The sequence below is a fragment of the Mustela nivalis genome (genome assembly GCF_964662115.1).
Source record: "Mustela nivalis genome assembly, chromosome: 6".
NCBI lineage: Eukaryota > Metazoa > Chordata > Mammalia > Carnivora > Mustelidae > Mustela > Mustela nivalis.
The window spans coordinates 67,930,263-68,002,351 of record NC_139025.1 but is presented as its reverse complement, the minus strand read 5'-3'; the positions used below and the strand labels follow the sequence as shown (position 1 = coordinate 68,002,351).

General features: G+C 35.8%; 1 long non-coding RNA gene across 1 annotated transcript; it reads left to right on the top strand.

Annotated features, from left to right (window-relative positions):
• Nucleotides 1-35,701: 35,701 nt before the first annotated feature.
• Nucleotides 35,702-41,473, top strand: LOC309868184. Its single transcript, XR_014313565.1, has 3 exons — nt 35,702-36,257; nt 40,871-41,005; nt 41,286-41,473. It is a non-coding gene; the product is annotated as an uncharacterized lncRNA (long non-coding RNA).
• The last annotated feature ends 30,616 nt before the right edge of the window (nt 41,474-72,089 follow it).

The following is a 72,089-nucleotide window of genomic DNA, read 5'->3' as shown; positions in this document are numbered from 1 at the left end:
GGGTCTGTCCAACAAGAAGATTTAACAATTTTAAATATCTATGCCCCCAACGTGGGAGCAGCCAACTATATAAACCAATTAATAACAAAATCAAAGAAACACATCAACAATAATACAATAATAGTAGGGGACTTTAACACTCCCCTCACTGAAATGGACAGATCATCCAAGCAAAAGATCAGCAAGGAAATAAAGGCCTTAAACGACACACTGGACCAGATGGACATCACAGATATATTCAGAACATTTCATCCCAAAGCAACAGAATACACATTCTTCTCTAGTGCACATGGAACATTCTCCAGAATAGATCACATCCTCAGTCCTAAATCAGGACTCAACCGGTATCAAAAGATTGAGATCATTCCCTGCATATTTTCAGACCACAATGCTCTAAAGCTAGAGCTCAACCACAAAAGGAAGTTTGGAAAGAACCCAAATACATGGAGACTAAACAGCATCCTTCTAGAGAATGAATGGGTCAACTGGGAAATTAAAGAAGAATTGAAAAAAATCATGCAAACAAATGATAATGAAAATACAACGGTTCAAAATCTGTGGGACACAACAAAGGCAGTCCTGAGAGGAAAATATATAGCGGTACAAGCCTTTCTCAAGAAACAAGAAAGGTCTCAGGTATACAACCTACCGCTACACCTAAAGGAACTGGAGAAAGAACAAGAAAGAAACCCTAAGACCAGCAGGAGAAGAGAAATCATAAAGATCAGAGCAGAAATCAATGAAATAGAAACCAAAAAAACAATAGAACAAATCAATGAAACTAGGAGCTGGTTCTTTGAAAGAATTAATAAAATTGATAAACCACTGGCCCGACTTATCAAAAAGAAAAGAGAAAGGACCCAAATAAATAAAATCATGAATGAAAGAGGAGAGATCACAACTAACACCAAAGAAATACAAACTATTATAAGAACATACTATGAGCAACTCTACGGCAATAAATTTGACAATCTGGAAGAAATGGATGCATTCCTAGACACATATAAACTACCACAACTGAACCAGGAAGAAATAGAAAGCCTGAACAGACCCATAACCAGTAAGGAGTTTGAAACAGTCATTAAAAATCTCCAAACAAACAAAAGCCCAGGGCCAGACGGCTTCCTGGGGGAATTCTACCAAACATTTAAAGAAGAACTAATTCCTATTCTCCTGAAACTGTTCCAAAAAATAGAAATGGAAGGAAAACTTCCAAACTCATTTTATGAGATCAGCATCACCTTGATCCCAAAACCAGACAAGGATCCCACCAAAAAAGAGAGCTATAGACCAATATCCTTGATGAACACAGATGCGAAAATACTCAACAAAATACTAGCCAATAGGATTCAAGAGTACATTAAAAGGATTATTCACCACAACCAAGTGGGATATATTCCAGGGCTGCAAGGTTGGTTCAACATCCGCAAATCAGTCAATGTGATACAACACATCAATAAAAGAAAGAACAAGAACCATATGATACTCTCAATAGATGCTGAAAAAGCATTTGACAAAGTACAGCATCCCTTCCTGATCAAAACTCTTCAAAGTGTAGGGATAGAGGGCACATACCTCAATATCATCAAAGCCATCTATGAAAAACCCACTGCAAATATCATTCTCAATGGAGAAAAACTGAAAGCTTTTCCACTAAGGTCAGGAACACGGCAGGGATGTCCATTATCACCACTGCTATTCAACATAGTACTAGAGGTCCTAGCCTCAGCAATCAGACAACAAAAGGAAATTAAAGGCATCCAAATCGGCAAAGAAGAAGTCAAATTATCACTCTTCGCAGATGATATGATACTATATGTGGAAAACCCAAAAGACTCCACTCCAAAACTGCTAGAACTTATACAGGAATTCAGTAAAGTGTCAGGATATAAAATCAATGCACAGAAATCAGTTGCATTTCTCTACACCAACAGCAAGACAGAAGAAAGAGATATTAAGGAGTCAATCCCATTTACAATTGCATCCAAAACCATAAGATACCTAGGAATAAACCTAACCAAAGAGACACAGAATCTATACTCAGAAAACTATAAAGTACTCATGAAAGAAATTGAGGAAGACACAAAGAAATGGAAAAATGTTCCATGCTCCTGGATTGGAAGAATAAATATTGTGAAAATGTCTATGCTACCTAAAGCAATCTACACGTTTAATGCAATTCCTATCAAAGTACCATCCATCTTTTTCAAAGAAATGGAACAAATAATTCTAAAATTTATAGGGAACCAGAAAAGACCTCGAATAGCCAAAGGGATATTGAAAAAGAAAGCCAACGTTGGTGGCATCACAATTCCGGTCTTCAAGCTCTATTACAAAGCTGTCCTCATCAAGACAGCATGGTACTGGCACAAAAACAGACACATAGATCAATGGAACAGAATAGAGAGCCCAGAAATAGACCCTCAAATCTATGGTCAACTCATCTTCGACAAAGCAGGAAAGAATGTCCAATGGAAAAAAGACAGCCTCTTCAATAAATGGTGCTGGGAAAATTGGACAGCCACATGCAGAAAAATGAAATTGGACCATTTCCTTACACCACACACAAAAATAGACTCAAAATGGATGAAGGACCTCAATGTGCGAAAGGAATCCATCAAAATCCTTGAGGAGAACACAGGCAGCAACCTCTTCGACCTCAGCCACAGCAACATCTTCCTAGGAACAACGCCAAAGGCAAGGGAAGCAAGGGCAAAAATGAACTATTGGGATTTCATCAAGATCAAAAGCTTTTGCACAGCAAAGGAAACAGTTAACAAAATCAAAAGACAACTGACAGAATGGGAGAAGATATTTGCAAACGACATATCAGATAAAGGACTAGTGTCCAGAATCTATAAAGAACTTAGCAAACTCAACACCCAAAGAACAAATAATCCAATCAAGAAATGGGCAGAGGACATGAACAGACATTTCTGCAAAGAAGACATCCAGATGGCCAACAGACACATGAAAAAGTGCTCCAGGGAAATACAAATCAAAACCACAATGCGATATCACCTCACACCAGTCAGAATGGCTAAAATCAACAAGTCAGGAAATGACAGATGCTGGCAAGGATGCGGAGAAAGGGGAACCCTCCTACACTGTTGGTGGGAATGCAAGCTGGTGCAGCCACTCTGGAAAACAGCATGGAGGTTCCTCAAAATGTTGAAAATAGAACTGCCCTATGACCCAGCAATTGCACTATTGGGTATTTACCCTAAAGATGCAAACGTAGTGATCCAAAGGGGCACGTGCACCCGAATGTTTATAGCAGCAATGTCCACAATAGCCAAACTATGGAAAGAACCTAGATGTCCATCAACAGATGAATGGATCAAGAAGATGTGGTATATATACACAATGGAATACTATGCAGCCATCAAAAGAAATGAAATCTTGCCATTTGCGACAACATGGATGGAACTAGAGCGTATCATGCTTAGCGAAATAAGTCAAGCAGAGAAGGACAACTATCATATGATCTCCCTGATATGAGGAAGTGGTGATGCAACATGGGGGCTTAAGTGGGTAGGAGAAGAATAAATGAAACAAGATGGGATTGGGAGCGAAACAAACCATAAGTGACTCTTAATCTCACAAAACAAACTGAGGGTTGCTGGGGGGAGGGGGTTTGGGAGAAGGGGGTGGGATTATGGACATTGGGGAGGGTATGTGCTTTGGTGAGTGCTGTGAAGTGTGTAAACCTGGTGATTCACAGACCTGTACCCCTGGGGATAAAAATATATGTTTATAAAAAATTAAAAATTTAAAAAAAAAAACCATTAGTGTAATAGAGCAATTATCACACAAAAAAATTTCATATATACCTGGAAATTAAACATATGCCTTTTTATTTTTAAATTTTAAGCAACATACTCTTGATTGAACATAAAAATAGACTCAAAAGAGAAATTAGAAAATATCTCAAGACAAAAGTGAAAACAAAACATACTTTCTTGGATGCAGCAAAAGTATTACTGAATGATGTTAATAGCAATAAACACCTTAATTAAAAAAGAAGAAAGATTTCAAATACAAACCTAACTTTACACCTCAAAGAAATAAAGAACTAAGCCCAAACAGATCAGTGGACATGATAAATTTTAGAGCCAAAATAAATCAAACAGAAAATACAACCAGAAAAATAACTATTAACTATACTAAGAAAAAGGGAAGACTCAAAATCAGAAACCAAACAGGAAACATTACAGCCGATGTCACAGAAATTTTTTAGAAGAGGCTCTTATGAAGAATTATACACCAACAACCTGGGTAACAAAAGAAATGGATAAGTTCCCAAAAATATGAGACCTACCAAGAATGAATTGTAAAAACCCAAAAAATCTGTACAGACCTATAACGAGTAAGAAGACTGAATTAGTAAACAAAACATCCCAAGAAAGAAAATACCATGACCTGAAGGTTCAAGGTGAATTCTAACAAATTTTAACGAATTAACACCAATCCTTCTCAAACTCTTACAAAAATTAAAAACGTGAAAAGTCTTAAACTCATTTTATAGGGACAACATTGATTATCCTCATACAAAAGCCAGATAAGGACAATACAGAAAAAAGAAAATTAGGTTCACTATTCCTGATAAATGTACATGCAAAAATTCTTAACAAAATATTATCCAACTGAATTCAGGTGCACATTAAAAGAATCACACATCATGAGCAAGTAAGGTAACCAGGGAACACATATGAAAATTAAGCAATATAATCCACCATATTAACAGAGTGATAGATAAAAATCATATGACTACTTTAACATATCCAGAAAAAGCAATTGAAAAAAGCAAATACCCATGATTAAAAAATGCTCAATAAAAAAAATAGAAGGAAATTACTTAACATAATAAAGGTCATATATACCATGCCCACAGGGCACATGTACTCACCAATGAAAACCTGAAAATGTATTTCTCTTCTAAGATCAGGAACAAGGATGCCCCCTCTCATCACTTCTATTCACCATAGTACCAGAAGTCCTAGGCAAAAAAAATTAAGCAAGAAAAAGATATAAGTCATCCAAACCCAAATGATCTGTTTGTAGATGAGAAGCTGTCACATTATACAGAAAACCTGAAAGAATCCACCAAGCAAAACAAAAATGTCATAACTAATCAATGAAAGTGGCAGTATACAAAATCAGCATAGAAAAATCAGTTGTATTTCTATATGCTAACAAAAAAAAATCTGAAAAAAAATTAATAATCCATTTATAATAGTATCATAAAAATAAAACACTTAGGAATAAACTTAACCAAAGACTTCTATGCTTAAAACTATAAATCATCCATCAAAGAAACTTCAAAAGGCACAAATAAATGGGAAAGACATCCCAAGTTCATGGTTGAAAGACTTAATGTTGTCACAATGTCCACACTACCCAAAGTGACCTCTATCAAAATTCCAATGCTATTTTTCACAAAAATAGAAAAAAAATCCTAAAATTTATGTGGAATGATGAAGGACCTTGAATAGCATAAACAATCTTGAGAAAGAAGAACAAAGCTAGAAGGCTCATACTTTCTGATTTCAAAACACATTACAAAGCTACAATAACCAAAACAGTGATATTGGTCTAACAACAGACATATAGACCAGTAAAACAGAATAGAGAACCCAGCAATAAATCTCCACATACATGGTCAAATGAATTTCAGCAGTGGTGCCAAGGCTATGTATGGGACAAGGATGGTTTCTTCAAAAAATGGTGCTGATAAAACTTCATACACTTGCAAAAAAATTAAGTTGAAACTTTACCTTTTACCATACACAAAAATCAACTCAAATGAAATAAAGCCTTAAATGTTAAGATCTGAAACTGAAATTCCTAGAGAAAACAGAAGACAAGCTTCTTCAGGGTGACTTTGCAATGATTTCTTAGGTATGACGCCAAAAGCACAAGGAACAAAAGCAAAAAATAGACAAATGTGATGTTAATCTAAAAACTTCTGCACAACAAAGGGTACAATAAGTAAAATGAAAGGCAACCTATGGAATGAGAAAACATTTGCAAACTATATACACAATAGAGTTAACATCCAAACATAAAAGGAACTCCTATAATTTCATAAGGAAAAATAACAATAATAATCCATTTTTTAAATGACAAAGGATCTGAATACTATTTCTCCAAAGAAGATATATAAAATACCAACCAGTATTCATAAAGGTAGGTGCTTAGTATCGTTAAGCTTGGGAGAAATGCAAATCAAAATGGAATAATGACATTTTTCTAGGATGACAATTGCTAGGATGGCTATTATAAAAAACAAAAGATAATAAATGTTGAGAAGGATGTGGAGTAAAGGGAATCATTAAGTACAACTGGTGGGAATGTGAACTGGTGTAGCTACTATGGAAAACAGTAAAAAAGTTCCTCTTAAGATTAAAAACAGTACTACCACGTGATGCAGCAATCCATCTTCTGGTATATATATCAAAGAATTAATATCAAGATCAACATCAATCTTGAAGAGATATTTGAATTCCCATGTTTACTGCAGCATTATTCACAACAAGACATGAAAGCACTTTAAATGCCCATTTTGGGATGAATGGATAAAGAAAATGGAATGGAATAGTAGTATTAGAAAAGAAGGAAATGCTCTCATATGCAACAGCAATGTCTTATCCTTGGACCATCCCTAATTTCTTGGACAAATTCCAATTCCATTAAATTTTTCCCCGGTTGTATTGGCCTGAATCAAAATGTAGATATAAATTTACCCATAATTTACTATTACTAATTACTAATAATTACTAAGAATAATTTACTAATATAAATATAGAATGTTTTAAATTTTCCGTGTAATACTTGATCTGATGTTATTAAAAATTGGGCATTTCTGATCACAGGAATATTGAGGGCTGATTTTATTGAGTAACTTGCCATGACTCCTCCAAGCACCCTTAAAAAATGAGTAGTTTGGAGATCACCAACCAAAAAATAGTTTTAGTCTGTGTTTATATATAAGGCATTGCACTGAAATGTCCAAAGCTGGAATTCATTTACCATGTTTTGACTACTCTTATAGGATCCTGAAGATATCCTGTTTATTCTCAACAGCTTGGCATTTCAGTCAAAGTTGGGAATTTTATTGTGAATTTCCTCTAACAGATAGTGCATATGAATGCTTAATAAAACTGGCCAAATAGTTATCTCTGGTGAATTTCTGCTGATATTTATGCTGCTCCTGCCAGAGAAATGTCTATTTATCCTTTCTATTTGATTCCTCTTTGTAAGATATTCCCCTCTAGTTTCTGACAGCTATCTTTATTTAAATAGGTTTTGCTGTGAACATTTATCAAAGATTTCTTGAAAGTTTCTATCAATCACATGCAACAGTTGCCTGTTTATATGCAATATTTGATCAAATTAAAAATTGTTAGGTTGTTACAATCTCTGCCTGTGCTTCACCTGTATATCTTTCTTTCTTTCTTTCTTTCTTTCTTTCTTTCTTTCTTTCTTTTTTTTAAGATTTATTTGACAGACAGAGAGAGAGAATGAGAGAGGGAGCACAAGCAGGAGTGGGAGAGGGAGAAGCAGGCTTCCCACTGAGCAAGGAGCCCGATGCAATGTGGGGCTTGATCCTAGGAACTGAGATCATCACCCAAACCAAAGGCAGACACTTAACGACTGAGCCACCCAGGCACCGCAACCTGTATGTCTTCTATAAAGACAGAATCTTTATTTACCAATATAGCTTAACACAGAGTCTTTCAAGAAAGCTTTCAAAAAATTTAGTGCATATTTGAATATTCCATTATCATTTTTAAATTTTTTTGACAGTTAGAAAAATGAGTCTGTGTAAAATGAAACTAAATTCTTAAATTGTGGCCTCTTCAAGGCTTATAAATGTACAAGATTGGCAAAGTGTTGGGTTGTCAGATTAAACAAATTAAAATAAACACAGCTAAATGTTAACTTAAGGATAAGTTTTAGCATAAATATGCCTCCAAATATTTCATGGGATATATTTATATTAAAGAGAAAAATAATATCTTTACTTGAAATTAGATCTCATTGAGCATCTTGGATTTTATCTGGCCACCCTACAAATTGGTATTCTGAAGTTCAGTGTGCTTGTTGCTATTTCAAAGAATAATTTCTTATTATCAACCAAAAGAATTCCTTTAAAACTTTGAGAAAGGTATCATACAGCTCAAATAATCAGTCTTCATTTAGTTTACTGATTAGGTCTAGAACAGCCTGCCCATATACTAATTTGTAATCTAATACTGCAACCCTATCTGTTTCAGACTACTTCTGAACTGAAATTTTTCTTTACAACATTCTTATTAAAAATTAAGGCAAACTTTTAGCTCAGAATAGTCGTATTTCTGCTTTCCTGAATATAAATTTTCTTCTCTTTATCATCTAGTTTTATTCTAGTTTAAAGGTATCTTTAAATATGATCTGATTTTGTTATCTAATTTAAAATAAACCTGTTACTGTTATCCGTAGTAGCCCTTCTCTTTGCCCCCCTACTTCCAGGCAAAAATAATACATGTATATATATATTTTTTTCTTTTTCCAGTTTCTCTAAGCTTTTACCTAACAAAAGACTAGTAACAAAAATTAGTGACAGCTTCTGGCAACTGAAGAATATTAACAGAATACTTAATAAACTCAATACTCATTTTAAGTGTTTTAAATGTTAGTCTTTTTCTGTAATTAAAAATAAACTTGATGTGGGTGTGTGTAGGTGCCTCAGTTGATTAAATGTCTGCCTTCAACTCAGAACATGATCCCAGGATACTGGAACTGAGTCCCACATCAGGCTCTCTGCTCAGTGGGGAGCCTGCTTCTTCCTCTCCCTCTACTCCCTCTCCCTTCCTTCCTCTTCCTCTCCCTCTGCTGCTTTCCCTGCTTGTGCTCTCTCTGTCAAATACATAAATAAAATCTTAAAAAATAAAAAAATAAATAAACTTAATGTGAATTTTAGGAGGAAATGTTAGGCAATGCTCACCAGAATTTTTTTTTTTTTTGAGATTTTATTTATTTGACAGAGAGAGAGAGATCACCAGTAGACAGAGAGTCAGGCAGAGAGAGAGAGGCTCCCGGCTGAGCAGAGAGCCCCAATGCAGGGCTCGATCCCAGGACCCTGAGATCATGACCAGAGCCGAAGGCAGAGGCTTAACCCACTGAGCCACCCAGGCACCACACCAGAGATGATTTTAAATCTATCTCCTTATTTAGTAAGTTAAATTCAGACTTCCTGTTCTTCCTATTGTGTTTAAGTAATTTCCTTTTCCATTTTTAATACTATAGTTTTGAAATTGATAGACTTCATTTTTTAGAGCAATTGTAGGTTCACAAAAAATTGAGTGGAAATACAGAGTTTTCATATATTCCTTTACCTTCTCCAACACCTGAGACACACACACACACACACATTCCCCTATTATTAACATCTTGCATTAATGGCATTAATGTGGTACATTTGTTACAATTGGTGAGCCAAAACTGATACACTATTATTAACTACAATACGTAGTTTATATTAGACTTCATTCTTTGTATTGAGCACTCTACAGTTTTTAGTACAGAATGCCATATATTCAACATTACAGTATCATACAGAATAGCTTCACTGCCCTAAAAATTCCTTGTACTTCACCTTTTCATCCCCTTCTCCTGTTCCCTGAACCCCCTGACAACCTCTGATCTTTCTGTCTCTATGATTTTGCCTTTTCCAAAAGGTCACTTAAGTTGTAATAATAGAGTATGCAGCCTTTGAGACTGACAGCTTTGATTCAGTACTATGCAATTAAGGATCCTCCAGATCTTTTCATGGAGAAAGAAAGATAGATCCTTTCTTTTTATTGCTGAATAATACTCCATTGTAAGGATGTACCAAAATTTATCATTTCTTGAGACATTGTGAGTGCTTCCTAAGTTTGGCAATTGTGGATAAGTCTTCTATAAACATTTATGTGCAGGTTTTTGTGTGAACACAGAATATTACCAATGATTTTAGATTTTTCCATGTCTTACCTGGAAGTCAAATTCATTTATGTTATGATCACCATTACATGATGGTTGATGTACAATTATCATCTCTATCAGTTCTTGTTTGCCTGTCAGGACAAGGGCTAATTCAGAGGATGATAGTATCCCTCTCTGTGACTCCACAGGCATTGTACTGTTTTTGGTTTCTCTATCAGTCTTATAATGTAATGGAGTAGCTCTACACTGCAGTTATCATGGCAAAATAAGAAGTGTTGGAATCTTTATTGGGGAGGGGAGAATAGTAGAGGGAATGGTTTGTGAATAGTCTCACTTGAGATTAACTATATCTCCTCTCAAAAGTCTTCAATATTATCCTTAGTTGAGTTGGTACATCACACCAAACAAAAAGCTATGAATATACAATCAAGTATGTTTTCAAATACTGTATTTCATAAGGACCTATTCATTGAAGCCATATTATTTTGTATTCCTATGTGTTACATAAAGGAGCATATGAGGAAAATTAAGTCAGAATCAAACAACTGTTCAAATACTAGAATGTTCAAATGTTAGAATTATTCCTAATAAGAGCTTAAAATATGAGATAATCTCCATTTTTCATATTAAGATAATTATATACTGCATTTGTGCCTTTTGCAAACATAGCTGTAATTACCCCTGGTGTTGTACTGCTTACTGTCTTTTTTCCCCACTTATTAAAGCTATTTATTTACAACAAGTGCTTTGTATGCAAACAGTATGCTGTTAACAAAAGTGAAGCCCAAATTTGTAATTAGCTACAGCTGTACATGCTGCTTCCTTTATTCAAAAGTCTTCTATTACTTTGAAGCTGGTTAGCTCATTTTATTCTTTGTGGGAACCAATCTTGGATACTAGATAAAGCCTCATTCTCCATATGCTGAGTTCAGATCAACCATTCTTTGTTCCAGTTGGGATGGGGGTACAGCTCATAGCAATAGTTGGACTGAAGGGAGGAGAAGGAAGAGGCCTTAAGCAAACTTGTGCATATTGTATTAAATAAGTATGACTATTATACATCAGTAATTTAAACACCAAGTCAAAGTTCCATGTCCAGGTTATATATAACTTAAATTCCAATTAAAATTAAGTGCTTCTCTTCTATCATAGAATCAAAATATGACCTGATGTTTTTTTCAATATCATTTTTTTTTTATTAACTTTTTATTTTTTATAAACATATATTTTTATCCCCAGGGGTACAGGTCTGTGAATCACCAGGTTTACACACTTCACAGCACTCACCAAAGCACATACCCTCCCCAATGTCCATAATCCCACCCCCTTCTCCCAAACCCCCTCCCCCCAGCAACCCTCAGTTTGTTTTGTGAGATTAAGAGTCACTTATGGTTTGTCTCCCTCCCAATCCCATCTTGTTTCATTTATTCTTCTCCTACCCACTTAAGCCTCCATGTTGCATCACCACTTCCTCATATCAGGGAGATCATATGATAGTTGTCTTTCTCTGCTTGACTTATTTCGCTAAGCATGATACGCTCTAGTTCCATCCATGTTGTCGCAAATGGCAAGACTTCATTTCTTTTGATGGCTGCATAGTATTCCATTGCGTATATATACCACATCTTCTTGATCCATTCATCTGTGGATGGACATCTAGGTTCTTTCCATAGTTTGGCTATTGTGGACATTGCTGCTATAAACATTCGGGTGCATGTGCCCCTTTGGATCACTACGTTTGTATCTTTAGGGTAAATACCCAATAGTGCAATTGCTGGGTCATAGGGCAGTTCTATTTTCAACATTTTGAGGAACCTCCATGCTGTTTTCCAGAGTGGCTGCACCAGCTTGCATTCCCACCAACAGTATAGGAGGGTTCCCCTTTCTCCGCATCCTCGCCAGCATCTGTCATTTCCTGACTTGTTGATTTTAGCCATTCTGACTGGTGTGAGGTGATATCTCATTGTGGTTTTGATTTGTATTTCCCTGATGCCGAGTGATATGGAGCACTTTTTCATGTGTCTGTTGGCCATCTGGATGTCTTCTTTGCAGAAATGTCTGTTCATGTCCTCTGCCCATTTCTTGATTGGATTATTTGTTCTTTGGGTGTTGAGTTTGCTAAGTTCTTTATAGATTCTGGACACTAGTCCTTTATCTGATATGTCGTTTGCAAATATCTTCTCCCATTCTGTCAGTTGTCTTTTGATTTTGTTAACTGTTTCCTTTGCTGTGCAAAAGCTTTTGATCTTGATGAAATCCCAATAGTTCATTTTTGCCCTTGCTTCCCTTGCCTTTTGCGTTGTTCCTAGGAAGATGTTGCTGCGGCAGAGGTCGAAGAGGTTGCTGCCTGTGTTCTCCTCAAGGATTTTGATGGATTCCTTTCGCACATTGAGGTCCTTCATCCATTTTGAGTCTATTTTTGTGTGTGGTGTAAGGAAATGGTCCAATTTCATTTTTCTGCATGTGGCTGTCCAATTTTCCCAGCACCATTTATTGAAGAGGCTGTCTTTTTTCCATTGGACATTCTTTCCTGCTTTGTCGAAGATGAGTTGACCATAGATTTGAGGGTCTATTTCTGGGCTCTCTATTCTGTTCCATTGATCTATGTGTCTGTTTTTGTGCCAGTACCATGCTGTCTTGATGATGACAGCTTTGTAATAGAGCTTGAAGTCCGGAATTGTGATGCCACCAACGTTGACTTTCTTTTTCAATATCCCTTTGGCTATTCGAGGTCTTTCTGCAAATCAGTCAATGTGATACAACACATCAATAAAAGAAAGAACAAGAACCATATGATACTTTCAATAGATGCTGAAAAAGCATTTGACAAAGTACAGCATCCCTTCCTGATCAAAACTCTTCAAAGTGTAGGGATAGAGGGCACATACCTCAATATCATCAAAGCCATCTATGAAAAACCCACCGCAAATATCATTCTCAATGGAGAAAAACTGAAAGCTTTTCCACTAAGGTCAGGAACACGGCAGGGATGTCCATTATCACCACTGCTATTCAACATAGTACTAGAGGTCCTAGCCTCAGCAATCAGACAACAAAAGGAAATTAAAGGCATCCAAATCGGCAAAGAAGAAGTCAAATTATCACTCTTCGCAGATGATATGATACTATATGTGGAAAACCCAAAAGACTCCACTCCAAAACTGCTAGAACTTATACAGGAATTCAGTAAAGTGTCAGGATATAAAATCAATGCACAGAAATCAGTTGCATTTCTCTACACCAACAGCAAGACAGAAGAAAGAGATATTAAGGAGTCAATCCCATTTACAATTGCATCCAAAACCATAAGATACCTAGGAATAAACCTAACCAAAGAGACACAGAATCTATACTCAGAAAACTATAAAGTACTCATGAAAGAAATTGAGGAAGACACAAAGAAATGGAAAAATGTTCCATGCTCCTGGATTGGAAGAATAAATATTGTGAAAATGTCTATGCTACCTAAAGCAATCTACACATTTAATGCAATTCCTATCAAAGTACCATCCATCTTTTTCAAAGAAATGGAACAAATAATGCTAAAATTTATATGGAACCAGAAAAGACCTCGAATAGCCAAAGGGATATTGAAAAAGAAAGCCAACGTTGTTGGCATCACAATTCCGGATTTCAATATCATTTAATCCTGTTTCATGTATAGCCCATTGATAGAATCTCATATAAATTAGCCTGGGCTCTGTGACTGGGAAGTTACCTAACCTTTCTGCTCTTCAGTTTATTCATGTATAAAATGGAGATAATAATAGCATATACTTCATTGGGTTTTAGTGAGGATTAACTGAATTAACATTAATCAAACATTTCAAATGCTGTCTAATACACAGTAAGTGATATTAGTGTTAAGTTATTTTAAGATCTGGTGTATTTTAGGAGGTACTTTTTTCTATCCATTATTGATGTTATTGATCAAAGTCCACAAATATAAAGACATCTCTATTAAGTTAATTAAACTGATGAGTTATAAAGAGGAAAAATTGGCCAAAAGAACAAGATATTTTCTCCAATATTTTGTTTATATATGGTTGAAAACCCTACCAAGGGAAAATGCCCTACTATTCTTTCCAAGTATTTTGGTATTTTTATAGTGCTACATAAAAAAAAAAAAAGGAGTATATATAACTCCGTTGGCTCACTTTCAATTTACAGAAATTATCACAGAGTAATTGACACTTTTACTTTCCAATTACCATTCCAATTATGCCCTGAAAAGAGAATTACAAAAACTGGTAAGGTTGTGCTTTCACCAACGGCAGTTAAAATTTTCCTGAGATAATTCTGTTTGATATTTGACAGGTAAACATCAAAGAAAGGAGTTAAGAATAGAAAAATGGCATTATTAAAAAAGAAAGAAAGAAACTCACTCAAAAAGATTTATGTGTAAAGATCAAAAGTCAGAATTTCAAGTTATCAGTGGAATTTTTTCAGGTTAAAAGATACTTTCTAATAAGTTGGGCTTTCATAAACAACAGCATTATCTTAATTGAAAAATTTCTAAAACTCATACATATATAAATCTCAACAAAATCTTATGTTTTTTCAGGTAGAATTTACAGGGTAACATCAATTAAGACAGTCTGAGTATTTTATTTCTTTATTTTCATTGAGAAAGTCTCCTAATTTAAAATCAAGTTGACACAGGGAAAAAAAAAAAAACCATCTAGGTATTATTTTAGTAACTACTCTTCTAATAACTATTAAAACTAAACTCAATATTAACTAATGACTGGGGCGCCTGGGTGGCTCAGTGGGTTAAAGCCTCTGCCTTAGGCTCAGGTCATGATCCCAGGGTCCTGGGACTGACTCCCACATTGGGCTCTCTGCTCAGCAGGGAGCCTGCTTCCCTTCCTCTCTCTCTCTGCCTGCCTCTCTGCCTACTTGTGATCTGTCAAATAAATAAATAAAACCTTTAAAAAAAATTAACTAATGACCAAGAAAATATTAGTATAAAGTAGGAAAGTACTGTCAGAATTAACTAGAACATGTCCAGTTTTGCCTTTGTTAGTTCCAAGGTAAGATGGTCAAGTGAGTGCATTTTCACAAGGTGAGTGTTAACAAAGAAAGATAGGTAAGATTAGAGGCGAGTGCGTCTTTGAATCCTGCCTCGAACAATTCTGCAGTACAAACTCCCAAACAGCAGTCAAACTTATGTGGTTCCTAACTACTTCAGTTTATTAATAATGTGCAGACAAAACCCAACACCAAGCAGCAATGATGAATGACACTCACATACAAAAGCAGGTAGAATCAGGCATCCATAACTTGGATTTTTTTTTTTTTTTTTTTTTTTTGCAGGTAGCCAATTTTTAACACCTATTCAGAAAAGATTTCTTTTGAGAGATTAATTGGTTTTTGTATTCTTTAAAATTCAGAACTCAGTTCAACAGTTGGTAGTTTGAATTTATTTTGCCTCCATATGACACATAAGGCCACTGTCAGTCCTGACAGAATTAACATAAAAGATACAACTCTTATAATTATCTTACCATCTCAAGTTTCCTGAGACTAGCTTGAGATCAGTTGGGCACATCAGGGTACTGAGCTGGAAGTGGTCAGTGCTCAAAGCTCTAAAGACAAAAATACCTCTAGGGCCTTGGTAACCCCAATAATATTCAGCCCTTTCTTTCTTCAAAACTATTGTTGCCTGTGCCCTGATGGTGGAATGCAGAGACAACTGTGGCAAAGTCACCACAGCTCCCTTGGCTTGCCTATCACTTGCCTACTGATTCTGAATTGTTTTCCTGACGGTAACTCTTCCCTAATGTACCTTGGTCATCACACTGAACTTCCTCCTTGAATCATGCCTAAACTTGGTATGTTCTTTGAACCCTGCCTTGGGACAAACAGTTGCTTTAGTTGCACAACCTTAATAGTGGACAGCAACTATCTCAGGTGCTCATGTCTTTCTCCCTTTCTATGTCCTTTATACTACGGAGACTCTAACTTGTTTTTCACCTTTCCCATCTCAAGTCAAAGCAAAGTTATAGAAACACTGTAACTATCTCCAGAAGTAACACCTTGGCTTCACTGCCACAGTAATTTGTCATCACATTCTTTGATACTTATTTTAAGAAGGTTTGTCTAATATCTACCTTAATAAAATTGTTTCCCTTTATTTAAATAGTTACAAGTGTGACTGAGTATTCCTACTTATGAATTGCTTATTTAAAACAAACAAACAAAAAAAAACTGGCAAAAAGTGGTTTTGTGTTTACCATAAAACAATTCTATCTTGGCACAATGAAACTGTAATATTTTTGCAAGACAATCACAATAAAAAATAATGAAGAAATGTTTAAAAACTCTAATGTGATGGTTTTACTCATACTTGAAATCTTTATCTGTTAGGAGTCTCAGACTATGACCCAGACCTTAGCAAAAACAAAATAAATATTTGTCTACTTGTGGCAAGCTTATTTAAAAAAAAAAAAAAAGACAAAGAAAAAGTAGATTAAAGACAATATGTTTTGTTCAACTGGACTGTCATTAGAGCGAGTTGCATGGTAGTTTTCCTAAAATGGCCTACCCATACAGATTTACCTATCAGGAAGTGTATACATTTAATCATGATGAAAGCAAGTTATACTGGAGTCAAAAAGCTGAAGAACCAGTATCAGGGCCAGCTGCAATTATAAAAGGAAAGAGCTAAGAAAACTTAGATACCAAAAATATGAAATCACAAGTCATATAGGCATAAGGCCAGGTAAAAACCCAATGGCATACTTCCAATGTTCTAAACATAGCAAGGCCCTAAACACAACAGATGCAAAATAGAATAATACTCATCGATTTCCCACTTTCAATCTGTTAAAGAGAAAGGAGACTTATAGCTGCTTGGCAATAACTCCGGTGGTCCAAAATTCAATTCCTGCCCCAAGACCTGAAAACCCATTTATTATTGTTAAAGACATTAGGAAGATGTTCGCATCTTTGACACTACTCATATTCTCCAATTTAGCCCTTTCCATATTCACTTTTTCTCTGTGACTCCTGGAATCCCTAACCCTCTGTAATTCCTAGCCCTCTGGTTCTGGACTGCTTACCATTTTGAATCTATTTAATTAAATGCAAATTAAAGGAAAAAGTAGCAGCAATTCTGTGTTAGCCCCCAAGAAAGGGTCAATATTATCTCACCAGGATTACACCGTTGTGTGGTCATATTATTATCTAACCCCTCACAATAGCTAGTAGGCACTTCACCAGTCTCCACCATCATTTACTCTAAATCTCAGTCTACAACTTCGCCTGCTTCTTTATAGCAAAACAGAGGCCAGGAGATGAGAAATCCCTCAATATATCAATCCCTCCAGTTACTGAAAACAAATTGGAACCTCCTCTCTATTTGTGTCCTTATGACCTCCTTTTCAGGACAGATTTCTCCGCCTGTCATGTGAATTTCATTTTCTCCAATCTTCATGAACATTATCATTTATCAGTTATCTCTTCCCTCTCTTGAATTCCTAACATGCCATTCTCCTTCAGTAGTACTCAAACCTGGCTTCAGATTAGAGTCACTTGGAGAACTTAAAAAAACATATTTATTGCTGGATTTCACTTCCCAAGATTTCTATGTAATTGGTGGGAAGTACAGCCTGGGTATTATCATATTTAAAGGCCCTTCAGGTGATTTTGATGTACAGCTAAGACTCAAAGTTACTTAGGCTCTACTGGCTCATTTGACCTAAACATCCAAAATTATTATTATTATTTTTTAAGATTTTATTTGAGAGAGAGAAAAGCGGTGGCAGGGGAGGGACAGAGGGACAGAGAGAGAAAGAGAAGAAGACTCCCCCTGAGCAGGAAGCCTGACCTGGGGGATGGGGAGGGGCACGTGGTCCCAGGACCCTGGGATCATGACTGAGCCTAAGGCAGATGCCTAACTGACTGAGCAACGAAGGAATCTCTGTGTTTACTTTTTAAAAGCTACTTTTCTAAATATTTGCCTCCTTCCTTTGTATATAGTTTAAGTTCTCAAAAAGATACAATCCATTTGTTTTCTTCAACAATTTGCTTTCTTTTCTCAAGCCTATATATTTGACTTCTGCTTTTAATATTCTATTGAACCTACTCCTACCAGTATCATTTTTGGCTTCTACTAAATTCAACAGAAACCATTATTTTTAATTATTCCTTCTGAATGCCGTAATATGTTTTCCTGGTTTTTCCTCTTTTATGCAACAGATACATTCTAGGGTCAGGAGATCCAGTGTTGAACAAGATAGAGTAGGTTCTTGCTCTCACAAATGTTGCATTCAACTTTGGGAAAACAGATGACAAAGGAGTAACAGATAAACAAGACTGTTGGGTAATAGGGTAACACAACTGGGTTGTTTGACAGAGAATGAGCAAGGGGAATGTGCATGAAGGATGATTTTAGGCAGATCGGTCAGAGAAGGCCTCTCTGAGTAAGTTCTGTTTGAGCTGAGAAAGGAGGCACGCCTACCAAGAAGAGGAGTAAGTCAAAATGGCCTGGACTTGGAACACATTTGATGTCTGAAGAAGAGAAAGAAGAGTGGCGCGGCTGAAGAAGCAGGGTGATCAAGGAGCAGCATGTGGGAACAGTAGAACATAAGGAGTTCGGATTTTGTGCCAACTGTAATAGAAAACTATCGCAATGTCCTGATCAAAGCCCATGGGCCTTTCGGATTCACATCCTAAGGTGAAAGTGGTGCTTCCTTTTCTTCACAGCTCTTAAAAATAATGTTGTATGATTATCTAATTATTTATTTCCCCTTCATTGTCAGCACTTCCTAAGTATTTCATCATAGACTCTCCATTCTTCTCTCAGTACACAGACTCCTTTGATAATCCCCCCTGTGGTTTTATCTAACATTTATTTTGCTGATGACTGTCCAGGCTCTCTTTTGAGCTCCAAACCTGTTGTCTCACTCTCAGTATACATCAGCATAGACTCAATGGTCTCCAACCAGCTTTTTTTCTTTCTGCATTCCCTAATTTAGTGAATGATACCAGCATCCAGTCAGAATCATTGCCGGTAGCCTTGGTCATTCCATACATTTAGTTGATGACATTACCACATAAAATTTTCTCATTAAAATCTTTTTTATCATTTTATTCATCTCTTTCCTCTTCTAATACCCTGCTATCTTTGCAACATTTCTCAAATGATAAACCTCAAGTGCGTGGTTTCCCTTTTTTCTAGTTTCAGCTCTGTCATATACAATCCATTTTGCTTACTGCTGCCAGATGTATATTGTAAAAAACAAACAAACAAACAAACAAAAACCAGATTTGATTAAAAGGGATTCATGCTTGGATATACCTGATTAAGGGAGTTCTTTTCAATGTGTCTCTATTTGTTTTTAGTGTGATAGTTTATTGAGGGATTGCTATAGACCAGTTCCTTATCTAACAGTTACATATATTTTAACCCTCTTCTCAAATTAACATTTTAGAGACAGGTTCTATTAGTCCTTCCACTTTACAAATAAGGTAACTGATGCACAGAGAGCTTGAGTAACCTGACCAAAGTACAGAGCCAGTAAGCAGCACTAGGATTTAAACTTAACCTGATTCCAAAGTTGTTGCTGACTAGATTCAAATTTATTAGTACAAGATACAAGTGTCTGCACAGCTACTCTCTGAAAACTTCCCGGTCTTCATTTCTCAAACATTTCCTTTATATCACATGCTCAGGCTATATTTAACATCTTATAGGTCCCTTGCTGACATCATTCTCTCATCTTCTATGCCAAGTCCTTCTGGCTGTGATCGCTCTCTTCTCCTTTGCTACCCAATTAAAGCTTTTTTGTCTCTTAAAACTGTCAAAGTCTATTTTGCCCACCTCCAGGAAATCTGCCAGTTACTGTTCTCTGTTAGTGCAGTATCAATCTGTGCCTTCCTCTGTTATAGTCACTAATCCCCTCTATGCCATTTCAATGTTTGCTTATTTATATTCCCCTTAACATTAAAAATTTCTTAAGAGGAGTACCTTTTTCATTTTTATATCCCAGTAACTTGTATAATGATTGGTTCATAATGTTATCATTTTTAAAATAAATTAATGTATAAATACCACCACCGTCCATTGCTATATCATTACAATTCAGTTTCATGGTTATACAGTAGAGACAGTGGTTCTTAAATGTGGGGTACATAATAAAAGAATGCTGAAATATAAGATGAAACCATCCCTAAGCATAGGGAAGCTATCGAGTTGTTGACTAATATAGGCAGGAGTAATAGTTATTAAGAGACTACCATCCGGACATTGCATGTTGGAGGAAGGGACAGAGGTTAGAATCCTATGAAGGAGAAAAAGGATACATTAAATGTATACTAGACTCTACAAAAAACTTAAAAACTATCTTCTGCGATTACTATAATTACTACCTTTCTTGGGAAATAAAACCAACTAGCCACAACCATCTCATCACACTGAATTGTTTTCTTTGTTCTACCAGCCTATAGATATTCAGCTACAAATAGAAAAAAAAAAAAATCTGTCAATCACTTTGCCAAGTTAGAATCTTGGAACTAAACTATGATTTTTACATTTGAATAAACTGTCTAGGGAGATAGCTTTATAGAGAGAACTAGTGGGGGTTTTTTGTAGGGAAGCATTTGAAGAGTAGAGATGTTAGAAAAGAGGACTCAAGAGTCTGAAAATTCAGCCAAAACTGAAGCTTCAACATTTAAAGAAGATTGGTACTTGGAAAGCTATTCACTAGTGCAGTGTTCCAGCCTGGAAAGGTGGAAAATAAAATGCTGTTTACAAGTTTTCTCTGGTTTGTTATATAAAATGTGTTGTGCATGTGATATCTAAATTTAAAGTAACATGATTTAAACTGCACTACGTGATGAAGAGTCCTCTGAGGTCACTAAAGCTTTGATTTTCCAGTTAGCTTATTTTATAGCTAGTGCTTTGGAAGCCATCAAGTCCATAACGAGATAGATCAATCAGATTGTTTTTATTGGTCTACTGCGTACCATACACTATACACAGCAGTATTCATTGAATCAGACTGCTTGGGAACAACAGCTTTAACCTTGAGACGAGAGCAGAGAAAATAACAGCTTCAAAATTAAATCTCCATGAATTATATATATTCTTATATAAAATTGAATTTTTAAACAGTGTCAATTGAAATCCGCTGGTAATGAACCAAGTGCAGTTATTTCAAAGAGGAATTGTGGTCAAAATATCACATGTTCACTGATTTAAAATAGCTTTCAAAACTTGATATTCAAACATCAAACTTTGCAGTGGTTCAAAAAAACCCAAGTTTATAAAATGGCCTCAGTAATATACTATATTAAAGGTAAAGTAAAAAGAAATAGATGACCCCCAGAAGCTGCTTCACAAGCCTGTGGTTTTACATTAGTTTATCCCCTTTCAAAAAAGAATCTAAGGTAAATTAAAAGAGGGAAGGCAAACCAAGCCAGTCATATAATAAATAGTACATTCATGGTATTAAATATATGCTAATGATTTTCTCCAGATTTTTGAGAAGGTTCAAAAGTTGATATTAAAAAAAAAAAAAATCAATAAATTGCCTGACCTACCGTCTTCCTAAGTACAAATCCTTAGCTTCCTCAATGTTCAGTTTCCTCCACAAAAACTGGATTAGCGGGGCGCCTGGGTGGCTCAGTGGGTTAAGCCTCCACCTTCAGCTCAGGTCATGATGGCAGGGTCCTTGGATCAAGCCCCGCATCGGGCTCTCTGCTCAGCAGGGAGCCTGCTTCCCCCTCTCTCTGCCTGCCTCTCTGCCTACTTGTGATCTCTGTCAAATAAATAAGTAAAATCTTAAAAAAAAAAAAAAAAAAAAAAAAACAATTAGCAATCCAGGGGGATCTAGAGACATTGATGCAAGGATCACTAAGCAGAAATAGTGTATCCTCAAGACAAGGTGAGGAGTTCACATTAAAATATCTAAATAAGTATAAACAGGGTAAAATTCATATCCAAAGGAGCTGATCTATAGATTGAGGACATGGAATGAGAGTCTGTGGAGTTGAGGAGAGGCTGAGACAGTTTCAGTTCTAAAGAATTCCTCCAAGTTGAAGCAAACATACACCCAAACTTGTCATTTAGGGAAAAGAAAAAAAAAATTAAATCCTTGAAGTTAGCTGGTAAGGAATTAACCAGTGGCCAGTGCCTTAGAGGTAAGTTCACTGTGCAGCTCCCATCTTAGCAGGCAACTCGATGCAAATCCTGAACTAGCAAACGAGTACTTGGCTCTAAGGAGTCTGCATAAAATACACCAGTGTGGTTGAGAAACGAAATTCCAAAATACTTAGGATGTGTACGAGTAGTGTATATAATTCCAAATATAATATGAATTTGGCTCACACTAACCCAGCCATTGGGGAGGCTGAAGTTTCATGATGGTCTCTCACACCTCATCAACAAGCCTGAGGCAAACAGAGGGCTCTTACAGAGTTGCCCACAGCACTAAACTGTCAATATTCTCCTGCCCCATCTGATACCATGTCCAGAACTAACAGTTTCTTATGATAACGTTCAGACATTCCCTAGGCTTACCTCTCAGGCTCTGTCAGGATGAATTTCACTAAGAAATAGTCTCAATATTTCAAGGCCTCAAAATTAAAACATTACTTCTAAATTGTTGGTGATTAGACTGACAAGGGGTCAAAAATTATATTCAACTTGCAGATGAGATAATTTTTTTCTGCTTCATCTTCCCTTTTTTTCCTTCTCTGCCACCAGATTATAAATTCCACAAGTGCAGAGCCAGGTCTATTATATCCACCATTATACACCCATAACCTAGTAGGTGCTCATCTAATATTTATAGAATGGTAAATGCATGAAGAGATGGAAAAATGTTGCTGCTGAATTAAAAAAAATAAATAAACCTGCTCTTGAGTTTTTCAGGACAACTCTTAGGGACTCTCTTTTCCTATAGCAATCTCTTTAAAACAGCCCTTTACAACTTGGCACCAACTTGGCTTTTTGGTGTTATCTTTTGCAACATTCTTTTTATTCTTCTTGGCATTCACTGAAAATATTCAATATTTTTCTAACTTAAATGCCTTTCTTACAATAAAGCAAGCACCAAATACTAGTTGAGAAAATCCTGTGAATACTATTTATGATGTTATCAAATCATCTTTTTCAGTCTCCCCTGCTACTACACTGTGATTTTGTTGGATCAAAAATAGGGTCTTAAATTAATCTTTGCCTTTCTCTAAGCCTAACTCAGTATCTTCTACATGTTGGGTATTCAAAAAATATTTGTGGATTGAAAGATGAATAATAATAATTTCACTAGGTAATAGTGTTAGACAACCACGGTAATTAATAATTTGACCAAATATAAATCTATGGTTTTATTCAATACAATAGAGCTACTGATTGTGAGCTGAGACATCAGGGTCTTAAAGAAGGACCTATAGCTAGAGGCAAAACATATGGTCAAAGTCACAGAGTAATGGTGCCTAAGGAGCACTGTCTAAACAGAAGGCATCTTGTTGGCATTTTTCTTCAAACTTCTCTGAGCCTGTGGCAGTATGGCAAGAGACTGCGAGACATATTAATAAAGTTGGAAGTCTATAAGGAAGTAAATGTGACAGCTGCAATTTAAACCTGCCTTGGGGCAAAACTTAGGGATAAAAGAGCAGCATGCTTAACAAAGCTTCATATTTAAGAAAAAGTCCCCAAAAGTGCACAAAATGCACAATTGGGTAGAACTAAGTTTCATAATAGATACTTGTCTATAGAAACTGACAGAGAGTTTTATGATGGAAGAAAATGGTCCATGCATTTGCTGTGACTCAGACATCATTCCTCTCTGCCCGCTTTGCTCTCAGACATGGGGTTATTGGCAACAGAGAATGCAAATCAGAAAGAGATGATGCTCACCAGAGCAAGACTCGGCTATGTTCACAAAGTAGGGAAAGGTGCTACCATGGAACGAGTTCTTCAACTGATGCTTTCTGTGATGCCTGAGTTTATTCCAGTTCAAGAAATAATTATCAACCACCTATCATGCCCCTTACACTTGTTAGGGTACGGAGTCGACCACCCCTCAATTAGACAGAGGACACTCTCGATAATGCAAGTCACACAGCAAGGTTTATTTCCAGCTAGCTGGAGTCCAAGTATCCGCCCAGCACCGCGTGTTTCAACAAGGACCCCAAGCACTCAAAGCCAAGGGTTTGTATAGCATTTTCAAGGTACTTCTCCATGGCTACATACATATCTTGCGCCCCACTTTGACAGTTTAACTTTGTTTAAACTTTTGCCACTCCAGCATCACCCTGGCACCATCCTGGCGGTTAAGTGAGATTTAGGTTTAGAAGAAATTTAACTTTATTTACATTTCCTTCTGCCTCCGCCTCCTTCAGTTTTATGGTGGGGAGGGAGACCTTAGGCTTTGAGGAACTGAGCCACTTGTCTCTGGTCCATTGAAGAGATAGCCTTTTTTGTTGTAAATCACCAGGACATTTGCAAACCAAGGGAGACTCCTGTCTTGCAGGATTGTGATCTCTGCAAGTTAACGATTTGTTTTCTTTAACATCTGGTCCCTGTGGCGCCATCACCTGACTGCCCTGGTGGTGTATGATTAAGTTGTTTCTTACGTTTTAGCTACTTTCTCTTATCTCAAGTCAAGTACTCCGTGTGGGCTGGTTAGGGACGTTCAGTAAAATGGTTTCCCAGCCTTCAGGATGGCCATTCTTATGCTAACCCACTCTTACAGTGCAAGGTGCCCTCTTTTGCTTTGCCAAGATGGCTGTACTTATGTCAGGGCTAGACTCCAGGTAGGTACAGCCTTGTTTTTCTTGGCCTTCACACCTGGAGCTGGTTTCTGGGACTTGTTTTTAAGTTCCCTGGGGGAGGGGAGCAGGGACAATAAAATAGGTCCTTACACACTGAAGCAGCTTTGTATAAGAGTCAAGTAGGCAAAAATAGTTAATGCAGATACTAACTTCAGCTTCAGTCCAAGCCTCAACACATTAGCTCCATGAGCTCTTTTAATAACAGTGGTAATAATAACAATAACAGTATTTGTTGAGGGGTTACTAATCACCAGACACAGTGCTAAGGGTTATATAATTTAATCCTCATAACCAACTAATGAGTTAGATACTGTCATTATGATCCCCTTATAGGAATGAGGAAATTGCAGCCTAAACAGGTGAACTAATTTTCCTAATGTGACACAATTAATACATAACAAACCTGGGCTGTGAATCCATGCAATCTGACTCTACACACGAGACCTTAATCATCACTTTATATTATTTCCTAATTCATTTACAATTTCTGGTACTGTTTCCTCATCTGAAAAAAGAAAACTGATAGAAAATACTTCCTTGCTGCATTATCATGAAAATTAAAAATACTGTAATTTTAATGGCAGCAACAAGGTACACAGAAAGCATCTAGCATAGTCGTGTCACCAAATTATCTCCATTATGATTCAGTTTTATATTTTTCCTTGACTTTTCTGGTTCTTGAAATTTCACATACTTCATGGTTTAAACTATATAATTTAAAAATCATTTATATTATCTTTAATTTTTTTTTTTTTACTTGAGTATAGTTGAACCTCAATGTTTTATTAGCTTCAGGTATGCAGCATGGAGATTCAACTTCTCTATACATTATGCTATGCTAGCAGGTGTAGTGACGGTCTGTCACCACACAACATTATTACAGTACTGTTGAGTATTCCCTATGCTGTACCTTTTTTTCCTGTGAATATTCGTTCCTGAACCGGAAGCCTAAACCTTCCACTCCCTTTCACTCCTCTGGTCCATCCCCCACTCATCCACCCTCTGGCAACCCCCAATTTGTTTCCTGTATTTACTGGTTCAATTCTGCCTTTTGTTAATTTTGTTTATTTGTTATTCATTCGCTTTATTGTTTAGATTCTACATAAAACTTCCTCATATACTATTTTGTCTTACTTGCTAATATTTCCAACACATTATAACCTTCTTTTCCTACATAGTTAATACATTTATGGGTAAACTATGACTCACAACACACACGCCACTTACTTTAGCCGCTCAAACTTATCTTCATTTCATTGATCTGTTGCCTTCTGACTGATTAGTGAGATCTGGGTTTTTGATGTGCTGAGTATTCGTTTCCTCCACTGTACAAATAAACCACCACATTCAATCTTTCCATTTGGATGGCTGTCCGAAGGTCTAAATTTGCGGAACGGGAAGGAACGGCAAATCCATTTGATCACCATGATTCATGGTCTCAGGCATGTGTAGTTTTGGGCCAGAACCCACTGCCCCACACCTGGCCAGGCGCCTCCTCCTAGGCAAGGCTCCCTGCACTGTCAGTTTGATAGGAGTAGGGTGTATGAATCATCCAAAGAGCACTGGGGTTTATACCATCCGTCGTGTAAGCCAGAGTCCTTACGGAAAAGTCTGCAATGCGGACCTTCCTTCCACACCTGGGATCTCCAAGTGATTCTTACCTCAGGACGCCACCTACCAGCCTTATATAGATCTCCCGCGATTCACTGGGAGGGGAGTTCTCAGCTGCAGCACCGCAAGCCCGCCATCCCCTGACCATCCCAGTCCATCCTCTGCCTGCCCCTCCTTTAGGACCTGCATTTCTTCCACACACTTGAAGCCACATAGCTCACCCTTGGGGGTTCCACCTGTGCCTTGCCTGTCTTCCTAGGAAACGCCACGTTCCACTAACCCAACCACACCCCAGTCTGGCCCCTGGGCTTCCCACGGTGTTCAAAAGGAAAAAGGAAAAAAAAAAATAATAAATCATACCTGAATCACCAAAAGCAGTTTGGTAATATACATGCATTTGATCTCCAGATGCCTAACTCCTACTTCTGTTAGGTTGGTTCTAATCTCCAGATGGGTAAAGGGGTCAGAGGGTCTTAAATATTACATCTTTAAGCATCCCCCTAATCCACATCTAATTAGAATACTTTTTACCCCCACATTTTGGCTTAAAAACTACATATGAAATGCTTACATTACTACTTCAATAGCTGACATATAATATATGCATTTTTTTTCTTTTGCTTATTGAGAAATTTGTCTTGTTTCTCACTGTGCTAGAAATGTCTTAGGTAAAAGTATTTTACCTAAGTATAAAAGTATATACCTAAAAGTATATTTAAGAACTACAGTTCTTAATACATAACTGGTATTTAATTAATATAATTTCCTTTTTTTTCCATTCTAGGTATAAAACATAGTTTTTAGTAACAAAAAAGAAAACAAACAAACAAACAAACAAACAAACAGTTCTGTTTAAAATGGCTGGCTAACCAACCAAGTATGCTTAAAACTCACATCTTTGTTTTGTCCTCACAATGTTTTTCTCACATGGAAAGCTTTTCAAATCTATTGGCATGCTTTCTAACCAGGAGTTCCTCGTATGAATCATGGTTAATTGTAAGATGCAGTTGTAAACAATCTGTATCAATTAGTTCAATAGCAAGAGCCTGTGAGAAGCTGCCATTTGCCTTCTCTGAAAATCAGTTACACATTTGGGTCCTTTTGCAAGTTCTCACTCCAGCTTGCTTCCAGTTTGAACTTCTGTCTTTCCAACATTAAAAAGTTGAGAACTGTACTTCTGAGACCCTCTTTAAATAGGCTTCTGGAGTCTAGTTCCCACCAATTAGATAGCTGAACACAATATTTGAAGGTGAAAATAACTCAAGAGCTTGCTTCCTGCCACTTTGTCAATTGCTGCTACTAAGATAGTTCACGGACATGTTCATTTTTGGTGTAGTGTTCCACGCTTAAGCCTCATGGGTAACAAAGACCCCAAAGCCAGGCTGTGACAGGATTCAGCCTCCGGTGAAGGCTTGTGGCTACCTGGGAAACGAGGAAGGTGCAGTGGTGGTGGTGTTAGTTTTCAGTACCTGGACTGGAGCTGTAGTGGGGTTTTAAACGAATCAGTTCCAGGATTGCCCTCAGATTTCACTTTACCCAGCAGCTATAGCATATATATATATATCTGAGTGTCCTTGGAGGACCAACCTAAAGCTTCATTCGACTCCTCCATTTATTTTATAATTCAATTTTTAATATTAAATGAATTTCTGTTTAAAATTATAGCAGTATTTTCTGAAGCCTGAAATGATCCCTGACCGCTATAGGACTTCTCAAGTTTAATTTTTGAGTCTGTGCTGATTTTGCAGAATTAAAGACTTATTTTATAAAGCACTTTCATTTTTTATATATTTTAACACTACTCTGAAAAGCCTGAAAGGACTATTTTTCATTCAGTACTTTAGATTTGTAAGTGAAGTGTCATGGATGGGTCATTATAGCAATAAATTGCCTAGTAGTCTTCTATTTCTACTGTCATAGAATTTGAAGTCAGACATTATTGATGGATATACTAGTTGCAAATAATTTAACAGCCATTAAATATAAAATTAGCAGATATGGATAGATTTTTATATAACCCTATATAATGTTTTAAATGTTAATAACATTAAGTAAATGTTAATAAATGTACCCTCTATCAATTTTTAAGGTTTACAGGAACCAAAAGACATTCAAATTTCATCAATAAAATAACTTTATTAAAAAGAGACTAACAGAAAGGTTATTTAGCTTTGGAAAGGATCACAACTTAACCTTTACAAAAGAAAGATAATGCTCCTATATTCACATATTTTTTTCTAGCTGCTACATTTTGGGGTCCATTTCTGATGCTGACAGAACCAGAGGTCAGCTGCGCCAAAATAATGGGATTTTTAAAACTCTGAGTGAAAAGCAAAACATGGCAATAGACAATGAACAGTATGGGTGGGAGGAAGAGAGGAATAAAATTAATCAAAACATGAAGCATATCTTTCTGGTTAAAAAATCAAATTAAAATTTTATAATTTGATGAAATCTAAACTTTATCAAAATAATAGAATGAAGAAGAGACTGAAACCTGAGATCAGACTCTATATGTAAACCAAGAGTCCATCTAAGGAAAAGGTAAGTACAAGGTGAAACAGACATATTTGTGATTTGCAGCATTAAGGAGGTTTATTCATCGAGGTTTTACAGTCTTTACTGTTTGTTTTTCATAGAATGGCTAGAATGTGTTCCCCTTGTTATATATTGATTGGTTACTTTTTATATTTCATTACAATTACATGTTAGGAAATAGATTTCCAACATTTTATATTGCTGGGTAAATTGCAAGCTGCCAGAGCCAGGAGATCTTGTAACCCAAATTTCAAGATTCTGCAAATATAGAGACTGTATTTAGGTTTATTTCAGAAACAAGATTGCAGGGTCTAGACGGGGTGAAATAGGGTTCTAATGGACAAAAATTTGGACCTGAGGTAGCCAATCACCTTGTCACTCTTTCAACACATTTTTCCCACTTACTGGCTTTTAGTGTCCAAGATAGTATTTAGTTTTCAAGTATGGGCTTCAGTAAAGAATTAGAGTTGATAGGAGCCTTATGGGACAAGAAAAAGACAAGATAATGGATGATTTATGCTGCAAGCTTGTTGTACCATTGATTTGACTGTTTTATTTAAAATATACACTCCTTCAACTTCTGCAGGAAAATTCAGATCTATGTTATTTAGCTGCCTAAATACACTTAAAAGTTATCATATAACTTCAATTAAACTTTGCCACTTTGAAATATTGGCATTAAAATAAAGAAAAAAGAAACTAAAGGTATCTGCTTATAAAAGGGATTGGCCTAGGTTGATGTTGAGTTTTTTATAATTTGATCTTAGATTTCTCATGTATGATTCCTATCAAATGGATAAATGGCATTGATTAACAGTCCATCGTAGGCATTGGGTGCCACAGCAGGGCCTGTCAGAGTTTTGCATCCATTCCACCATAAAATGTCCTTCTACTTTATCCACAAAGGACGTGGTTCTTATATATATTTATATTTTCAATCAAAAGCAAGGGTGTTTCCTTTAATCAGGACTCCTGAAAAATAGATATGGACCAATCCTGTATAATAAGTCTTAAATTTCTCAACCATTCAAAGGGGAAAAGAATGTTGATTTATCCTGTCAACAAAATCATGGTAGGGAATCCTATTAGAGAATACAAATGTTAAGGACAAATATGTCAGAGTACCTGAAAACAGTTGTGAAGGCCAAGGCATATCATAATCTATATAATTTTAGTGAAGTTTATAATCAGACTTGGAGCCCAAATTGTATTTGTAGGGCTCGAAGCTCTACAAAGCTCAATACAAATTTTATTTTTCAAATCACTAAATCAAATTTGCATTTGTATCTTGATTAGTCAACAGAAAGAAACAAGTAATAAAATAAGTTTTCTGGCTCTGATAGGAAATAAAATATTATGAAAATACTGTGATGAATATTTGCTTGATCTTCTGCTTATCGATCTATTCAAAGATTACTTTTTTCCCTGCATGAAGTATGAAGTCATTATCTTTTACAGAATTAGTGGACTCTGCTAAAAAATGACTGTATCCTTGAATTGTCTTTGCTCTAGCTACTATGGTCAATGAGCTCATGGGATCTGTGATTTGGTGTTATTTAGAATATTGTTTTTCATCATACCAGGTCTTATCTAGAGTTAACAAGACTATACACCACATGATTTAGCTTTGGTTAGGTTATTATAGTTAATTGATAGAAACAATCAATAGAATTCCTATGATGGACATCTCTCTATACATGTAAATTAAAATTTCAAACATCTTTTTACATTTTGTTTTCCTCTTTTAAATACAACCTATATTTTCATTTGAAATATATCTTTTTTTCCTCATTTTCAAAGTCATTCCTCACTTTAACTTTCTAGTCAGTTTCATTCATTTAATGCTCATTGAGTTCTTACTGTGAGTCATATCCCATGTACTCTTCCATACCAAGCACCCTAGAAACCTTGACATGCCCTTGACTGATCACAGGATACTTTCCAGAAAATTTTGTGATAATCAGTTTCTCATTTTTCCTTAGTTTCAAAGCGGAATCAAAGTATTTGCCTTTTGAAACTTGAATGTTTTATTCTTTTGCTCAAAATTATATTTTATATATTTATCCATGTTGAATGGTGTATGTGTTTGTTCATTTTAACTGCTATTTATTATATGTTTTCATATATCACAATTTATTCTACTATTAATGAAATTTCAGTTTTTCCAACTTTTTTGCATATAAAAATAGTGACAGAAGGAACATTTTTGCATATGTATACATTTTTGTGTATGCAATAGTCACATAATATATATACATACATATACACATATAAATGTTTTAATATATAATATTTTATACATAATCTTTTTATATATCTACTTGTATATACAAAGAGCTTTGCTGGAATGGAATTGGTGGGCCACAGGGTATGTGAACCTTTAATTTTTTCAGCAAATGTTTTTTAATGAGGTGGTAAAATCAATAGTTTGTGAGTACTCAGTGTTCCACAATCTTGCCAACACTTAATTTTCTTAGGTTTTTAAATTTTTGCCAGTCAGGTATATAATGCTATCTTGTTATGTTTTAATTTGCATTCACCTGATAACAAATGAGTTGGGTGTCATCTCATGTTTTTTGAATCATATTGTGTTCTAAATGCTTTCCTGTTTTTCCATTCACGAGTAAAGTTTTTAATCTACTTGGAAATTATCTTTTTTTATAATAGGAAGTTTGTGACAGGTTTTATTTTTTGCTGTACATGTACCCTATTTATTGAAAATTTATTGAAAACTGTCCTGTCCATGTTGATCTGCACCATGATCTCTCTGAGGTATTGTACGTTCATATATGTATAGGTCTATTACTCTGTTTTTCAAATTTTCCATCTGCGTGCTAATACAATAGACTTAAATAACTCCAACTTTATAGTTGGTAGACATTTGAGCAATACTACAGAAGCAGAATAGACCCACACCCCAAATTTGGTTTGCATGTGCTACTCATTATATCACACACAGAGCAAGGGTATAATGAAAAGGTTTAGTACTTATAAATGATTCTTTCTGAGAAGAGACTCTGGACTCCAGGAAACAAACTGAAGGTTATAGAAAGGAAGGGGTTGGGAGGATGGGGTAGCCGGGTGACAGGGTGACAAGTATTAAGGAAGGCACAAGTTGTGATGAATGCTGGGTATTACTCACAACTAAGGAATTGTTGAATACTACATCAAAAACTAATGATGTACTATATACTGGATAACTGAACATAATAAAAAATATTTAATTAAAAAACAAAGGAAAATGAGACTTGGTTAGGGTTTTTATAAGCTAGGGAGTGAGGCCAGGTTAAGTGTTTCCCCATGTGGGCAGGGGCTTACTTGGCTTTAGTCTCCTGCTGAGGCCAAGAGTGAGTGCTTTCTTATCATCTTGCCTAGATAATGGGGCAGAACTAGAAGAGGGAAGAGGGAAGTTCTCAGCAGTTAAACATTAAATTATGGAGTCAGAGTCTTTATTATAATTTACTCCTGATATTTCCTGATTGCTAAATATGCCATGTTCCATTTAATTGAATTTGAACTTGTTTAAGTCATTATGATGTTCTATGAAGCCTGAAGCCTGAGAGTAGGTAAAGTTCCATTGAATGCTTTGTTCAAGACCCAAAGCATTATGTATTTCACTGAGAAGTGAAATGAATGTCTTGGTTATGATCAGTAATGTCCGAAACTCCAAAAAAGATAGAGTGTTTTTCCGAGAGCTTATATTAAGGCTTTAGTATGTGTAGATGCATGTGTGACCTTGATTTATACTTGGAGTATCTGCAAGCCAAGAGATTCCCAGAATCTTTACCACAAAGGGGGAAACCTTACACAGGGATTTGTTTTGCTGCATTTGGCTGGACCCACACCCAAACTATTTGCAAAGTGCCACATGCATAAAAATATGCATATACAGTCTATTACTGTCCAGGGCATTCAGTGCTAAGATGACTGCCTAAAATATGGTCATCTGTGCTGGTCTAGAGTCCAATCCTTTATCAGGGACATGCAAGGAATGAAAAGCAGAGCCTCTCTACTGAGTTCTATCTCACACAATGATGTTGCACCATCCATCAGTGCATGATCTCCCCTTGTTATTCATCTAATAAATTGCAACAAGTCATCTGGCAAGACAAGGAATCCTCCAGCACTAGAGCAGTTGGCAAAAGACCTGGTACAGGGAAGCTCATCCCTTCCTGCAGGTAGGATATGGTAGAGGGCTCAGACTAGTCTCCCATCACATAGTGAGGAGATCTTGGAGGCCACGCTGAGCTTATAGTGAGCTGCTTACATGATCTAACATGTAATAGGAAGCTATGTATGGACAGTCACAGGCTGAGGGTCTATGAAAGTTTCTATTTCCAGGAGAGTCCAGTATATGGACAATGATTGCCACTCTAATGGCATATAGCATGAGACAAAAGATGGACAGTTTCTTGCATCGGAAAACCATGGGCAAATTATGACCTTAATGGGAGATTACAGGAGGCATGAGAGGCTGTTGCTAAAGCCTCTAAAAGAAATGATTAGCTAGGATTCCTTCAAGCACTATCAGGAGTTGCCTGTTGTATTTCAATTTGGACAGATTATAGAGCCTTTTGCTGGACAGTCTCTTTGAAAGGTAGGTTCATTTGTAAGGAACAGTACAGATGATTTAAGTAAAACACAATTGTGGGTATATGGCCTCCAGATCCCAAAAAGGCCTAAAAGATATTGTGGGTGTTGAGAGGGTTGACAGCTGTTTCTTTATGGTGTCAGAGATAAGAGGGCTTCAGTTTATCAAATAATTTTCAGGAACGTAACTAATATAACAGGGGCTTACACAATCTGTGAGTCAGTGGCTCATCTCCTTTTTTGTGATCTTTTTAGTATATGCATATTCTGAAGGAATGTGTGAAATGGAACTCCTCAGAAAAGGTTCTTATCAAGGTAATGTCTTACCTGTGTTTTTGCAGAAATTTCCACACATTTAACATCTCTCCTGCAAAGGTGTATTTATGTTCCTATGAAAGTTAAGGCATTTTGTAACAGACACTTCTGTTAAATCATCACGTTGTACACCTTGAACTTCATAATGTTGTATGTCAATTAAATCTCAGTAAAGCTGGGGGTAAAAAGAGGGCAAATTATAGTTGAAAGTTGTTGAAAAAGGCACTGAACAGAACATATTAGCCAAATCTATAATAGCAAGACATTTACCAATTGCTGATAATTGGTAAAATTGGATGGAATCAGTAATTTCAAGTTTCAAAAACACTGGGTAGCAGGACATAATACTGCCTACAGTATCAAGCTTGTGGTAATCTCCTATGAAATGGTACTCTTTTTTCTTTCTTTCTTTCTTTCTTTTTTTTTTTTTTTCTGTAGGTTTAAGAACAGGCCAAATTCGACTACTGAATGGAGAAGCTGTGAGGATAATCATGCTTTCTCAAAGAGTTTACATTTGTCATATTAATTATTTTAAGTAGGAAAGAGGACGTTTTTATGGGGTCCCATTTTGTCAAACCAATTTTCAAGCCACAAAGATTCTGAGTAATTTTATTACTTTTTGGGTCAGAGTGTCCATGTCTACTATAGGATACTATGACCATGGAAAATTTAGGCTAGGTAGTAGTTCTGATGGTTAACATGAGGTACACATTTTTGTCCCCCATTGTCCATCCTGTAATTCCTCTAAAGGCATAGGGGTGTACCCTATTGAAATTTAGTGAAACCCCTGGATATAATATAACGTAACCTCACTTTCAATTAAGGCCATGAGATTTTCCAGTTGGTGCATTTAGCAGGTGGTCATAATCCATGTTGTCATGCCATAGACTGCAAAAGCCATTCAGCATCCTATCTTTTTGCAATAAAAATTATTTTAGTAAATTTTGGATTTTGATTGGATCAAATTGTGGACTTCACTTTCAGTTGTTTGTTTCCTCCCCTAGTATCTAGGTTTATTTCTTTTTCCACCCCTCATTTTTTGGTCATTACTAGATCCATTTTGTAGTGGAGAAGGTCCTCTCTAGCCTATTGATAGGTTACTTCCAGCAGACTGCAAAATCAGTATTGTCAGGGTTAGGAGAGTCCCCCATGTCGAGGGTTTCTTCATAGGGTTTAAAGACCTGGGGACAAAGTAAGGTTTGAATTAACTCCCTTTCTGTTACCACAGAGGTGTTATGCTTGTTTTTCTCCATAACCTTTGGGATTCAGATCTTTTGTGGAGATAGAGGATGGGCAGCAGCAGCAATAGCAAAGGCAATCTATAGGGTCCTAATAAGCCATCTACCTTTAGGATCATAGACCTCAACAATTCAAATCTTCGAACAGTAACCAATGTTCAAGTTGTGTCTGCTCTTTCTCCACATGAGTAATCACCCAAAGTGCCTGTATGTAGCACAGGATGTAGTCTTTCTCATGAGTACTTTACAGCATGAGGCCAATACTTGGTTGAGACACTTAAGTAGTTGGTCACAGATTAGGTCTATCCCCTGATTCTAATGTCAGCCACAGCTTACAATGGAATAAAGACACATGATACGATCTTAAGACACACATCTAAGTAGAGGTTGAGGCACATAATACAGAGCTACTTTTATGTGTGTCCCAATCCTATACCTCTGTCCTTAAATGATGTCAACTAGTAATTGAACTGACTTAGTTTGGTTAAATCTGTAATACAGTGCCTGAGTCAGTTTGATCAGCTATAGAAGAATACTATAAACTGGGTAGCTTAAAAAGCAAACATTTCTCACAGTTTGGAACATTGAAGTCTGGGATCAGAATGCCAGCATCATTGAGCTTTGTGACACTTCTATATGTCTTCCATATCCTTCATTCATGCATGCCTGCATAGCAAGATCTTCTGTCTCTTCCTCTTTTTAGAAGAGTATTAATTTCATCACAAGGGCCCCACCCTTGTGACCTAGTCCAATCCTGATTACCTCCCAAGACCATACCACCCAATACAATCACACTGGAGATTAGAGTTTCAACATGTGGACTTTGTGGGTCACAAACATGTAATTCATAACACAGAGCCATAACGGAACCCAGAAAATGTAGCACAGACCTGCATAGCTTGAAGAGCAAGCTGGCAGGCAGACAGTAGATAAAAATGTATGCATACCACCAGGCAGCAAAGCCAGTAAGCAAACCAAAGCAAAAGAACAAAGACCCCTGGTGGTGATAGACATCTTACTCATGGTGCCAATGCTTGTGTCTACCCATAAGGAGCCATACAGACTCCAACCCAAAGATAGGGTTCTAATGTCAAGACTGATGATATCATATCCACATGAAGAGTAGGTGAAAATGTTTATTACTTACCAAATGAAGCTTTCTGGGGACAGCAAGTCAGAGTTCTCAAGGAAATCCAAAAATGGCTTCAGAAGGTGAGGAAAGGGGACTTGTCTGGGGTTTTTACTGTGATTAGTTCTTGGGGCTGGACTAAGTGTTCCTATACTTGGGTAGATGTTTCAAATATTTCAATCTTCATCTAGCACCAAAAGAAGGAAACTCAGACTTTCTTATTAGTCTGATCATTTGTGTGGCTGAGGGGAAGAGGAAAGGATGAAACTTAAAATCACTCAGAATCAAATAACAAAATATGGAATACTTTCTTGAGTAAGACAACTTCCCACTTACATAATTATAATACGCTTTCCTGTGATCTCTTTGTGTTCATCCTTCTTGGAGCTTGTTGGGTCTTTTAGATATATACATTCATGTCTTTTATCACATATGGAAAGTTTTTGACTTTTATTTGCTCAAACGTTTTTTCCTCTGTTCCCAGCCTCCTCTCCTCTGGGACTCCATTTACTCATATGTTGCTATACTTAATAGTATTCCATATTCTCTTAGACTCTGTTCATTTTTCTTCATTCTCTTTTTTCTCTTCAGAGAAGATGATTTAAACAAACTTTCTTCTGTTTACTCAAATCTGCTATTTAAAAACCTGTCATGAATATCTCATTTCCATTATTGTACTTTTTAGCTCCAGAATTTCTGTTTGGTTCTTTTTTATAATTTCTATCTCTTGGATAATGTTTTTTTTTTTGAGATGTCATTCTTCTGATTTCCTTTAGCTCTTTATTCATGATTTCCTTTAACTCTTAGAGCATACTTAAAATACTTGATGCAGTCTTTGTCTGGTAAACCCACTGTCTGTGCTTCCTCAACAACAGTTTTGTTAATCTCTCCTATAAATTGGACATACTTTCTTATTAGAATATGCATACTTTATAATTTTTTGTTGAAAACAGCGTTTTGAATATTATAATATTCTAACTCTGGAAATCAGGTTCTTCTTTCTCCTCGGTGTTCTTTTTTGTTGCTTGTTGTGATTGTAGTAGCTTGTTTAGTCAATTTTCTAAACTATTTTGTAGTCTGTATTCATTGTAATGCTTTGACATTCAACTTTCTGTGGTCAGCTCATGTTTTGGAAAGAGATTCTCTTGAATGCTAGAAGTCAAAATTTACTTTAAAAAAAAAAAGGTTAAAAAAAATCTCTTCTAGGTTTTGCAGATTGGTTCTGTGTTGGAATATCTTTCACTGCTTAGCCAGACCATTTACAAGTCAACCTTAGCCTTCACTTCCTGCCTGTACTGAACCAACAGATCTACCAAAAATAGAAGTCTTAAGGGTATAATTTTTGTATGTTTATTACTGCTTGATTTTCTTCTGTTTTTCTCATGTTTTTCGTCTCTTTGTCTAACTGGCCTGTTTTATATTTCAACTCTTTGTAAAAAAAAAAAAAAAAGAAGAAGTATCATATTTAAATTCACAAAAGATTTTTTTTTGTTCTATTCATTATTTTTTTTTTCCTTTCTCATAGCACCTTGATCTTCTTTATGATGATTTTATTTATTATTTCCTTAAGGTGTCCTTCCACTGCTTATATTTTCTCTTTATTTTCTTTTTCCTCTTTTGTCAAAGATTATCATTTTTCCTCTTTGATTGCTTGTTGGACCTGAGGGTTATTTTATATTCATAAAAATCTACTAAAGACAAATACTTGATTTTTAAGAATTAATATTTAATTTTTTCATGTTATTATTTTAATTTATTTAAGTTTTAAAAACATTTTATAAATCAATTATAAATTTAGAAGTCTTTGAACAACATATGTTCAATTTTAAAGGAAATTAATTGTAAACTTTAAATTGCATTTATACATGTCATATTTTTAATTTCCTTCTAAATACTTCAATTGTCTGATTAAAACAAAACCTTCCTGTATATTTAAATGATTTATAAATCTAATAAAGTAAACTTATGAATATGATTAATCCAAAGTTCTCTCAGAGTTTAACACTGAGTATATGCTTAATAAGATTACATCTCTAAATCAAACAACTAAATCAATTATTTAATAGTACTTAGAAGACTGTCACTCTAATAGGCCAAATACTCTTAAAGATTATAAGTGCATAAAACACCATAAATGTAGGTACAAATCCAAGTGGCCTAGGAAACTCATTGCCTTTTTCCTTTACATACTTTGCTGAATATAAAGTTCAGCAGATTTTAAGTAGCACAATAGAAAAATAGTTCTCCAGATGCGTCACTTTTTCAACAAAGATATATCCTCTCTCAAGAAGCTCTTATTGTCATATAGTCAAGGAGGTGATCCCTACCTTTTTCTAGCTCCCTCATGATTATGCACAGAAACATAGAAATGGACCCCCCTCTGTTGCCTCTCTTACATAGTGTCTTTCTCTGATGAACCTACACAAGCTTTTCTGTGGGATAATGAGAACTCAAAAATTATATGCTCTGTATTACAGAGTTCTGTGCCTGAAATATACTCCAATAAACCTTGTTGGCTTTAATAATAATGTCAATACAATTTCTCTACTAACAGACATATATATACTTACTGTGATTTTATATATGAGGAAGACAGTTCTCACTTCATTGAAATAATTAACTATTTTATAGCTGCTTTGTTTCAGGACTTGGACTTGGATATTATAAAATCAGTGTCCCTGCATTTGTTAGGAAATTTCACATTCACAAACACCAAATTCTTTGGTCAGTACCTATTAAACTTTTATAAGAATAATGAAAGAGTATTCTTGTCATAAGGAAAATTATGGTTAAGGTAGACTGTCAACATTAAAGAGGTCAATGTCTTCTAAGGAGGAGAATGTAGTTTGAGTTGTGGTAAAATTATCAGATCATTCTATATTTCTGGTAATCTTGAAAGAGAGGGAAGGTAGAAGATGCTCAAAATGGTGGAAATATCAGAAGAAAAAGATGATTTGGCAGTAACAGATTTATGAATGTTTTCAGAACTAACTCACTTAAAAACGCAACTATAGCAATGTGGAGAGAACTTTGTGAGATTTAAAGTAATAAGTTTATTATATCAAGTCCTTCTGTATTAATAGTAATTAACCATCTGTAGCTTTCATATCACAAGCAGAAACTCATGATAATTCCCTGTTCACTGAGGCATGCAAAAGCTATTATTTACTCATTAGCACATTAGTTTAGTATTGTTCCTTTAATTACCAAATTTTGAGATATAAAGTAATACAAGTTTTCTTTCAGTTTAACTTACAAAATATAGAATATGTATTTGCTCTTATGTTGTCAATGAATATATATCCCCTGATTGATTATTTTTAAATTTTATGTCTAGAGAGAATTAAATGTTGACTACTCAAGTTTTCCTGCTAGGAGAAAATAGATTTCCCGTCAATGCTTGGGTGACATCACACACTCCAGAATACACAATAAAAATGCATTTATTTCATATCTGAGATGTCTGGCACAGATATTTCTGAAAGGCAGAAAGCATGTAAAATGTAAAAACGCCTAGAAAAGTGCTAAACACTGTAATCCAACCTGTCATAACTGTATTGCTGTTTAAAAATATTGCCTGAAAAGAACATTTAGAAAACTCTTGGGTTGCTAAATCAAAATACTTCACTTTTCTCAGTACCCAATCAAATCAATATAATTTCAGTCCTAAAACAGTGCTCTATATATAGAAGAGGGGGTTGTGGGAGCTGATTTTTTTCTGATTTTTATTTATTTGTACTTCTTCTTTTAGAAAATTTACTTCTCTAGTAGATAAAAAGAATAGGGAAGTTTAAGGATGTCACTCAGCTCAATTTTATAATTCATCCCTATTTAAAAAAAAAACTCAGTGCACAATTTGTAGGGCCCAGTATAATATAAAAATGCAGTATTCCTTTTCAAAATGATTAACAATTTCAAGATGGTATCAATCCAGTCACAGGGACTTCCTATGCTTGGAGACTGTTGTAAATGCACAAATCACATATCCTGCTTGTACATAAATAGAATCGTATGGATTATGAAGTTTAATATTCTCAATTTACAAATGAGGAAGCATAAACCCAGAGATGGTAATAGCTGACGTATGATTACAGAAAATATGAAGATGTGAAATATCCTAGGTTCCAACATTCAGAATAAATCTTGTATTGCTTTTTCTTAAAATATATGTGAAAACATCTCCTATGTTAAATAAATTTTGTAAGTAGAGACAGAATAAGAAAAAAAAAAACCAAAGGGTTTTCAAAGATTATTGATATCTAAAATATATAATAGCATTATTAACTATTCACCTATTGTATAGTGTGATAGTTGAACAACAACATGAATATACTTAATGCCAATGAAATGTAAACTCAAAAATGGTTAAAATGATAAATTTTACATTCTGTAAATTTTGCCATGATTAAGAAAAATAGTCTGTGTGACGGTTAAATTTGTGTCAACTTGAGTAGGCTCAGGAATGCCTGGATTAACTGGTAAAACATTTTTCTTGTTGTGTCTGTGGGGGTGTTTTTGAAAGAGATTAGCATTTGAGTTGGTAGACTGAGTAAAGAAGACTGCCCTCACCAATGCAGGTGGGCATCAACCAATCTCTTGGTCTGAATAAAACAAAATCGTGGAGGAAGGACAAATTTGCTCTCCTGAACTGGAACACTGATTTTCTCCTGTCCTCAGGCCTCCTCCTGATTCTCAGGCCTTCAGACTCAAACTAGGATTTATACCATTGACTGCCCTGATTTTCAGACCTTAGAGTGTGTGCTAAAACTATACCACCAGTTTCCTGGGTCTCTGGATGGAGGATGGCAGATTGTGAAACCTCCATAATCATGTGAGCCAATCCCTCATAAAAACTCTCTTTCTGTATTTCTCTATACATCCCATTTGTTCTGGTTTGGTTTTTTATTTTGTTTTGTTTTGAGAATCTTATGAGATCAATTTATAATAATGAATATGATATCAATTTTTAAGACAATTTAAACCCCCATTTCAGTCTTAAAAAATTGTCTATCACTTCCTTGTATCTGTTGGTGGTCATAACAAGTAAAGCATACTTACCTAAATTATATGAACTTTCCCATCTCCATGTCTTTGCTTGATCTGTTTTTCAGACTGAAATACTCTTCTGACATGTCCTCGTTATCCCTGATTCAGGAAGCCAACTTTTTTCCCTCTTCACAAATACACATACTCTGTTATTTCAGCTTTTGAAACCCAGCTTATGCATCAAAAACCAAGTAAAAGGTAATTTCCAAGAAGTGTTCCTTATGTTCAACAATAAACAAATATTCCACTTCTGTAGCCATAATTTCATTGTTTTTCTCTTAGTCTGCAATGAATTATAATTAGTTATATACATATCTGTCTCATTACTTCAAATTGCCTTAAAATCAGAAAACTCAGCAAATATTTTATAATAATATTTGCCTTTGATTCCCCATAATAAATAACATTGTTTTAAAAAGCACTCTAACCTTGACTTACCTTCTAAAACTTAAATGATAAACTGTACCTCTCATGAATTTACAGGGCTATAACTCATATGAAACTACAAACCTTCTGTTTATTTAATATTTCAAAACATTAAAATTTCATATTTGCTTATTAAAGTTATAGAAAAAAAGAAAACAAAGTATCAAGTCTTATACTCATGAGGATGTACTACGAATACCATACTTTCTATGTGTGTTAGATTTCTATCAGAATATTTGTTGTTTAAGTACTAGAGAAAGATTTAAGTTTTCTTTAAGTTTTCTTTAATCAACTTCAACTTAGAATTAGTTTTAATACCTTTTCTACAAAATTCAGAGAGGCATTGTTCCAATGCATCCTTATGCAAACCAATGTTACTTTATCCTTATAATCTGCTACACAAATGAGCATAGCATTATTATATCATGCCAGCCTGGTCTTTCCTTCTAATTCTTTTGGAAAATTGAGCCTGTTCTACTAAGTCTGAAGAAAAAACTGTGTAACTCCCCCTGAACTAATTCCTTAATAATAAAATTCCCACTTGATTACATTCCAGTTGAGATCTATTTCACTAAGACTAAAAATATTAAGTCTAAAAGACCAAGTTAAAATAGTTACCTTGTTATACCAGATACAATATTGACTTATAAAAACAAGAAAACTTGACATTAAGGTCACTTAGTCCTACATTGATGAGATTTTGAAGAAATACAGGTTCCCTGTTTTAAATGATTTACATTATTTCCTAATTTTAGCAACTGGTGACTGAGAATTAATTGACTTTTATAAAGTCCTTCAGGAGTATTAATTTAACTTAGTGCAATTCCAAGTTAATGAAGTATGAGCAGTATGCATCTCATTTTTAATTTATATTTAGTCCTTAAAACTAAAATAATTTTAATTAACATTTTTCTGGAAATGAAACTTAGTTGCTTTTAGCTTACTAAAGTCTGATACAGATTCCAATCTAATATTAAAATTAATCATTCTCACATGGAAGAAATAGATTTAATCTAGGATTTGGGAAATTAAAATAATTTAGAATCAGAAACTCTTGATGTATGTATATTTAAATAGCTTTATTTTGTGCTTATTATACATATCAGTGCATGCATATTTCTATAGAATAAGATTATATCCAAAAACATAAAATGGAGGAAAAAAATTAATCCCAAATATTCCATTTCTAGAATTTTTTTTTTTGTATTTAAACATTGTTATGTCCTTTAAGTATGATATGTGTATGTGTGTACTAGTGTTTCTAAGGACTGAAAAGGTAAAAAAATCTCTTATTAAGATAGGAAATCTGTCCATTTGCAACTGTAATTGAGTTGAAATTTGAATTAAAAATGCTAATAGTTTCTAATTTCAAATATTAAAATCATGGCTAGCTTATTATGATAGGCAATATGGAGAACTGATCAAGATCATAGTCAATATCAATACATCTCAAATCATTGGGTTAAAGAGGAACTTTTTAATTTTTTTAAAATTTTTTTAAAGTAATATCTATGCTCAACATTAGGCTCAAACACATGACCCCAATATCAAGAGTTGCATGCTCTACTGACTGAACCAGGTGGGCACCCCAGAATTTTGATTTTTTTAATTCTTTTAATTTTTAATTGTTTGGAATATTACTCAGCCATCAGAAAGGATGAATATCCAACTTTTGCATCAACATGGATGGGACTGTAGGAAATTAAGCTAAATGAAATAAGTCAAACAGAGAAAGTCAATTATCGTATAGTTTCACTTATTTGTGGAACATTAGGAGTAGCATGAAGGACATTAGGAGAAGGAAGGGAAAAATGAAGGGGGAGAAAGTGGAGTGGGAGACAAACCATGGGAAACTATGGACTCTAGGAAACAGAGTTTTAGAAGGGAGGGGGCTGGGAGAATGGGTGAGCCTGTGATGTATTAAGGAGGACAAGGCTTGCATGGAGCACTGGGTGTTATATGCAAACAATGAATCATGGAACACTATATCAAAACCTAATGATGTACTGTATGGTGACTAACATAACAAAATAAAAAAATTATTTATTGAAGTATAGTTGAAAATATTACTAATTTCAGGTGTACAACATAGTGACTCTACATCTATATACATTATACTATGCTCACCACAGTGTAGCTACCATCAGTCACCATATAACACTATTACAATACCATTGACTATTCCCTATAATGCACCTTTTATTCCCATGACTTATTCATTCCATAACTGGAAGACAGTATCTCCTAATCTCCTTCACCCATTTTTGCTCACACCACTCCCCCAACTCCTCCCCAATAGCAACCATCAGTTAGTTCTTTGTATTTATGGATATGTTCTTGTTATTTGTTTGCTTGTTCATTTGTTTTCTTTTTTAGATTCACCTATAAGTGAGATCCTATGATGTTTGTCTTTCTCTGTCTGACTCATTTCATTTAGCGTATTACTCCCTGGGTCCACCCATGTTGTCACAAATGACAAGATCTCAATCTTTTTTATGGCTAAATAATGGACTCTATCTTGTTCCATTAAAAAGATAAACATTTGCGTAAACAATTTGGTAACTACTGGATAACCATTTGGAAAAACAAATTTTGATCCACATATTTTATACCAAGAATTCCACACAGAGCCACCCCCCCAAAAAGTAAAATAAATACAAAAAAATTATACAATTATTAAAAGAAAATATGGACAACTTCCTTTAAAACCTGGAAGTAGATATGGTCTCTTTAGGCCGCAAAGGCCAAAAGGCATTAAGAGAAAAAGAAAATTAATTTGACTAGCTAAAATAAAAATTTCTATTTTGCCAAAACCATGAAATATTAATATATCGAAAGCTATATGACTAGCTTGGAAATGATGTTTGCTAGTTATATCACAGAGATCTAGAAATGCAGAACAAAATAGCCCAATACAAAAATACATGATATATATCAATATACATCTCTAATAAAATGACTTATCCATGCAAGCTTTATTAGTAGGAACTAAAATCATTAGAAGAATGGTTTATGTGGAACTGGGTGCACATATGAAGAACCTAACAACAAAGGAAGGATTATGTTGACTCTACATGGAATCACTTTTTAATCCTTATTATTATTGATGGTAAAACAATGAGATGGGGCACTATTCTCATGTATACTATACAAGGTGAACTAAACAATATCATTAATTACGTAATGTTCCCAAAATAATTTTACTTGAATTTAACCAACTCTTAGATATAATTTCCTGCTTCAAGAAATAGTAGGAGTTTAGGGGATATGTTAAATGACCCCTGGAGGAAAGTATCAAATAAATAAAATTGGGACATTCTATAAGGCTGGTCTCCATAGTAAATAGTGATAAAGTAAAAATAAGTAAATAGTGAGAGTAAGAGTGAATAGTAATAAAGAACTTTTATAAATTAAAAGAGACCTAAATGATGAAGTCTTAGAATATAAATGAGGTTTGGTGGGGTAAGGTCCAGAGTCGATGACCAAGAAAGAATTTTTGAGACATCTTTGTTGCAAAATTGTGGTATATTAAAGCATGAGGACAGGACCCATAGGCAGAAAGAGCTGCCACCCCAAGGCTGTGAGGAGTGGCCCATTATATACTTGTAAATTGGGAGAGGGTTAGGGATTGTGTAAGTCTCTAAGGAATTTTGGAAGCAAGGTTTTCAGGACCAAGAGGGGCTAGCTATTGTTGGGAAAAAGGTTATTCATTAATTAATAAAACCTTTGTCGTGAGACCTTTAGATGTATATTAGTGGGCCATTGTTTGGGAATGATTGTCAACAGTGTCTTGGAGGGTTTAGAGATAAAGTTTCCAAATGAATTGTTAAAGTAGACTTACAGGATCCTGGTAGGGGGTAGGGGGTTGGTCAGGCTAGGATTGCCCTTTGCCCTTAGCAAAGTCTCCAGGTAGAGGTAGCTGAGTCCCTAATAGAAATGTCTCTGCCTTTTTTAAGGGCTTGTCAGTGGGTAAGGAAATTTAATAATTTTTCTTCTGCCTCTGTTTTCCACATCACAAAGGATATATCAACCAGGTACAAGGTACATTGCTAGACTGGTTAAATGTACTATAAAGGACATTTGAGAGATAACTAGAAAATAACTAATTTCTAGATGTATGAGGGAATTATTGTTAATTAGGTGTGATTATATCATTTTGTCTAAGAAGGAAATGGTTCTATGTTTTGAAAAATAAATGCTAAAATATCTAGGGATAAGATGTTATGATATTTGTGATCACTTTAAAATACTTAAATTAAGGAAAATAATAACAATAATGCTGGTGAAGCCAGACTGTTTTCAAATTGTGATCTTGGCCCTTTTGTACCTGTGGCTTCAAGTACGTTGTTGAAAAATTCTGTTACTCTTGTCCTCATCTTTGTAATGGGTATGATAATATTACTCCCTATCTCAAGCTTATTTTGATTAAGTAATTGCATAAATGTAAAATATTGAAAAACAGTGATCCATAGGAAGCAATATATAACTACTGGCTATTAGTATGTCATAGCACTCACCGTTTTGAAGAAAGGTGCTAGGGTTAACGTAAAGCATGAAATCAGCCATAATACCTTCCTTGCTAAAACGTAACAGAGAGGCCCCTGGCTGGGAAGGGCATAGGCCTTTGGAATGCCCCTGCCTGCCAGACCACTCTGCTGTTGGAATGGGAATGTCAAGGGGATTTGCCTTCCCAAAGCTTTCTTAGCTCAAACAGCTACCTTGTGATTTAAGAGATAGACACATTGTCCCTTAGGCTGTTTAGTAGAACTTCAGATTAGCATATAATATCTTTCCTATAAACAGATCCTCCCAGTTTCAGTAAGATCCCTTGTCATACATCACCGGCTTGAGAAACAATGATAAGGATTTGTGATTATACTGAAGGACTAATAAAAGTGGGAGCATAAAAGAGCAAAAGGTCTTTATCTCTGAGTGTTGAGCTCCTTGCCTTCTCTTTCACAGCAAAGTTTGGAGTAATCTTTCATCCCTCCATACCGGGATGGCTGGTCATTCCTGGCAGAAAGGTTTTATTTATTTACTTATTTATTCTGGAGAGAGGGAGAGACAAACAGAGAAAGAAAGAAGGGGCAGAGGAAGGGGAAGAAGCAGACTCCCCACTGAGCAGGGAGCCAGATGTGGGTGGAGCTGGATCCCAGGACCCTGGGAACATGACCTGAGGGGTAAACAGTTGCTTATCTGCTGAGCCACCCACACACCCAAGGACAGGGTTTTTGTCGCTAAGTTTGCTGTGTGTCCATTTACTGAAAATAGGATGAATAAATTGTTCCTGACCCACTTTGCATATACCTAGGCAATAAATAAGTTCCTGTTTAGAGCACAGGATTGGGTGCTTTATATTCTCTTGTCAGACATTATCTGCTGGTATGATTAGAAAAGGACGATGTTATCTATCAACAGGGATTTCCTGTCTACTCAATTTACAAGTTACTAGATTTCTACAACAGGTTCAGCACTACCACATAGGGGCGTATATTTTTTTTGTGGGCTTCAAAGATTGAGTTTTCTTTCTTTGTGTGTGTGTAAAACCATCAATGAAGTGAGAATTCAGCTTAAAGAAAGGCCCCTTAAACCATAAACTTTTGGGTTGCTATACCAGTATACAACTACTTTACTCAGTGATCTTCACTACTGCTAGATCTTGCTTTACACAGCTTCGTGGTTTTCCATCTTTGCTACCAAAGGAAACAAAATGTTGATTGTTGGGTCAGCAGGCTCCGGGAATGAAGGAGGAACAATAGAAATGACCTCCAGGGCCCGCTGTTTTCAATCCCTCCCCCACCCTTTCCTTAACCCCTGACTCTCCTGCCAAAAGGATGTATGCCCAGGTCGAGTCTCCATAGGTAACCCGATACCTATGCAGGAAAGAGAAGTATCAGGACCCCTCACTCCATACCCTCTGATCACCAAATACCCTACCATATATGGATGTGAGCCCATGCCCTACCTTGGCCTGATAAAAGACCCCACCCCTGCCAACTCCCTGACAGCGCGACTTCCCCGACTCTGCTTTCCAGAGTTGTGGAACCTCACCGAAGGGTGCCCACCTCCTCCTGGCGCGACTTTCTTGGCTCCGGTTCTCCTGAGCCCTGAAACTTCACCAGAGATGCCGTTAATAAATCTTGCCTTGCACCCACCTTACCTGGTGTTGTGTTTACCTCACCTGCAAAACTTTACATTGATGTGTAATTGTTCTTTGATTGATTGTTATAAATGTGTTACAAACGTTGAAAGCAATCTATGTGATGGAGACATTCTTTTCTCTCCAATTTGTATAATCTGTGGTTCTACTCTCTCCATATCAGAGCAGTGATGCTTTTCTTATTATCTTTTATGAGTTTCCCCCAATTTTCATGGCTTTATCCAGAAGAGAATGTATATGTTGTACTCTACAAGTTTTATTAATTCATTTTGTTCCAAATTATTTGATATGTGCATAATATTTCTCAATATTTAAAACACAATGTATGGACTCTTTCCATTGGTTAATGACATTTTCTTTGCAATTTATGTATTTATTTATTTGCCTTTTATTTTGGACAGTGTATAATATGGTAGTTTTATTTTGTTTTGTTCTTTAACTTAGCCTTATGCCACCATTTTTTCCTAGTAATGATCTGATCTAGTAGAGATCTTTAGATAAATAATCTAAAATTTTGCCCTTATCACCTTTGGAATATCCCAACAAGAAAAGTTTAAATAAATCAGTGTTATGACAATCTTGATTAGTCATGTTCTATAAAAAGTATCTAAATGCTACCAACATTTATGGTGCTTAAATCTTACCAAGCATAAGATAGCATAGATGAAAAGTATCTAAATGCTTACCAAGATTTAAGAGCCAATCAGGAGTGATATTAACAGGATGGCAGAGTAGGAAGTCCAGGTTTTTGTTTCCCTAAAGAAATATGGATTTACCAATATACAGACCAAAAGGCCTTTAAGAGAATTCCAGAATACAGGTAAGAAAGTATAACACTCTAGGCAAGCACAAATCAAGAAAAACTACATTGAAATGTGTAAGAAAAGTAATTTCATTTTACTCATATCAGCCCCTCCCCCAAGCCAGCTCAGTGCAATGCCAAAAGGGAGTGCCCAGGTGTTCATTTCTTGGTTGGGAGGAAAGAAAAGAGTTGAGTGTGGATCCAGTATCTGGGCTTTTTAGAGGACTGCCTGAGGAACTGAATTCTGTCTTGCCCTACTCTGATTGCTGATGAAACTGGCATAGTTTAGATATCTGGGGACTGCTGAGAAAGAAGAAGACTAGGGCAGTTTGCTGTAGCCAGCAAGGCTTGGCACAATCAAGATAAGGAGCACAGCGTGAAGCTTCTCCCAGGGAGGGTAGAAGGAGGGCAGTGGAGCAGGCATCCAGTTTCTGCCTTTTCAGAGGATTGCCTGAGAGACTTGAATCTCTCTTACCTAATTCAGAGTGCTGATAACAAGTCGATATATTTTGGATGCCTGATGGCTGTTGAAACATATGACAGTGTGGAGTCATGCTGCTATAGAATGAGAGAACTTTCAGTGATGAGCAGACACCAGCAGGGGAAAAAGATTATAAATTCCTGAAACTAGAACCCACAAGCCTTTGCAATTGATAACTTGAATGCACAGGCAAGAGAAGTAGCACCCTGTGCCACCCCCACCTCCAAGAAAGGATTTTAGAGGTTGCAAAAAACTCCAGGTAGGCTGACATGTAAGAGTCTTCTCTGCACGAATCCAATCTATAAGGACTAGGAAAGGTTTTATTGTTTTTACTTTTTGTTTTTTAATCAAATGAATAGAATGCAACAAGAAATTATGAGACACGTGAGGAAACAGGGAAATGTGGACAAGGAATAGCAACAACAATGACAACAAATCCAGAAACTGATCCTAAAGAAATAGAGATACATGAATTATCTGAGAAAGAATTAAACATTGAAAGATGTTCAACTAATTCGAGTAATGCAGGAACAAAATCAGAATATAAGCAAAGAGATAGAAAATATTTAAATAAATAAATAAATAAACAAACAGGAATGCCTGGGTGGCTCAGTGGGTTAAGCCTCTGCCTTCAGCTCAGGTTATGATCTCGGGGTCCCGGGATCAAGCCCCGCATCCGGTTCTCTGCTCAGTGGGGAGCCTGCTTCCCCCTCTCTCTCTGCCTGCCTCTCTGCCTACTTGTGATCTCTCTCTCTCAAATAAATCAATAACAATCTTTTAAAAAATAAATAAACCTACCAGAAATTTTGGCACTAAAAGATATATTAACTAAACTAAAAAATGAACTAAAGGAGTTCATCAGGAGACTTGTTCAAGCAGAAGATAGCATCAGCAAGTTCAAAAACAGGTTATTGTAGAAGAAGGCCTAAGGAAGTTATAAGACACCATTCAATGGACCAATATTCATATCATGGGAGTTCCCGAAGGAGAAGAGAGAAAGGGCAGAAGCTTATTTAAACAGATAATGATAAAGATGGTGAAGTAGGAGATGCTCTTTCAACCATCCCCTAAAGTGAGCTAAATATCTACCAGAACACTCTGAAATGTGTTCTGAAATCCTATAAAATCAGCCTGAGATGTAGGATTATAGACTGCTGGATCTCTACAGGGGCAAAAGACACCAGTGGAGAGGTAAAGCAGAGTGGGAATGATTGGACTGATATTGGAGGATAAGCAGAAGGGGGGAGGAGCCACCAGAAGCAACACATTGGAAAGTAATATCCCAATATGAAAGTGCCCTGTGGTTTGGGACCAGCATTAACTTGGAGTCTGGTTAAAAGTACTCAAAAAGAGCAAAAGATCTTAAGGGGCAACTGGTGGAATCAGGCAGTCACAGGCACGGGCTTAAGCCCATGGACCCAGGACTGACACCACCACTGCAGCAACCACTCATACCAGACAGAGTGCGGCAGAGTCTATAGTTCCTGGTCCCTGTGCCCCAGCTGTGTACTGCCTGCACCACTGCTTGGCTGGCGCACAACTTCCACATACGCATGAGCTAGTCTGGTGGGTGCTCTCTAGAACCACAGCCTTTTATGCTCTGCGCATACTGCATGCCTCAGAGAGATCTGACCATACACTCCCCGCCCATGCCTGAGAGAGCTTGATGTGGACTCTAGCCAGCGGTCTCTAGGACAGGCCAAGAGTCTGAACGCTCCCAGCACTCACCTGTGCAACCATGAGGCCTGGACCCCAGATAGCAATCCCAGCAAAGGCAGCCACTGGAAGCGGACTCTCTGAACCAGCATCACTCATGATTTTAGTGGCATGGGGGTGCAGAGAAAAGCCGGCACTTCAGGGTACCAATGAGACAGTGGCTGGGGCCGTGCACAGCCTGTGTTCTGCTGAATTTGCAGAGGGGGAGTCTGTGTGTTCTGGACCACCCAGAAGAGAGCAGAATGTGACCTCTCTCTGAGGCAGAGGTCTGGTTTGCTTTCCACTAAAGCTCTGAAAAGCCATAAAAAGCTGCCAAACAAACAAACAAACAAAAAAACCCACACAAAACAAACAAAAAGAGCCCAGCCCTTTGATATGGGGCAGGACAACTCAACACAAGCAAGACTGACTGAAAAGCAATGCAGCAGGCCTCTCCCCAAAAAGGCAAGCCAGAAGAAGGAGAGGACAACACAGAGCTTCCCTATGACCCTGAAATTGCACTACTGGGTATTTACCCCAAAGATGCAGATGTAGTGAAAAGAAGAGCCATCTGTATCCCAATGTTCATAGCAGCAATGGCCACAATTGCCAAACTGTAGAAAGAGCCAAGATGCCCTTCAACAGACTAATGGATAAAGAAGATATGGTCCATATATACAATGGAATATTATGCCTCCATCAGAAAGGATGAATAATCAACTTTTGTATCAACATGGATGGGACTGGAGAAGAGTATGCTAAGTGAAATAAGTCAAGCAGAGAGGGTCAATTATCATATGGTTTCACTTATTTGTGGAGCATAAGAAATAACTTGGAGGACACTGGGGAAATGAGAGGAGAAAGGAGTTGAGGGAAATTGGAGGGGGAGACAAACCATGAGAGACTGGACTCTGAGAAACAAACTGAGGGTTTTGGAGGAGAGGGGTAGGGAATTGGGTCAGCCTGGTTGTGAGTACTGGAGAGGGCACATTACACTGGGTGTGGTACATAAACAATGAATCTTGGAACATTGAAAACAAAATTAAATTAAATTTTTTAAAAAGAAAAAAAAAGAGAGATAATGATCGTAGAATTCCTGATCTGGAGATGAAAGTGGACATCCAGGCTTAAGACCAATTAAGCCCAACCAGGAAGATTGCAAAGAAATCTACAGTGAGACATATTAAGATCATATTGTCAAAAGTCAAAGAAACAGAAGAGAATTTTGTAAAGTGCCTTGTCACATACAAAGGAAGCCTAAGACTAGATGCAGAATTCTCATCAGCAGTTTATAGGCTAGAAGGGAAAAAGATGATACATCAAAGTGCTGAAAGAAAAAATCTGCCAAGAAAACTGTATCTGGCAAAACTACATTTCTAAAATGAAGGAGAAATAAAGACTGTCAGACAAAAGTTGAAAGAATTCATGATTGGCTTTAAAGGAAATGTCAAAGGAGTCACGCAAGTTCAAAATAAAAAGGACACTAAAAAGAAAAACAAAAGCACACGAAAATACAAAACTTGTTAAAGTTAATATATTGACAAATAAAAATTATTTTATTGTACTGTAATTTGACCAACAACATAAAGTATATTGGGAGGAGTGAAGGTGTAGAGTATTTGTACATGATTACAATTAAGTTGGTATCAGCTTATATAAGATTGTCATAACTATAAGATGTTTGCCAGTGTGGGGCTTGAATTCACCACCCTGAGATTAAGACCTGAGCTGAGATCAAAAGTCAGACATTTAACTGACTGAGCCACCCAGGCACCCCTATAAGATGTTTTTTATAAGCCCTCTGGTAATTCCAAAGAAAATAGCTATTGAAGATACACAAAGAAAAAGAGAGGAAAAAAAGAGAGAGAGAGAGAGAGAAGACGGACAAAAGAGCTGTAGAAGAGATCTAAAAATTAAGCAAAATGGCACTAGTGAGTTTTTAGCTACCAATGTAAATGGATTAAACTACCCAATCAAAAGAGATAGAATCACTAAGTGGATTTAAAAAATAAGATTCAACTATATGCTATCTACAAATATCTCACTTGAGACTTAAGGACACAGAGAGACTGAATATGAAGGGATAGGAAAAGATATTCCAGGCAAATGGTGACCAAAAGAACACATAGATAACTATATCTATACCAGACAAAATAGACTTTGTAAAAAACTGTCAAAAAAGAGAAAGATCATTTTATAACTATAAAAATATCAATTTAATAAGAATATTTAACAATTTTAAATATATATGCACCCAATATCACAGCACCCAAATATATTAAGCAAGCACTGACATAACTGAAGAGAGAAATAGATCACAGTACAATAATAGTAAGAGATTTTAATACTTCCCTTTTAATAATGAGTTGAGCATTCACATAGATGATCAATAAGGAAGCAGCACATTTAAACAATACTCCAGACTAAATGGACTTAATAGACATACAGATTATTCCACTACAACAACAGAACACTCTTCTGAAGCACACATAGAACATTTTCCAGTATAGATCATATAAGTTACAAAACAATTCTTAAACATTCTAAAAGATTTAAATTATACCAAATGTATTTCCCAAAACAACTAAGGGAAACACAGAATTATTGGCAGAAGGTAAACTAGAAAATTCACAAATGTGGAAATTAAACAAAATCTCTTAAAAATTGATAGAACAAAAATAAATTTGAGGGGAAATTAGAAAATATCTTGAGATGAACAAAAATAAAACAATCTACCAAAACTTATGAGATACTACAAAAGCAGTACTAACAGGTAGACTTATAGGGATAAGTTCCTATATTTTAAAAAAGGAAGATATCAAAAACCAGCAAACAAATAACAACCAAAAAAAAAAAAAAAACTAAAACAAAAATTGGCTGAAGGACCTAACAAATACTAGAGAAGAAACAAACAAAATAGAAAAGAGAAAACAATAGAAAAAATTCAACAAGACTAAGTTGTGTTTGGAAAAAAATCAACAAAATTGAAAAAACATTAGCTAGACTAAGGAAAGAGACAAAAGATGGAAATACCATAAATGAAAGAGGAGATGTACAAATGATGCCACATAAATAAAAAAGGATTATGAGACTAATGTTAACAATTACCCACCAACAAAGGATAACCTATAAAAAATGGATACAGTCCTAGAAACTTATAACCTACCAAGACAGAATTACAAAGAAATAGAAAATCTAAACAGATCAATAAAGAATAAAGAGACCGAAGCAGTGATCTAAAATTTGCAACAAAGAGAAGTCCAGAACAGAGGAATTCACCATAGGTGAATTCTACTAAACATTTAAAGAAGCATTAGTATCAATCCTAAAGCCTTTCCAAAAGGATTGAAGAGGATGGGACACTTCCAAACTCATTCTATGAGGCCAACATTATCTTGATATCAAAGTCAGGAAAACTATAGGTTATTATCTCCGAGGAATATAGATACAAAAATCTTCAACAAAATACTAGCAAGCCAAATTTAACAGCATATTAAAGGATCATATAGCATGAGTAAGTGAGATGTATCTGTGAGAGGCAAGGTTTTAAATGTGTGAAAATAAATTCTAGTGATAGGCCAAGATAAGAGAATGAAGAATAAAAGTCAAATGATCATATCAATAGGGTGCCTGGGTGGCTCGGTTGGTTAAGCATTGCATTCGGCTCAGGTCATGATCCCAGGGTCCTGCCACATCTGGCTCCCTGCTCTGTGGGGAGCCTGCTTCTCCCTCTCCCTCGGGCTGCTGCTCCCCCTCCTTGTGCTCTCTCTCTCTCTTTGTCAAATCAATCAACCAGTCTTTTTTTAAAAATGATCATATCAATAGATACAGGGAAGAAAAATTGACAGCACGTGGGCAAAAGAGAGTTTCTTCAACTGTCACATTGGGAAAACTGGATATCTGCTTGCAAAAGAATTGAATTAGACCCTGTCTTATACCACACTCTAAACAATCAACTCAAAATGTATTAAATTCTTAAACACAAAACCTAAAATACAAAATCTCAGGCAATACATAGGGGTAAGTCTGAATAACATCAGTATTAAGAATGATTTCTGGATATGATGCTAAAACCATAGATGACAAAAGCATAGATACGTAGGACTACATCCAACTAAATCTGTATAGCAAGGGAAATAACAAGAGAATAAAAGGCAACCTATGGAATGTGAGAAAATATTTGCAAACTTATGTCTGATAAGGCATTAATATCCAAAAAGATATAAGGAACTCCTATAATTCCATAGCAAACAAAACAAAATAAAATGAAACCCATGTAACAAGAAAACCTAATTTAAAGATGGGCAAAGGTCTTCAATAGACCTTACTCCACAGAAGACATCTCAATGGCCAGTAGATGTTTGGAAAAGTAGTCAAAATTACCAACTGTAAGTGAGATAAAAACCACAATGAAATATCATCTCACATCTGTTAGGATGGATATTATTTAAACACACACACACACACACACAGAACAAATCTTGATGAGGATGTAGAGAAATCAGAATTCTTACGCACTGTAATTAGGAAAGTAAAATGGTACAATCACAATAGAGAACTGTATGAAAGTTATTCAAAATTGAAAATAGAACTACTATATGATCTAACAATTTTTTTTGTGTATTTATCCAAAAGAATTGAAATCAGGCTCTTAAAGAGATTCTGACATTTCATGTTCATTGCAGCATCATTCACATTAGCCCGAAGGGAAACAACTTAACTGTCCATCAAGGGATGAAGAGATTTTAAAAAATAAATAAAAGTGATATATACATACAATGGAATATTATCTAGCCATAAAAATGAATACTATTCTGTCTTACGCTACAAAATGGATGAACATTGAGGCTATTACTATTACACTAAGTGAAGTAAGGCAGTCATAGAATTAACACTGCAAAATCTCCCTTGGATTAGGTGTATAAATTATTCAAACTCTTAGAAACAAAGTATAATAATAGTTGCAAGGCACTGGGTTGGGGAGGGGGAAACAGGGAGTTACTACTTGATAGATACAGAATTTTAGTTATGCTGTTGGAGGAAGTTATAGAGACATGCTGTTCAACATCATGCTTAGAGTTAACAATACCATACTGCACACTTAAAAATTTGTTAACAGGGTAGATCTCATGTTACATGTTTTTTATAATTATAAAAAATAAAAAAGAGAAACAGAAAAGTATTGGTCATGATAAGCTGCTTTCTTTATCAGTTTCCTTCTGTTTACTAGCAATACAGAACTTCACACATAATGCACTTGCAAATTTGCTAAATCATCCAAATGTGGAACAAAAATGAGCTAGGATCTAAGAAATAATAAACAGTAGATCAACACTATTACATTTTTTAAAGCTGGGCTCCTTCAACATGTACTGGCCTTTTTCCATGCAAATACTGGTAATATTATTTACCTAAAGTAATGTCAGAAGGCCTCCTCAAAAACTCAGTGTATTTCCTTTTCTAATGCCTTAACATAATATCAAGGAGAGGAAAATTAAAAATGAAATTAATATATTCGAACATGGGTATATTTGGGGCACTGCGGTTTAATCTATGTGTAATACTTTTTAATTCTTAAGTGCCTTATTCTTTGGTGCTTATCATTGAAAACATGAACAATCATGTGAAATCTTCTGCAAGTTTTATGTAGGTTTTAAATAAAGAGCGACTGAAAAGGCCTGCCCATTCTCTACTAAAAATCCACATGTCCAGTATAAAGTTCCCCAAGGAAACGAAGCTGGTATGCCTTTTTCATTTCTCAGCATCTAAAAATGTGGGCAAAGAACAAACATTCAATATGCTTGTAAAATTAAATATTAAATTCTGCACTAGAATGAAATAAAGCAGGGAAACAGGGAGGGAAGAGGGATGAAGGATGAAGAATCTGAAAAGAATAGGAAATATACTCAGCAATGTATGTACATAAATGTACACTCAGTAAATTCAGATCAACATGTGAGTTCCATGTTTGCCCTGAAACTTAAGTAGAGTCTCTTTTTACCATGGCTGATCCAGAATTCACTGGAGAATTTGATATCAGACATTCACCTCTTACAAATTCTTAAGTATAGATGACTTAGCTTTATTTAGAAAACCCTGTACAGGAATGCCTGCGTGGCTCAGTGGATTAAGCCTCTGCCTTTGCCTCAGGTCATGGTCTCAGGGTCCTGGGATCAAGACCCACATCGGGCTCTCTGCTCAGCAGGGAGCCTGCTTCCTCCTTTCTCTCTCTTCCTGCCTCTCTGCCTACTTGTAATCTCCCTTTCTGTCAAATAAGTAAATAAAATCCTTAAAAAAAAAAAAAAAAAAAAGGAAAGAAAAGAAAAGAAAACCCTGAGCAGAATAATTCCAGAGTAACTACAGACCAAAACATATGCTGTAATAAGCCTTGTCATTAACCTTGTATTTAAGGAATTGACATTGTGATAGTTCTTTCCTAAATGTCTCAAAAGTAAAACAAATGTTTCTTCCATTTAAATACCAAGCACAGGGGCGCCTGGGTGGCTCAGTGGGTTAAGCCGCTGCCTTTGGCTCAGGTCATGATCTCAGGGTCCTGGGATCGAGTCCCACATCGAGCTCTCTGCTCAGCAGGGAGCCTGCTTCCCTCTCTCACTCTCCCTCTGCCTGCCTCTCTGCCTACTTGTGATCTCTGTCAAATAAATAAATAAAATCTTTAAAAAAAAAATAAATACCAAGCACAACAAATAACTGAAGACTCAAGTCAACTGTATAACAAAACTGTAAATATGTGTATGTGTGTTTATATACAAAAACATTAATGAGCATATTGATAATAATGCAGCTTCAAAGTTATAGATCAGTAAGTAATAACAGATAATGGGTGATGATTTCATTTTCCAATAATGCATTTCTATATGTATTTTCCACTTACTTTCCCAAATTCATTATGCAGTATGTGATGCTAATCCATACTGAAAATGTATAATTTTTAACTTGCTAATAATCTAGTAAAGATATTATCTGGATGGAAAGTGATCCTTAATTTATCATTATCATAGACAAATTAGGGTGATTTATATGACTTACACTGACATCTTTCAGTAAAAATTGTGGTTAAGATCAGAAATGACCCGCTATGTTGTCAAGTATATGCTATGTAAGTGAGCATACTAAATTATATGTTGCAACTGTGTTTTAGCAAATGCATTTGAAACTCTCAACAAATACATTTCTAATTATTCCTTAAGACTTAACTCAAATAGTGCTCCCCATGTGATGTTTTATCTGACTCCTTTAGCTGGCTTTGCCATTGTGCTTCTCTCATACTTCACATAATTCTGCATCTCTCTCTCTCTCTCTCTTTCTCTCTCATTAGACAGGACCCTCTAGAGCCATTTCTGTATAATAGTCACCTTTGAACTTCTGGTATTTAGCATAGTATTTGGCATATGATAATTTCTTAATAATGCTTTTTGAGTAAATTTAGTGGTTATACCTCCACTATGCTAATATTGAAATATTTTACATGAATGTCAGGCAAAAGATGAATCAACCTCCTAGATAAGTTTCTAGTGCACTCTACATTTGGGAAGGAAGACTGTTAAGATATTGTGCTGTGTTTATAGGAAAGTAGTTGAAGTAAAATCTATAGTAGGCCAAGGGATTTTAGGTATTAACAGGAAAGGACATGCATTTATTTTATACTACCTTTTGGCCCTGAACTAGATATCTAGTTCTATCGATCTATCTTAACTCTTTTTGGAAATGTAACACAGAACAGTAGTCTCATAAAAACTCTAACTTGTAAAATGACTAGACAAAGTTATGTAGGTTTTCACCATTCATTGCTTAAATATGTCCCTAAAAAATGTCAAAGGTGTACTCCCATCCTAGCCAAATAACAACCATTATCAGGAGCCCAGCTATACGTTCCTTCAATTTCTAGAGCAATGTAGAAATGTCAAGGTAGCTGCTCTTAAGAAAACCATGGCCTTTATTTATTTTTCAAAGTTGATCAAAATCTTAACAATGGTAGTAGAGCCAAGAAGTAGTTAATACATACATCACTCCTCCCTTCGCCTACAAGATTTTTATTTCTCTCACAACATTTCAATCATTTCAGTGTGTCATCGTCAACCACTAGTTCATAAAAATGCAAAGGATTAAATCATTTGGCTCTAAATCATTATGTGATATGGCCTTGTCAATCTTTTCAAAGAAATTTATATTCTTTGGGATTTTTCAGCAGATTCTGCAGAGTCTCCAAAAGGATTAATGGTGACTTGCATTGCACAAGCTTGCAAGAAGGCAGAAAATACAGAACTAGGCTGATAATTGGGCTTAATATCAGAGTACTCTACTCCAGGCAGTAAACATCTTACCTCAGCCTTTAAGGTTTCCTCCAGTATTTGACTAAGCCACAGGGAACAGCATATCACCTACTCATTGCCAAACTGCTCTTACAAATGTCTCTTTCACTTTCAAGTACCTTTGAAGTCTTAGGGTACTCCATGTTTTGCAAAGGAGTGCTCCATTCACATTCAAAAATGATTTGGTGGAGATAAAGTCTACATACTTAGTACGACTGAGCTCTGATTCCTTTATGCCAAACATAACTCAGTATTAAAGATTTAAGAATATACCGACTCAGTGTACACCATGGTTTAATATCTACTGATTTTATTAGTGAGTTTTTTATGCGCTGAATGTGGGGTTTTTAAAGAATTTTTTGAAAGAAATATATCCTGTTTTCAAGTGCATTTCAGACTGTGCTTTACCTAAATTAAGATATTTATATTAAATTGTGGAGACTCTGTCTATAATAGTAAAAATCTTCCACTTTCTATCACCCTAGGAAAGCTGATATTTACATGGTAAACTGTCTAGGAGTCTGGAAATTTTATGCTATTAATAGAATTAGGGAGAATTTGTATTTTAATTCATTTTGTATAGTTACTTAGTTTTTGAAAATATATCCTTTATCTTTCTTCAAAGCTTACAACTTTCTTATATTTCTATTATACTTCTGATTTTATTTTATACATTATGGCCTGAATAAATGTTTGCTATACTGTAGCATGAACAATGACTCTTGAGGAAAGAAAAGAATTTCCAGTGCAGATTATGGGCAGGATAATTAACAAAATGTTACTCATGTTCTTTCTTTAAATAGATTTTATTTATTTATTTGAGACAGAGACAGAGAGAGCATGAGCTGGGGGGCGGCTAGAGAGAGAGGGAGAAGCAGGGAGAGCTGAGCAGGGAGTCCTGCCAACGGGCTGCATCCCAGGACCCTGAGGTCATGACCTGAGCCAAAGGCAGATGCTCAACTACTGAGTCACCCAGGTACCCCAAAATATTACCAATATTCTATAAAAATAAACATGGAATCTTTATCCACACCTAAAAGGTATAAATTATTAAAACTGCTATAATATAATTAATATAATAACATAAATAGTATAAAATTCTCTGAGATAATAGAAATACTTTCTAAGAAGCATTTCTCAGAAAGATCCATGAGCGATTACGGTGTTTAAGTGGTATATAACTAGAGGGGCATCAGGGTGGTTCAGTTGGTTAAACCCCTTGATTTGGGCTGACATCATGATCTCGGGGTCCTGAGATCAAGCTCCATGTTGGGTTTTGTACTATGTGTGGAGTCTGCTTAATATTCTCCACCTCTACCTCCACCCCTCCCCACTCTCTCTTTCAAAAAAAGAAAAAAATATTAAATAACTATAGAAAAAATCCCCATGCAATTTTTAATTTACAGGGATATAAGCATAAAGATATTCACTTTTATATTAACAGATAAATATACTTATTAATCATTCATGAGTATTCCATATGTGGTGTGTCACTGTATCAGCTGTTTGTATTGAATCTGGGGTGTGTGTGTGTGTGTGTATGTGTGCATGTTTGTATTTACCTCTATATGGAAATGCATATACATGTGAAATTCATATTTTGAATTTGCATTTATATTCCTTTTCCTACATCAAGACTTTATTATTAGATCATCTTTCAACTCAACCACCAGTACTTTAACTGGCTCACAAACTTTTAATATCAGAAGTTGACAGGTTCATTAGTCATGTTGCTGGATTAACACAAACTGCAGCCCTAAACCTGTCATAATGATCATATATATAGTAGATTTTTGTTGTTCACTGCTGAAGGAGGAAAACTGAGATTTGTTATCATTCTTCAAAGTAAAACTGGGGACACCTGGGTGGCTCAGTGGTTTAGGCCTCTGCCTTGGGCTCAGGTAATGATCTCAGGGTCCTGGGATCAAGCCCTGCATCGGGCTTTCTGCTCGGCAGGGAGCCTGCTTCCCCCCCCCCCCTCTCTGCCTGCTCTTTGCCTACTGGTGATCTCTGTCTGTCAAGTGAATGGATAAAATCTTAAAAAAAAAAAAAAGAAAGAAAAAAAAAGAATTTAAAATAAAACTGAAAGAATTAAATAAAACAATTTTAAAATAATTTTGCTTTTTTGGAATGTAAAGAAATACAGAGATCATTGTTATTAACAATAAAGAAAATTGACATATAAATTAAAATGCAAATAAGTTAATTAATACATATTTAATAAGTACCAACATTTTTAACTATTTGTGGATAACTCTTAAAATTTACAATCTGGTTGAGTCACCAACTATTTAATGTAAAATTATTAGAGGATTATTGTTTGGCCATAATTATCCGCTATCAAAATGGGAGCTCAAAATATGAATTGATGAATATAGACTGAAATTTTCAATATTCAATAACCATGTGAAATCTAATGCCCTCAGCCTTAAAGAATAAATGATTTCTGGGGCACCTGGGTGGCTCAGTGGGTTAAGCCGCTGCCTTTGGCTCAGGTCATGATCTCAGGGTCCTAGGATCGAGTCCCGCATCGGGCTCTCTGCTCAGCAGGGAGCCTGTTTCCTCCTCTCTCTCTCTCTCTCTGCCTGCCTCTCTGCCTACTGGTGATCTCTCTCTGTCAAATAAATAAATAAAATCTTTAAAAAAAAATTTAAAAAAAAAAGAAGAAGAAGAAATGATTTCTGGATCCATTGAGAAACCATGAAGATGGGAGAGACAGCCTGAACCAAAATACAAGGACACCAAGAAAAATAGTGTATGTAATAGTCAATGAAAAGACTGATATACTAAAAGAGAAACGTAAAAATTTGTGAGTAATCCATGGACTCAATGAAGTTCTGAGACCATACAAGACGGTGTGTGAAAAATCTCAAGTATAATCTTACAAAATATTTACTATTTTATTATAAGTCAGACCAAGGGGAAATTAATGTTTCTTAATAATGAAAACAATTTAAGAATACCAAAAATATGAACTAGGACCTGTGACTATCTTTCACTTCATGATTCAGTATAAAACATACATGCACAATTGAATAGCAAACTATACATATAAATGAGAAGTAAAACAGCAGACATTTTTAACAGCTATCAAACTTTACTAATAAGGTCAAGAATATAGCCTATCCATAGACATCAGCAGAACAGTAAGAAGACAGATACATCAAGGAGAACATTCCAGGTCTTAACTTCCAGAATCAGATATATATCTTCATGAAATCTCTAACACAATGGAGCATTTGCATCATAAACTGTCTTCATTCTGTACCCCTAGAAAGTTATAAAGCTTAACATTCTCCATACAGCTATGTATTAGAGATCCTAGATTCTATTTACTAGTTATACATCTAAAAGCATTTAGAGATAAAGCCTCTTGGTCCTATAAAATATGATTGATCTATTTATTTGCCCAGAAGTCCAGTTGACAAGAAAAATTGCCAGGTCACTTACCTCCTTCTCTTTCTCCTGAGGCATCCCCCCCTCAAAGGAAAGGAAGAGAAAGAATATCATTCTAACCATTTAATCTCCTTTCTTTATGCATATTAAAAGCTTACCTGTTTTATAAGAACTTATAAAATTCAACACAAAGAAAACATACCTATGGCCAACAAACACATGAAAAGATGCTCATATCACTGATCATCAGAAACTACAATACTGATCATCAAAACTACAATAAGATACTATCTCTCTCTGGTCAGAATGGCTAAAATCGACAACACAAGAAACAACAGGTATTGGCAAGGATGTAGAGAAAGGGGAACTCTCTTGCACTGTTAGTAGGAATGCAACTTGACTTCATCAAGTTAAAAAGCTTCTGCACTTCAAAGGAAGCAGTTGACAAAACACAAAGACAACCTACAGAATGAGAGAAGATATTTGTAAATGTCTTGTCAGATAAAGGGCTGGTATCCAAATTCTATAAAGAACTTATCAAACTCAACACCCAAAGAACAAAAAAATCCAGTCAAGAAATGAAGACATGAACAGACATTTCTCTAAAGAAGACATACAGATGGCCAATAGACATATGGGGGAAAAAACGCTCCATATCACTTGGCGTCAGGGAAATACAAATTAAAACCACAATCATCTACAACCTCACACAGGTAAGAATGGCTAAAATTAACAACTCAGAAAACAACAGATGTTGTCAAGGCTGCAGAGAAAGAGGAATCCTCTTACACTGTTGGTGGGAATGCAAACTGGTGCAGCCCCTCTGGAAAACAGTATGGAGTTTCCTCAAAAAGTTAAAAATAGAGCTACCCTATGATCCAGCAATTGCGCTACTAGGTATTTACCCAAAGAATACAAAATACCAATTCAAAGGGCTACATGGACCCTGATGTTTATAGCAACATTATATAGAATAGCTAAATTATGGAAACAGCCTATGTCTGTCGACTGATGAATGGATAAAGATGTGGTATACATACACAATAGAATATTAGTCAACTATAAAAAAGAATGAAATCTTGCTGTTTACAAGGGCATGGATGGAGTTAGAGTGTATTATGCTAAGCAAAATAAATCAGAGAAAGACAAATACCATACAATTTCACTCATATGTGGAATTTAAGGGGGAAAAAATGATGAACATAGTGAGTAGAGAGGCAAACCATAAAACGGACTCTTAACTATAGAGAACAAACTGAGGGCTGCTGGGCGGGGGTGAAGGATGGAGTAAATGGGTGATGGATATTAAGGAGGGCACTTGCTGGGAGGAGCACCGGATATTATATGTAAGTGAGGAATAACTAAATTCTACCCTTGAAAGCAATATTACACTGTTAACTAACTGGAATTTAAATTCAAACTTGAAACAATAAATAAATAAAAATGCTGCTTGACTGTTCAATTCTTTTCAGTGAAATATCTGCTAATAGGCCTGTAACAGCTCCTTTGCATATAATATTGCTGTTTTTCCTCTGTCTCCCAATTAGAATTTTTCATTATTCCTCATCATGGGTATATTGGTTACAATGTGAGACTCTAGTTTTCTTTATTTTTTTCCTTGTGATTGGGAGTTATTAACCTTCTTAGAACTGGGGTTGTAATTTTAATCAAATTTGGAAATTTTTCAGCAATTCTTTTCTTTTTTTTTTTTTTTAAGATTTTATTTATTTATCAGAGAGAGAGAGGGAGCGCGAGCGAGCACAGGCAGACAGAGTGGCAGGCAGAGACAGAGGGAGAAGCAGGCTCCCTGCCGAGCAAGGAGCCCGATGTGGGACTCGATCCCACGACGCTGGGATTATGACCTGAGCCAAAGGCAGCTGCTTAACCAACTCAGTCACCCAGGCGTCCCACAGCAATTATTTTCTTAACTATTTTTTATCACTTCCTCTCTTTTCTCTTCATTTGGAATTCCAATTCCACATGTATTAGATTGCTTAGAGTTGACCAATCTTCATTTTTTAAAATCTTTTTCTGTTGATGTTTCATTTTGGGTAATATCTATTACTATGTCTTCAAATTCACTACTAAGTTTCTTCTTCCCTCTCTAATCTGCTATTACTTATCCACTGTATTTTTCATCTCAGCTTTTGACATTTTCATATCAAGAGGTTCATCTAAGTGTATAAGAGGTGTGTGTGTGTGTGTGTATAAAACACTGTAAGATAATGAACCACATTATATAAAAAACTATATGTATATGTGTGTATATATATATGAAACACTACTTCATTACTTTCCATTTTATCATTCTACTTAACTTTTAAAACATAAAGAATCAAGTCATAATGAATATGTTAATACACTTGTTTGCTAATTCTAACATCTGTTACATTGGGTAAATTTTTGATTGATTGATTTTCCTCCTCCAATCCTTTTGGGTGCCTCTTTCTCCCAAGCTCAGTAGTTCCTCACAGATGTACAGATTAGTACTGGTTAAATATTTGAGGAGGACATTGCGGCTCTCTGCACTCTGCAGTTTTCAGTCTCTGCAGCTCTCTCCTCTCTGATGCTTTTCCCTGAGAACCCTGTCTGCATTTGGTGTCCCAGTCTCGATGGTTCATTTCCTCACTTCTGGGAGTCAGCCAGTTCCTGCAAGTATCCCCCTCCTTTTACCACAGCCTGATAATTTTCTCGACTTAATAAAGTGAAGATGTTTTAGGGATCATATCATTTGCTTCTAGTCTCTCAGAAATAATTGTTACTCACTGTTTATATTCTTGAAAATCACTCTTTCATATATTTTACCCTTTTAAAAAAAATATTTAATTTATTTATTTATTTGAGAGAGAGAGCATGAGGAGGAGAGAGAGAGAGAGTATGCAAGCAAGGAGGAGGGGTAGAGGCTGAGGGAAAGCAGACTCCCCACTGAGCAGGGAGCCTAAGGCTGGACTCTCTCCCAGGACCTTGGCATCATGACCTGAGCCAAAGGCAGACTTTTAACCGACTGAGCCACCCAGGTGTCCATATTTTGTCCTTTTTTCTTTTTTTTATTATTCTGGTATATCTAGTTCTTATTATTGCATCTTGGCCAGAAGCAGAGTCATTAGTCATTAGGCAACTCTTTAATTAATAGATTATATACAAGCAAGAAAAATTGTTTACTATACTATAAAGTAGAAAAATCAGAAAACATATTACATATGGATAGAAAAGATAAAGGTAAGAAAGGAAATATACCACAATATGGTAATATTAATATTTAAATAACAGATCTGTATTAATGTTTTTTCATCTGCCCCCCACACCACAATCCAAATTCTCTCTGAGCATTATGGATGACTGATTCTTTAAGTGTATAGTGAGATTCTCTTTTGAGTAAAGTAATTGGATTTGCCTAACAATGCTTTAAAATTTCAGCTTCTGTAGAAGAGCCTTTATTTAGAAAATATGGTGCTAATGTAGCAAAACCTCTGTAACAGTTCTCTTTTAACCCAGGAGTAAATCACTGCTCCAGTAATCGAGTAAATTACTATCCCCAGCCTTCGCCATTTTGGCTTCTATAACCCTATAAACATCTCTAAATGTGCTTTTTACTATTTGTTTTATTGTACAAATTGAAAAAAGAGGTAAACGACTATTTCTCTTTTTTTAAAGTCACCTTATTAAGAAAAAAAGAAAAAGGTTACTCATGGAAATAACTTAAATGGATGTTAGCTCCAATTAACCTCACAAACTGATATCTCTTCTCATTTTTATACTTATCCCTCATTAGTCTAAAGGAATGAACATACTCATCTTTGAACAACATGTTTTGTGTTCACAATATCATCAGTGATAAGAAAAAAGTTAGGGTAAAAATAATGCCTAACTTTAATCTATTTTGTAAGTAATTCATTTATTTTCTCAGCAGATATTTATTTAGAGTCTACCATGTGCAAGGTCCTGTGGTTTGCATTAGGTATATATCACGCTGAATAAGTCATACAATAACGGGGGGTCTTGCTCCCATTAAAAAACAATCTTGCCCCACAACACTTTTCTGATCCACTTGGAGAACACAAAAATGCATGTTTCAAGTTATTTATTTAATTATTCTTAAAGATACTTCTGACACCTTACTCTTACAAGGCTTTGTACTGTAGTCCTATTATGGAGCCATTTGCATTCACTTGTTTTTGTCTCCAGGCATATCATGGACAGAGCTCAGGTTTTTTTCATATTGAGTCTTATTAGCTCATACAGTAGTTAGTTAAAACCAGGTCTGAACTGAAAACTTTCATAAATCTGCCTTAATTCTGCTTCCTGGATTCATTAAAAGTTCAGAGTTCCTGTGACTTCCTGAATCCAGCAAGCATATACACGCATCTGCACTTTGGGACATTCCAGCAATATCTGCTTAGTCATTTCTGCAATTCCTAGTTTGTATTTTCCCAGCATCTCTGGCATTTTAGAACAATGAGATATTTCACACATATTGTCTAGAAATGGATTTAAAATTTACAATTCAAGCAGGCAGTCTTTGCTTACTTTACCCATTATTATGATACAGTTTTATAATGTATTTATTTCCTTCCTTCTTAAATGGAGAATATGTACAAGGGTTTTTTTGATGGCTTGTCCATTAATTTTTTTTCCTTAAGTGATCGTCTATTAAGTTCTATTACGTGCCTGAATCTTTGGAGAACAATGTTAGATGGATTTAAAGATATAATACATTAATTATCTTTGATGGTACAACTCATAGTTGAGGAGATGGCTAAGAGACACATGTGTCAATTGTTGTTTTCTTTTTTTAACCAGGCTTTAATTACACATATGAGGTGCAGACTGAGAAAAGGGAAAAGAAACCATGATGAAAATGGTTACCTTAGGGACTAGATAATAATTTGTAATATAAGGTACATGATAAAGAAAAAGACAAAATACAGAAAACAAAACTCAAAAATGGTTTTGGGCCAGGATATTAAGAACTGGATGCCTAGACAAAGAGATTGGGTTTTTTTTTTCATGTACAGAATTGGGTTTTATTAGGATGTTACAAGATCATATTTGTGTATAGAAATATATTGTGAAGATAGTTCAATCAATTATTATCTAATGGAATTACATAATATTTTTCTTAACTTAGTAACAAGTTAAATGATCAAATCCACCCGTATATATCACTTCTTTAAAAACATATATTGCCTGTGTTCTCTATGGTTCTTGTTTGCCAGGCTTCAAGATGAGAATTCTTAAATAGCTCCTGGCAGAATTTCTAAAAATCACTAACACAAGCCAGACATCCAGAAAATGTGTGTCTTTTTTGATTTTCCTAAGTCTTGGGTAGGTGGTAATCTCATACTAACTCCCAGAAAACAACAACAACAAAAACAAAACAAAACTGTTCACTCAGAGTGTTTATGAATTCACCATATGGTATTTAAAACCTCAAGTCAAAGTAGTGTTAGAAATTGTGTAGACAGAATCAGAGCATGCTGGTTAATGTTGTTCTCCATTCAGGGACCATGGAGATTACTTTGTGTGCCAAAAACTGAAGCCAAAGCATCTTAATATTTGACTTTTACTCTATTTTTTTAATCGACTGCACAAACCAAGAATTACATTAAGAGCCTGGAGGGTTTTTTTCCTCCCATAAAAGTTACACAGAGAAACATAATTTTTCCAAATCTACCCCATACAAGAATGCTTCCAACTAATTTATGTAGCACTATGTCTGTTCATGTGCCTAATTATCTTCACTGATTATTTGCAGGTGTCAATGAATGAGAAGCCAGGGAATGGGTCCATTGGTTTATAATAAATATTGAAATGACTTGTAAAATATATTGTGAGTGATCCACACGATGGAAAAAGAGGAAAACATAAATATTTGTATAATTCTTATCAAAATACTTTTACATAACAAAGATTATAAAGTGAGAACTACAGAACCTGTTCTGATTGTTGGATAAAAGAAATCTGTGATGGAAGATGGTCTGAGATTACGGGGACTCGCTTTCCTCCCTCATGAATAGAAAATACATTTACATTATGTCATGTGAAATTATTGAACAGCTGCTTGGAAAGAGAGAAAACAAGAGCAACAGCCTGCCAAGGGGATGCAGTGCCGACATGAGATCAGATGCATAGAGTAAATAGAAATGGCATTCAGGAAAGGTGATAAGCAATCAAGTAAAGACCAAAGTGAGATGCTCTGACCTTATATTTAGCATCCGTGCCAAATTAGCATAGCTGTGCAGTGTACTAGAAAATTAAGTGGAAAAAAAGGACAAAGTAAGTGTAAAATCAAAGCAGAAGTTGCACATGTTTGGAATATCTGAAATAATTATGCTCTATTTCATATCCAGAGGGTTATGCTGTGGTCAGCTTATCTTTTCATGAGGAGCCTCAGGTTCAAAAGAAAATACTATGAGCTTGACCTATACTAATTAAACAGAAGCAGTATGCTCTCTCAGGGTCTTGGCCTAGATGAGTCTGAGTGGTCTCAGGGTAAAGAGGTGACTTAAAGAGAGGAACAGAGATCCTTAGCTTCATTCATTATGCTACCCTCATTTTCTTTGCTGATCAGCCACAGTTCATTAACTCAGCAAGTTTTCTTTCCACATATTGTGCAAGGCAATGTACCCAGTTCAACATATATGGACTCACAATTGGTCAGATAGCCTCAAGGAAAGAAACAGCGAGGTAAATCCGTCCTTTGTGCTCTATTCCTTCACCAGGATGCTAATCATTTCTTGACTATGTAAATGAATTTGCTGGATGCCCTAAAGCTTCCTGAAGTAAGTTATTTGAGCAGAGGTAATTGATTCCAAAAGAGAGAAAGAGCAAGAGTCATTCAATTTCTCTTTTATTCTTAACATTAAATCAAAGCTATTCAGATAGATGAAAGAAAATCAAAGTCCTGTTTTATTCAAGTAGTGGACACCAAGTTCAAATCTGATCACAGACTCTCGAAAGAGCACAGCACATAGAATGTTTTAAAAGAACCAACGGCTATCTTTCTAACACAGAGATCCCTAAGCAGACTGCCACCTGTCCTTTTGCAGCTGGCTCCTATGAAAAAAATCCATAATGAGTATAATCAGTCCTATTTCTCAGCATCCTAACATACAATAGAATCTGCACTAGGCCACCTACCTGGGCAGCATAAACTTATTTTCTGTGGCTTATTTTTTTTTTTCTTTCAAGAGAAATCAACTAATCACAGTCAGTTTTTCTCAGCAGGAATCATAGAAATGATTTACACTTGGAAAGAAAAAGACACTAACATTCTAGAGCCAAATTTGCTAGGGGTCCACATTCTGGAGTCTCACTGGGCAAATACATCTTCCAACAGCATCTGGCTCCACATAAGTTTCTTTTTTCTTCACATTACTAGTGCTTCCTCATGTGACTTTCAAGTAAGTTCAAAAGTAAAAAGAAATAAAGGCAGATCCACATGCTATCTCTGTACTCCAAAATCATTTATGTTATAAATAGAGTCAGAGAGATTTGTGATTATCAAGACTAGAAAATACTGTAAAATTGAATACTTTTTATTTACCCATTTCTTTTCCAAGAACTGTGACCCCTCTTTTCAGATTCATGTCTCTCTTTAACTAGTCAAGAAGATTTTTCCTTTCTTTTCTTTCTCCCTAAAATTTTAGGAAGACAGGCTGGACATGCCCTTCACAGGTTCCAAAATGCTCAACATTCTCTTCTACCAGGTATGACCCTGCCACGGACCCCTGCTCTAGGAAACAGTGCTAGGTCATCCTCTATGCATGGGTAACTACTGTATGGATCACCAGGACTCTAATTGCCCATTGCGATGTGGCCTATGAAAAGGTTGCCTTCAGTCCACTGATGACAATGAGTTGAGCTAATTAGACAATATCTCTCTTAGATTTTGACTGGAGAATACAAAGAGAAGTGGACAATCGGTAGGGGGAGAATAAATCAAGAATAAAGTAAAGGACAGAATGGTTTGTGAAAAGGCAATCAAAAGGTTGAGAGAGATCGAGAGAGAGAAGGAAAGAGCATTTCCTAGAAATGCCATCTATCTCTTTCCTGTTCCATGCAAGTAGTAACAGTTACAATAAACTCTGTTTTTTCATAGCATAACCTATATAATTCTCTTTTCTTTCATGATCAATGATCATTTAATACAGAAAACCTGTTAGTGGTGCCTGTAAGTCAGGAAATTGAAAATAATGATAGTTTTTTAGCATAGTTCTGTTCACTCATTACTTTGATTCTATTTCCACAGTCTTCTGGAAGCCTTTGAGGCAGTGGTCCTCAAAGCATGGTTTCTCGGGGCACCTGGGTGACTCAGTGGGTTAAAGTCTCTGCCTTCGGTTCAGGTCATGATCTCAGGGCCCTGGGATCCAGCCCTGCATTGGGCTCTCTGCTCAGCAGGGAACCTGCTTCCCTCTCTCTCTCTCTGCCTGCCTCTTTGCCTACTTGTAATCTCTCTCTTTCTGCCAAATAAATAAATAAAATCTTAAAAAAAAAAAAGCATGGTTTTTCAGTCACATCAGCATTACTTAGAAATGTATTAAAAGTGAAAATTCTTAAGACCAATTCCATACCCACCCAATCAATTAAATATTAAATTCTGTGAATGGGGTCCAAATATAAGTCTTTAGAAAACTCTCCAAAGGGGCATCGGGGTGGCTCAGTCAGTTAAGTGCCTGCTTTTTAGCTTAAATCATGATCCTGGGGTCCTGCTATGGAACCCTGTGCCAGGCTGCCTGCTCAGTGGGGAGTCTGCTTCTCCCTCTTCCTTAACCCCCCCCCCCCCCACTTGAGCTACCTCTCTTTCAAATAAATAAAAATCTTTAAAAAAGAAAAAGAAAAAAGAAAACTCTCCAAAGATGCCAAGTAAAATTTAACAGCAAAAGCACTAGGACATGGAAAATGATTGGACTAGATTTTCCCTAAGTTCTATTATAGGTTTCAAAATAGTATATAGCCTGAATTACAAAATGTTAAATGTATCAAAAACTGGTTCAGTCAGTTGAAAATTTACTGAACAATACTTAGTGCAAGGCAGTGGATTAGAGTCAAGAAATCATGAAAATGAATGAGATAATATTCAGTCACATGGAGAAATACATTCAAGAAATAGCTACAATACAATGGTATAACTGAAAATAGAGGTATGTACAAAGTTTTAGTACATATAGAAGAAGTCATTACAGATGTCAAGGAGATGGAATCTGAGCAGGGAAAAAGCAATTTCTATGCACATAGGATATTTTTATACAATACATCACTTGGCAGCTAATAATATTTTTCCAGTAAATGATGGGATAATCTGGAGAGCAATTTCTCTTTATCATGACACATGAGTGCACAACTAATGTGGTATGCCCTTCCATTTTGAGCCAACTACTTTGTGCTTCAAATCAGAAGGGTTTACAATGATATTAACATCTAAGGAGATCATATCAATAGCTTTCTTATAGAATCAGTATGCATGTAGAGTCTTCAGCCTATCTTACAAGACATTCTGCAGGCACTACCTTCAAAATATACCCAAGAATCTAATCATGTCTTATTATTTCAATTGCCACCACCCAGGTTCTAGTCACC